The sequence below is a fragment of the Schistocerca cancellata genome, chromosome 9 (assembly GCF_023864275.1).
Source record: "Schistocerca cancellata isolate TAMUIC-IGC-003103 chromosome 9, iqSchCanc2.1, whole genome shotgun sequence".
NCBI classification, from domain to species: domain Eukaryota; kingdom Metazoa; phylum Arthropoda; class Insecta; order Orthoptera; family Acrididae; genus Schistocerca; species Schistocerca cancellata.
This window is the reverse complement of record NC_064634.1, coordinates 81,564,342-81,636,430: the sequence shown is the minus strand read 5'-3', so window position 1 is coordinate 81,636,430 and position 72,089 is coordinate 81,564,342. Positions and strand designations below refer to the sequence as shown.

The window sequence follows — 72,089 nt, the reverse complement described above, 5'->3', positions numbered from 1 at the left end:
TCTCATCGAATGTGCCGCAACGGTATTACGATAGAAAAGTGAGGCTCAGAGAAGAGTATTTGGTGGTGTGTGCGATTGCTGATAGGTTCCTATGAAGGTGGTCTGGCTTCGATTCCAACTTCTGCCAATCATTTTTAGTAGGGAGAGATAGATTCTATTCTCTTCTGGCTACGCCTAGTGAAGAAGGTATAATGGCATTATGCTGAAATTCACATTAAACATGATATTCCTTCTCTACCAAGTAGACGTTAGGTTGAAAAACAATAAAGTCAGGGGTGGCGAAATGTGGGAACTCTATCACCAGTAATCTTTCTTATATTAGTTATTTATTTCTACTGACGAAACAAACGCTACGTAGGGTCACACGACACTTATTCCATCTTTTATTTGAACATCTGTGTGTCGATAAAATTGGTTCCGAACTTGGAATGCAACTCAGACCGCCCTTAACGCGGAATTTGATCCCTTCGTGACAATACAGCTCGACTACTATCTGATGTTTGTTAAAAACTGCAGATTCCTCAACATCTCCACATATGGCGCGTGAATGGTTTCGAATCCTGGACCGGTACTAAAGTTTTCATTATGTAATTTCAACCTCTAGCATGAGAACACCTATCTGCTGGTGGCTAATAATTTTGATTTTTAATGCATTTCCATTCGTTGTCAGCACTAACGATATCTGACGTTTTTGACTCCCAGTGAGACACAGAACTATTTGAGAGATCACTGTAAGTTTAAGGAGTAAAATTCGGTAGCTGACGTCTCTTTGTGTGTAGTCAATAATGATATGTGTGGGGTTCGATTCCCAGTCAGCACTGACCTCTTCGTCATATTATTTCCAGTTCAAACATTCTCACGTGCCGCTGCTCGTGTAACAAACCCGTATTTAACGTTCGTTTTCTCTAGAATATAACAGCGATAGGTGCCGGGTTGGTGTCCTGGGAAGGAAAAAATTAATGTTTCGTCTCGTCATTTCAGTTTAAACATCTAGTTACTGCCAAGAAAATCCGATGTGTCACTGTTGATTGTGCTTCGATAACAATCCGATTAGGTTCTGGGTTCGAATCCCTGTCCAACACAAAGCTTTGCCTCACTGCATTTCAAGTAAGTTACTTGCGAAGAAGTAATATTTAACATCTCTCGTAGTTCGTTAACAGGAACAATAGATGCTGGATAGGAATTGGCGTATGTTAAAAATGTCTGCGTTATGTAATTTAAAGTTGATATTTGCTAACTGATACTGTGTAAAATCGAGGTATATCACTCTCTGTATGCCTACTCAGGAATGACTGTTAGTTTCCGTCAGTCACAAAATCTTTGCTTAGTCTGCATGACCTGGGTTTGAATCCATATGCAGAACGAGCCGGTTAGTTGTGTCATTTGAAGTTCATACATATTCTCAACTAGCTGCTAGTGAATTACGTAAATTTTTAATGTCATTTTGTGTTAAATAACAAGTATGATATGTTATTTTGAAGAGGAAAACAAGAATACGACGAACGTACTACGTGCATTAACTATCTGACGTAATAATGATAGTGGTAACATTTCACGTATGTCATTTATTGCAATAAATGTGAGCTTACAAGCCTTAAGGACAGTCTTATCTGTGATAAGGTGTTCCCTGATATTTGTAGAATCGTGGTATTACTTTCCATCTTGAGTGATTGCGATACAGAGCAGAGTTTTCTAGTGGTGACTTGTTGGAACCATTTTCAATAGTCAAACGACTGTACCAAGGAGTGATTAGAGGACCTGCTAGACAGCTGCGTTATGTGGGTTGCATGTGAATCAGGCCAAATGCAATTCAGGTCGTTCGGATACTTTTGAACATGACTGCACTTCTCCAGCAAAAGATAAGCACGATAACGGAGGGTCCTACAACGAAAACAACCAAACATCTTCTATAGACAACAAGAAGTGTCAACGTTTTGTATGTCTAAATGGCCCGAGAAGTATCCACTTTGAAATTCCGTTAGCAGGTTTGGGCATTGATGGTTTGAAACAGGAAGGTGCGTCGTCAACTTAATCGAGAGAGATTCTGTGGAATCACGTTTCTGCCATGTGACGGGTGACGACGACGCGTTTATATCCCTTCGACCCCTCCATCTCCTGTAGATTCGACAAATTCTTATACAATAGAGTGTGATGCACTAGGCATTAAAAATTAATAGAAACTCTGTAAAAAGGGGTGAATCGAAACAACTGAGTGAGTAGAATCGAAACTTTCGGAAACGTTTTAAGTTGTTGAGTCGGAGGACAAGTGAGGATGTCAATCGAAGATCTGTGTGTCTAGGTTGGTAGTGAAGTAATCTAACAAGGAAATCATCAATATGAAATTTAAAGTCTCTGGAAGTTGACGTTTTATTTACTCTATAAGGAACTTCGCATTTGGTATTGAATTTGCATACTTCTAACTTTATTTGTTGAGTATCAGTCTATATTGTACTGTTTTAGTTAATCACCTAGAAACAAATTTGCAACATCGTTTCGTTATCCGGAAGTTTAGTTTTAAAGTAATCGTTAATCTGATTTGTGATTCGTCTAATTGGAACGGTAGTGTTGCGTTTTTCTGGATTTGTGGGGTGAATGTAAACAGTAATCGCCAGTGTTACTTCAGAAGAAGACCAAGAATTTGACTTAAATGAAAAACTACTTGGCATTGTTCTCGAGTCTGTAGGTTACACTGCGCATAAAGTGTCAGGAAAAAGTAACACGTCATTTACACTATATGCATGTAAAAATTTGTTCTTTGGAAGGCATGTGGTATGTTGGCGTGATTTTTATATATATAATCAAGGCCAATGAAATATGTTTATTTTAACAGATCAGGAGTCATTTTTTAATCAAGGAGTTGTCCGAAAACTCTGCTGTTACGTTTTGGGGAACGCACGACTTGTAGATTCAAAGACAAGTATATTAGCTAAACTTTATATTAACGTAATTAGAGGTATAATACCGTTTATTTGGTAAACAGAATAAAAAATCACAATTTGTGTAATATCCTTAGTTCCGTATAAGTGAAACTTATCTAGAACCAGAAAAATCGTTTCTTGCTCTCCTAGAACCTAAATAGATTTCCGCAAGTCCCTGTTTAGCCAAAAGATTGATAAATAGAAACAATAAAAAGATTAACAGTTCTGTTTTCTATTCATCCCTCCATGTGGTGTGATAGAAACACCAACTATTTCATTTTTTTATGTTGAAGAATTATCAGTTAGGTCCATAAAATGATCTTAAGTTTAAAGTTAGACACGAGTCCCATGATCCCATATAGTTTTAACTTTCGCTTTTGTTCTTTACACTACCAGTTTATTTTTTTAAGTTGAAATCAGTTTCTGTTTACCCCATTCTACGGCACATTTTACTTTAAGTATAATCATTTATTTAACTAAACTTTTTAGTTTTTTTGGAAAAAGAATTTAACGCTCTCCACATCCGTGGACAAGAAGCTCAGTGCTTTCTGCCTGTGATCCTATCATGAGACCACAATGGGGTCATAATTCCTGGCATGCTGCATCCTCAGAAACTCTCGCAAGAGCCATTTCGTTACAGAGTTCGGCGCAGTTTACCAGGCTGTGAACGTTTTTCTGGGAACATCACATTATGCTTTGCATGTGTCTCTATACAGCAGCGGTCATTTGCCTTATCTTGCTTCGCTAATGGCAGGAACAACATTAACAGCCCTTTTTAACAATCTTTATGACCGCTATTCACTTTTTGACGCGCTTAACTGATGTAATTTTTTGCGAAGAACTTAAGAGGGTGATTCATATACACTCCTGGAAATTGAAATAAGAACACCGTGAATTCATTGTCCCAGGAAGGGGAAACTTTATTGACACATTCCTGGGGTCAGATACATCACATGATCACACTGACAGAACCACAGGCACATAGACACAGGCAACAGAGCATGCACAATGTCGGCACTAGTACAGTGTATATCCACCTTTCGCAGCAATGCAGGCTGCTATTCTCCCATGGAGACGATCGTAGAGATGCTGGATGTAGTCCTGAGGAACGGCTTGCCATGCCATTTCCACCTGGCACTTCAGTTGGACCAGCGTTCGTGCTGGACGTGCAGAACGCGTGATACGACGCTTCATTCAGTCCCAAACATGCTCAATGGGGGACAGATCCGGAGATCTTGCTGGCCAGGGTAGTTGACTTACACCTTCTAGAGCACGTTGGGTGGCACGGGATACATGCGGACGTGCATTGTCCTGTTGGAACAGCAAGTTCCCTTGCCGGTCTAGGAATGGTAGAACGATGGGTTCGATGACGGTTTCGATGTACCGTGCACTATTCAGTGTCCCCTCGACGATCACCAGTGGTGTACGGCCAGTGTAGGAGATCGCTCCCCACACCATGATGCCGGGTGTTGGCCCTGTGTGCCTCGGTCGTATGCAGTCCTGATTGTGGCGCTCACCTGCACGGCGCCAAACACGCATACGACCATCATTGGCACCAAGGCAGAAGCGACTCTCATCGCTGAAGACGACACGTCTCCATTTGTCCCTCCATTCACGCCTGTCGCGACACCACTGGAGGCGGGCTGCACGATGTTGGGGCGTGAGCGGAAGACGGCCTAACGGTGTGCGGGAACGTAGCCCAGCTTCATGGAGACGGTTGCGAATGGTCCTCGCCGATACCCCAGGAGCAACAGTGTCCCTAATTTGCTGGGAAGTGGCGGTGCGGTCCCCTACGGCACTGCGTAGGATCCTACGGTCTTGGCGTGCATCCGTGCGTCGCTGCGGTCCGGTCCCAGGTCGACGGGCACGTGCACCTTCCGCCGACCACTGGCGACAACATCGATGTACGGTGGAGACCTCACGCCCCACGTGTTGAGCAATTCGGCGGTACGTCCACCCGGCCTCCCGCATGCCCACTATACGCCCTCGCTCAAAGTCCGTCAACTGCACATACGGTTCACGTCCACGCTGTCGCGGCATGCTACCAGTGTTAAAGACTGCGATGGAGCTCCGTATGCCACGGCAAACTGGCTGACACTGACGGCGGCGGTGCACAAATGCTGCGCAGGTAGCGCCATTCGACGGCCAACACCGCGGTTCCTGGTGTGTCCGCTGTGCCGTGCGTGTGATCATTGCTTGTACAGCCCTCTCGCAGTGTCCGGAGCAAGTATGGTGGGTCTGACACACCGGTGTCAATGTGTTCTTTTTTCCATTTCCAGGAGTGTAGTATACAGCTGCAGCAACGAGAAGAGAATGTACGTTCTCTGACAATTTACAATTCCTGCAGTCACTATGAATCCAGAAACTTGCTCCATTTGATACACGTCATTATTTTATGTACGAAGTCTGGCCGGAGAAATTGCTAGATTTGTCTATGAAGATGCGTTACAATCTCATACTATTGTAATTCAATTTCTTGCTTCCTGTTTTACTGTTTTAGGAAGCAGCTTTTGTAGTAATTCCTGTGTTAGCGTTTTATTAATTCATATTATGTTTAATTAATAACTTAAACTTTTGAAGATTTTTCCGCCAACAGCTATCGTTGCTAAATCTGTGATGGTGTTTGGCATTTAACAATCGGCCGCGACATCAAGCAGTCATCAAGGAAGTTCCACATTTTAACAGTCTGCCGATATATTGGGAAGTATAGAATCTGGAATACGAAGGGTAGTCTTAATGTTTAACTGTCACCTCGAAAAAAACTAGATTTACGTAATAATCTTTTTTGTTTACAGGTATATATTCGTAGACTTCGTAGACACTGAAATTCCTTCGCCACAGTACCGTAGCACGCAGGTAGAGAAGGTAAAACGAGATGGTGCAGCCCACTGATGAAATGGAATATCGTGTGGCATCTCGTTTTCGGCGGCAACGCTTACTTTAGCGATCTGGATTGCCCTAACACGGCAGTAACACATCCGCTGCTGCCAGAAACGAATTACTAATATATCCACCAGAGACAGAACAAACAAAAAAAAAAAAACAAAAAACAAAAAAAAAAAAAAAAAAAACACGCAGGTAGGAGTTGCTTAAAAATTTGTCAAACTCACTCAGCTCCGACAGGAGGAAACCTTGAACACACCGACTTCAATAATTTCATCTTGACTCAATCCATGAATCTCGGGCAAATACTGGTTTGCGAGCACCGGTTTGTGGGATTCATTAGGTGGTGTTTTTGGCTACGATTTTGAATGGTGTGCACTATTTGTTCGATAAACACTATTTGATCAAAAATATCCGGACACCACTACATAATGAAAACTGTTAAATGTCATGAAAGGAAGGCCCTGCAGGATGAAAGGAGGCGGGGTGTATTGTGTTGTCAACACAAGATCGTTAGCTGCAGCATGGGTAGGTCAAGAGAGCTCACTTACTTTGAACGTGGACTGACCGCTGGATTTCTTCTGAGCAACAAAAGCTGCCCAAGTCCACTGTTAAGAATGTGACTGTGAACTGAAAACTGGAAGGAAGAAGCCCAGCTAAACCAACACCAAGCGGACCGCGTGTACTGACGGACAGTGACGGTCGGGCATTGGTGGAGCGTGGTTGTAAGAAATCGCTTGAAATCACAGGAAGTGCAACCAGGAGTCCAGCTAGCACAATTATTTTGCGTAGCGAGTTAATAAGAATGGCGTTCAGCGCTGGAGCAGCTCCTAATAAGCCACACACATCTGCAGCTAGTGCTAACAGGTGCCTGAGATGATGTAGAGAGTGACACTAATGTACAGTGGATGTCTGGAAACGAATGACCTGGAGTGGTGAATACTCTCTGGCAGTCCGATGGAAAGATTTGGGTTTTGCTGTCGCCTCGACAATGTTACCTGACGTTACCTGTTATTACGTGCAGTGACGTACAGAAGAGGCGGTGTTACTGTATGGGGGTGTTCCTCGTGGTTAGAGTGTGGTGTCCTAAACGCGGAAGGATATCAACAGGTTTTACGGTGTTGTCTATTTTGTGTAGTACAGGATTCACTCGGAGACGAAGATCGTTTGTCCCAGCACGACTATCTCGTCATGAAGCAATGATTTATGAATGATTGAATTCCTGAAATATACTGTGCTGCCTAGAGCCCCGGCCTGCACCCAATGGAACATCGTTGGGATGAGATAAAATGTCGACTTCGTTCCTGACCCCAAGCATTCAACATCACTATCTTTTCTGGTTTCTGCTCTTACAGAAGAATAAGCACACATTCCTGCACAGGCAATCAGACGCCTCACTGAAAGCATCCCCAACAGAGTTCACACCGTTATTAAGATAGTCGACAGTTACCAACTTTGTGCTTATGTTTTTCTTTCCACCTTCTGAGATTGCCCTTTTTGAGATGTTTAACCCTCTTCAACTGAAATGCCTAGTGAGTAGAACAGGTAGGGAACCCTATAAATAGTTCATAGCCTTTCTATCCTTCTCCACGTCAGCTTCCTTGGCTGCTGCTTTGGTAATGAAGAAGGCAATTAAAGTATTGAAGAAGGCAATTAAAGTAATGAAGAAGGCAATAAAAGTAAATCTAATCTAAACACAAACCATGTAGCAGCATTACGCTACGGAAATGGCTTCTACTGAATAGCTGGAGGAAAGTGACATCGTGAGGAACATGTGGTTGGGTTTTGTATCAGTGATGGGATGTTTGTGTAAGTTACGAATGATCTTTACTGGTTAAGAAGCGGTTAAAAATTTGAACCACGCATGTAAAGCACTAAGACAACTTTGCAAAGAATGAATGATCACCACATTGTTACACGGCAAGGAATGGTCCTCCTAACACAATGTCTATGTAAATGTACCGCAAATGCGTTCATTGGGAGAGGAAAGCTGTGAGTACCGGGCGTGAGTCGTTCTTCGGTAGCTCAGATGGTAGAGCACTTTCCCGCGAAAGGCAAAGGTCCCGAGTTCGAGTCTCGGTCGGGCACACAGTTTTAATCTGCCAGGAAGATTCATATCAGCGCACACTCCGCTGCAGAGTGAAAACCTCATTCTGGAAACATCCCCCAGGCTGTGGCTAAGCCATGTCGCCGCAATATCCTTTCTTTCAGGAGTGCTAGTTCTGCAAGGTTCGCAGGAGAGCTTCTGTAAAGTTTGGAAGGTAGGAGACGAGGTACTGGCAGAAGTAAAGCTGTGAGTACCGGGCGTGAGTCGTGCTTCGGTAGCTCAGATGGTAGAGCACTTGCCCGCGAAAGGCAAAGGTCCCGAGTTCGAGTCTCGGTCGGGCACACAGTTTTACTCTGCCAGGAAGTTTCATATCAGCGCACACTCCGCTGCAGAGTGAAAATCTCATTCTGGAAAATAAATTTTGTTTTTTATCGCAAACCTTGCACACACCTAGCAAACATGGTTCTCTGCTAACTTCCATTCACTGTTGCAAATACTGGTGACGGAGTCACGAAAAAATACAGCCTTGCACGGACCTTAAAACCAGTGATTGGAAACATAAATAGTAATCCCACCAGGATGACTTATGGCATGCGATGGTGACTCGCCTTCATCCAACCAACTGCTCAAGGACTCGCGACCCATGCACCAACCGAGGATGCACAATACAAACGTCGCTACTTGGGACAACGCTGGCAGACTGCGTGTCACCAGCCGAGACCAAATCCCAAGGGAAGACGCCGGGAGAAACCATCTGCTGTCTGCGATGAGCCGCCTACTTATCTGTCTACTAAGATGAAAACAGCAACAACAGACACATGCCAAACTTGCTCAGGCAGACCTCGTTGCTGACACTGCGTGGCTTCTACTTGGGCTCTGCATGAGGACAATTGACACTTTTGGAGTTCACGTGACACAATGAACTCAACGGAATCCTAGGCATGCATAATGCATTTCATCGATCAAGCAAAGGCTGCGTACCAGACAGTTTTTATACGATGAGAAAGCATCTACGAATAGTGATAGATAACAGTTGGAAATTAGGCTATTGAGGTATTTCAGTTGAGAGGACATTTCGTATAAACATCGTTAGATATCTCATGAAGACTGAGTAACTGAACGCGTACATCTCTAGCAAGTAAAAAGAACTATGGTCTCCTTGAATCGTTCAGAAACATAGTAACGCTATTGGCATGTGTACACGTTATGTAGATGTATTAAAGATGACTGCTACTAGTAACAAGCGAAGGTTTTGGACACATAGTTACTGGCTTGAACTCCTTGACATGGATATGGTATTGCAGCAATCTATAGAGTGAAGGCTATGTACTGAATGACTAGATGGTGTTCTCTGGAGGGAGTAGGCTAAAGAAACTTCGAACTGAGCCGAATGTTACCAAGACCGTCTCGAACCCCACATCATCCATTGCTCACTGAAAACGAAAATCCTCTTGTCTCCAGTGAAACCTGTGTGTCGTTGTCTTTTATAGACAAAGTGAAATGTGATAAGTCAAATTCATGAGACAAATTCAGAAAAACCTTGAATAGGTGATTCATAACATGTGCTGTTCGCTTGTATTTCAAGGATGAAAGTATAAATTTTGGTAACTGCCACTGACGATTGTACATGTGTATTATTTGATTTATGATTGGAGTAAATGGTATCACAGCCAGCCTGGTGACGCAATTTTGCTAACAACTTCAGTGGTACAATTTTAGAGTCATTACTTTATCCCAGAGTTACCGATAAAATGGTTGTATGATTATGTAACACAATTATATATTTCATGAAGTGTTGAATCTCATGTGGAGAGGATATAATTCGCGTTTCATGACTTCAAAAAGTCTTAGGATAATTCTCACATGTTTTATTTACCATTCGTAATTTGGTTTACAACGAGGTGCTTCTTTGCACATCAAACACATATAAAAGTATCATGATTTCATGAAAATATTTTGGTAGTCCATTTAATTAACCTTGTGTGCATGAGTCTGTAATTGTTGGTCACATTTTTCAACGTGTTTTGTCGATGTTGGTTGTTGTTGTTGTTGTGGTCTTCAGTCCAGAGACTGGTTTGATGCAGCTCTCCATGCTACTCTATCCTGCGCAAGGTTCTTCATCTCCCACTACCTACTGCAACCTAAATCCTTCTGAATCTGTTTAGTGTTGGTTGTGCTTCATTATTTCTACATGACATCTGTTTCATGGAGCAAATGGAGCTCTAACTGTACTTTTACATATGTGCAAGGAAACTACGTGTTGACGGTTCTTGATTCTTTTATTTCAATTTAAAGTTCTGTATTTAAACAAATGTTTGTTTTTTGTGCTGTTACGTGCGGTAAGGACATGTGTGGATGTCGGTAAAGATAGTACATTGTTCAAACAAGGAGTGAATGTAATTTGATGACAGCTGCTTTAATAAGGAATGAATGTGAGTAGTCAAGTAACCTCTCATTAGGATGAGAGTGGCAATATGTCAGTCAGCAAGATACGCAAATTTGTAAGATTATGTAAGTTTGAATGTGGATAATGTCAGAAGAATAATCATTGTAAATTTTTACAAAGATAATGGAGGAAATTTATAAGCTAGTACATCCCATATTATGCTGTATTTCCGAAAGTAAAGTTTTCAGCACTCTTGTGCCAGCATTAAGAGCAAGTGGATAAGACGGCTTTCAGAATGAGTAAGTACTGTAAGATTTCTCGGCGACGCAATCTTTTCCTGCTCATTCTAACCAATCCTTCCTATTAAGAATAAGAGATAAGAATGATAAAAGTTTTATTGGTGTTGTCGCACTGCGACGAGTCTCTGTGCAACATCAACAAAATAACTGATAAATTTAGCCAGAACATTTCATGCTGATGAGGTGGGTCCACCCCTTACACTTATGAGATGTCTTCGTGTTTAAATTCATCTCTCATTCGAACACAGCTGTGAAGTACTACAGTCGGTTTGACAATTTCTTCACCACAATCAATCCACCGCACGTCTAATGGGTGATGTAGTAGTCTCCACTTATTACACGCTATACCGAAAGTACACTCAACATTCCTACGTGCTTGAGTTAGCCGATAGTAAAATATGATTTTTCCGTAAGTTAAGTACACTGTTCCGTAGCGTCACACTACATTTTGAATCAGCCCAAATCCTTCATCGCGTCCACTCGGGTATGAAAGTGTCATCTCACGATCTGCTGCTAAATTCATTTTTCGGTATAACCAATGGTTTTCCCGTGAGTCTTTCGTATACAATAGAACGGGGTCTCTGAAAATACGCGAGTTGCTGTCTCTTCCATAAGCACGAATGTCTAACCGGATTAGGATATGGTCATAATCGCATAGAGCCAACAGCTCTAGAGAAGAAAATCTTTTTAGGTGAAGTATAAGAATTTAGTATTCTGGCATGTTTACCATCGAGAAAATGAGGAAACTGCTTACTGTTCAAATCATTGAGATGTTTCAATCTATTTTTCTTCATATGATATTTGGTCACAGTGTCTTTTGATTTCAATAGTTTTATCTCGAAACTCTTCCAATGGTCCGTGTTTACAAAAACGATAAACATGGGAATGTGGGCTCACGTTGATGCAAAACAGTTCTGTTAATTATTTATGTAGTCCCAAATTAGTTTAAACGAGAAATATCACCATCAGCAGTGGGTTCGTTGATTCTTATTTACTATACTTCACAGCATAATTTTACGATTTTTGCCGCTGATTCCGGCATATTTTCTGCGTTCTTTTGTTTCCGTTTTTCTCCGCCTACGTCATGCCATCTGCAAGTTCGTTGGACAGCTTGCAGCTACTTTTAGACGCAGACAAACATAACTTTCTCATATTGTTCGTAATTCAATGCATTACGGCGAACTTGCAAATGACATGGTGTATACTGAGAAAAACGACAACAAAAAAACGCAGAAAATATACCGGAAACAACGACAACAATCGTAAAACCATGCTGTGACGTATAGTAAATAAGAATCAAACAACCCACTCGCTGAAACTAGTTTGGTAGTAAATAAATAAATAACGGAAGTGTTTTGCATCAAGGTAGACCCACAATCCCATGTTGTTAATTTCATCCAGTTGACTTTCCATACTTAACGAATTATCCCTGACATAATTGACTTCCCACCGCTGTGCATCCGCTTTTAAGATACATGAAACCGAAACAGACTGCACGTGGTTATTGCAGGGACTAACGCGCTCCACGGCTCACCATCTGAACCCTTCAGAAATTTGGTCGGGCATTAGCGAATGTCAACGCGCGTTACATCGGTACGCTACCAATACGTTCCAAATGCCGCGCTTAAAAACGGGAATTTTTCAGAGACCATACCTCGGGCTCTATCACTGATGCAAAGATAGGGTCAAGTGTTTTGGGTAGCCCTTGGGACAAGGACCATTAATATACCCAACAGAAGGATCATCTTATTGTCAGTATCCTACAGTACATGGTGAATATTTGAAAATTACACACTTCGTCCAACTTAGGAAAATGGAGCAAATCGGTTGGTTCTTTCTGCATTAGATGCAGTCTACGGTGGACCTTAGGGGCTTATGGTAGCACCATTTAGTTCATGGACGGTTCCTGAGAAAACCTGAAAAAATCGTTTTCACATACGTCAGCAGTAGATGTAATAACTGCCTGCAGCTAATTGCTCAAATTTTAGCTTATATTTTCTAGGCATTTATCTAGGAGTGATATCTTCCAGTTCCCAAAAATCTTTATCCGTTATCGAGAAATACCCCAAAAACGTGTTTTATTGGAGCCAAAACCGAGCCGTGGTTTCCAAGGCGGCATGGCACAGCAAATAGCTGAAATTCTTACGACGTAATACTAAGATCTCGATCTCGAACAACCTCAAAAAATTTCTTGGTATCATTATCCGTTTCCGATACACAGGGATTCAAAGTTACGCTACTTGCCACGTGAAATACGCACATAAAATACGACGTGAGGCGAAAACTTAGTGTATAATGTGATGTAGCACAGCGAAGTATGCTGTAACTGTCTCCGTCATGGTCAGAAAAGTTCTGGGAACCCCTTTGTTGTAGTACCGATGCACATGCAAAATTTTTGTGTACGTAAAATGCAGTCTGAGATGTAAAATTAGTTTTGCGTAATTTCAATGTCTGACCCATGCAGGTATTTTCAAATGTGTGACATGCTCTGTTGTAGCACGAAAAAGAAGGAAACCAGTGGAATAATGTTCCTATTAGAGCTGAAAAGGGCGAATACACTCCTATTAAAAGACTTTGAAAAGCGGGGTACCAGCTGCCTCATTCTCCTTTCCTCAACACCTTCAAAAGTTATCCCAACAGTTGTGTTAGCATGCGGACATATTTACGTTTTTCTATGCTGAGAGAGAAGGAGGCAGTGGCAGTGTGAAAGAGACGGAAAAGTAATAAAGTAGTATACAGTGGTTGTGTTACAGAATGAGCGAAGGAGACAGTGGCAATGTGAAAGTGAAGGACACAGTGGCAGTGGAACATAGTTTACAGAGACGGAACAGTGCAAAGAAAAGTGTCAAGGAGACAGTGCCAGTGGAGAGGAATGAAGAGTAGGAGAAACTGGAAGTGGGTGAGAGCAAGTGATAATGAGAGAGACCAGATCTATGACAGTTACAGCGAGGAAGAGAGGGAGATAATGACAGTGACAAGAGACAGCAGAATTGAGAAGGAATGAATAGTGTAGTAGCAGTAAGAGATGGCAAGAGGGAGACAGTGACAGAGAGAGGAGACAGCAGTAATAGGACAGAACGAAAGAAACTGTGGCTGTGAGACAGGAGTTAATGACAATGAGCTGGGCTGAATGAGTGTGTGAGAAAGGGTAACTGGGAGTGGATTGGTATGAGCAAATTACAGCGACGAACTAGTGTATGAGAGATAACAGGGTAGCTTGTGGGGGTGAAAGGTGACTTGCATGTTAAAAAGAGTGGGAATATGTTCAGATAGAAAAGTTATGAGAAAATTTTAAAGGCTCTGAGATAGGTAGAATGAGGCAGCTTGTACCCCACCTGCATTTGTCCGATGGTCTGAATTGCCCAGGGCTAGCAAACTGTCAGCCGGACTGGTAAACTCACAAGAGTATAGCTGCCTTAGGTACAACGAGTACCAACTCCAGCAATATTGTTAATCAGCAACAGAACACTTATTCTTCAATTCTCTTCTACTTGCAGAGCAGGTAGTACCACCAAAACTTGGGAGGAGCAGCAGTACTGGCTTGAGTACTGCTCGTCCTCAGGCGGCAGAAATTTATAGCACAGTCAAACAGGGTGTCTGCTTCACCATCCACTCGTCGACCTTTGGCATCCTACATAACCTTAACGAAGTACCTGGAAGAACTCTATTGTTAGCGCTCTTGAGGGGGTGGACTATTTCGCCATCGCCTTGCTACGGCCCAACTGCTAATGGAGGACTTGTTAAGATAATTTGTATCAAGAATAGTTATATCCGAGGAAAATTATGCTGGCAATTATGTGAACCTTGGTTTTTTTTTTACTACTGTGCATACACGAAAAATTGATTCATCGGAATCACCACTCTGTTTCACGTATATTCATCCTACGTCAAGTATGGAAGTACCTACTTACAAGGGAACCTCCCCATCGCACCCCACTCAGATTTAATTATAAGTTGGCAGAGTGGATAGGCCTTGAAAAACTGAACACAGAACAATCGAGAAAACAGGAAGAAGTTGTGTGGAACTATGAAAAAAATAAGCAAAATATACAAACTGAGTACTCCATGCGAAAGATAGGCGACAACAAGGATAGGCTGAACTAAGGAGCGCCGTGGTCTCGTGGTTAGCGTGAGTAGCTGCTGAACGAGAGGTCCATGGCTCAAGTCTTCCCTCGAGTGATAAGTTTAATTTTTTATTTTCAGACAACTATTATCTGTCTGTCCGTCCGTCCGATGCGAGGAAACTGCGCAGTAGTATGGGGACGCTACACCTAAACAACATATTCCTGTCATGTGACGCACATGCCGTCACCAGTGTCGTATAGAATATATCAGACGTGTTTTCCTGTGAAGGAATCGGTTGACCTATGACCTTGCGATCAAATGTTTTCGGTTCCCATTGGAGAGGCACGTCCTTTCGTCTACTAATCGCACGGTTTTGCGGTGCGGTCACAAAACACAGACACTAAGTTTATTACAGTGAACAGAGACGTCAGTGAACGAACGGACAGATCATATCTTTGCGAAAATAATGAAAGTAAACTTCTCACTCGAGGGAAGACTTGAACCAAGGACCTCTCGTTCCGCAGCTGCTCACGCTAACCACGAGACCACGGCGCTCCTGAGCTCAAATTATCCTTGATTTTACCTATCTTGCGCATGGACTACTCAGTTTGTATATTTTGCTAATTTTTTTCTTAGTTCCACACAACTTCTTCCTGTTTTCTCAATTTATCTGTGTTCAGTTTTTCAAGGCCTACCCACTGTGCCAACTTACAACTAAATCTGAGGGGGGTGCGATGGGGAGGTTCCCTTGTTAGAAAAAAAGATGAGTCTGTATCGATCTATCGTGATGCTGAATTGACAACAGCGAATGTGGGACAAAGATTCTTCAGGCGGTCCTTTAGATAGCCCATAGGTTGTCCTAGCAAATTCCTTAGACAAAAATTACTGCCTTGAGGAATTGTGAAGTCTGTCGGGCATTTGAGTGTGCATTTCCAATGTTAAAAAGACTCGAGGCACCAGAAGTGATCGATCAAATGAGTAGAGTTCTAAAGACAAATGACAGACACATTTGGAACACAGCGATGAATTTCTGGGATGAAAGTTTACTAGGGGTAACCCGCGCCCTATCCACCATACGTACGGCGCCGTGAAGGGGGCGCCGGTTCGATATCTGAGGCGCCAGTGCGCTGATGCAGCTCCGACAGTCCACGTGCTACGTGGCTGAACCACAGCCAGCATGAAACGCGCACCAGCCACTGTCTGTGCAGCGCTGATCCTACTAGACCTCGTGGTCCGGGCGGATCAGGGTGAGTTTGGAGCTTAAGGTATTATCTGTAAAAGCAGCGGAAAATTAGTCCGGGCTAGTGCTTTCCTCTTGATGTTGCTTTTATCTAATGAAAGCTGTAAGTAGGCTGTTGATGTTTTCTTTATGTAAGTAGGCTGTTTATGTTATCTTTATGTAAGTAGGCTGTTTATGTTTTCTTATTGGCAACGTTACGTAGCGCTCTATATGAAAATCACTGGCTGTGCTGTGTGCAGTCTGTGGCTAGTTTGCATTGTTGTCTGCCATTGTAATGTTGGCCAGCGGCAGCTGGATGTGAACAGCGCGTAGCGTTGCACAGTGGGAGGTGAGCCGCCAGCAGTGGTGGATGTGAGGAGAGAGATGGCGGAGTTTTGTAATTTGTCATGAACTGCTATATATACACTCCTGAATTCATTGTCCCAGGAAGGGGAAACTTTATTGACACATTCCTGGGGTCAGATACATCACATGATCACACTGACAGAACCACAGGCACATAGACACAGGCAACAGAGCATGCACAATGTCGGCACTAGTACAGTGTATATCCACCTTTCGCAGCAATGCAGGCTGCTATTCTCCCATGGAGACGATCGTAGAGATGCTGGATGTAGTCCTGTGGAACGGCTTGCCATGCCATTTCCACCTGGCGCCTCAGTTGGACCAGCGTTCGTGCTGGACGTGCAGACCGCGTGGGACGACGCTTCATCCAGTCCCAAACATGCTCAATGGGGGACAGATCCGGAGATCTTGCCGGCCAGGGTAGTTGACTTACACCTTCTAGAGCACGTTGGGTGCCACGGGATACATGCGGACGTGCATTGTCCTGTTGGAACAGCACGTTCCCTTGCCGGACTAGGAATGGTAGAACGATGGGTTCGATGACGGTTTGGATGTACCGTGCACTATTCAGTGTCCCCTCGACGATCACCAGTGGTGTACGGCCAGTGTAGGAGATCGCTCCCCACACCATGATGCCGGGTGTTGGCCCTGTGTGCCTCGGTCGTACGCAGTCCTGATTGTGGCGCTCACCTGCACGGCGCCAAACACGCATACGACCATCATTGGCACCAAGGCAGAAGCGACTCTCATCGCTGAAGACGACACGTCTCCATTCGTCCCTCCATTCACGCCTGTCGCGACACCACTGGAGGCGGGCTGCACGATGTTGGGGCGAGAGCGGAAGACGGCCTAACGGTGTGCGGGACCGTAGCCCAGCTTCATGGAGACGGTTGCGAATGGTCCTCGCCGATACCCCAGGAGCAACAGTGTCCCTAATTTGCTGGGAAGTGGCGGTGCGGTCCCCTACGGCACTGCGTAGGATCCTACGGTGCATCCGTGCATCCGTGCGTCGCTGCGGTCCGGTCCCAGGTCGACGGGCACGTGCACCTTCCGCCGACCACTGGCGACAACATCGATGTACTGTGGAGACCTCACGCCCCACGTGTTGAGCAATTCGGCGGTACGTCCACCCGGCCTCCCGCATGCCCACTATACGCCCTCGCTCAAAGTCCGTCAACTGCACATACGGTTCACGTCCACGCTGTCGCGGCATGCTACCAGTGTTAAAGACTGCGATGGAGCTCCGTATGCCACGGCAAACTGGCTGACACTGACGGCGGCGGTGCACAAATGCTGCGCAGCTAGCGCCATTCGACGGCCAACACCGCGGTTCCTGGTGTGTCCGCTGTGCCGTGCGTGTGATCATTGCTTGTACAGCCCTCTCGCAGTGTCCGGAGCAAGTATGGTGGGTCTGACACACCGGTGTCAATGTGTTCTTTTTTCCAGTTCCAGGAGTGTATTATGACTATTAAGGTAAATACATTGTTTGTTCTCTATTAATATCTTTCATTTGCTAACTATCCCTATCAGTAGTTAGTGCCTTCTGTAGTTTGAATCTTTTATTTAGCTGGCAATAGTGGCGCTCGCTGTATTGCAGTAGTTCGAGTAACGAAGATTTTTGTGAGGTAAGTGATTTGTGAAAGGTATAGGTTAAAGTTACTCAGGGCCATTCTTTTGCAGGGATCTTTGATAGTCAGATTGCGTTGCGCTAAAAACATTGTGTGTCAGTTTAAGCACAGTTGTATAAATTGTTCTAAGGGGACGTTTCAAAGCATGATGTGAGGGATATATCATTAAAACTACGCAGCTGTAAAACCAGGTAGCCGGTGCAGAACACTGCTGTATTCCTGTGGCGTCCCTAACATCCTTTGCACAACGTACAAACTACTCTTTGTCAAATATGGGTTATCATGCGACATTTGTGACTCGATTAAGAACCTTTTGGTAGGGAGGACATAGCATGTTATCTTGGATGGAGAGTCATCATCAGATATAGATGTAGGTGTGCCCCAAGGAATTGTGTTGGTCCCTTGCTGTTCATGTTGTATATCAACGACATTGCAGACAATATTAATATTTAAATCAAGCTTTTTGCAAATGATGCTGTTATCTATAGTGAAATACTATCTGAGAGAAGTCAGATCTTGCTAAGATTTCAAGACGGCAAAGAGATTGGCAACTTGCTCTACATGTTCAGAAATGTAAAATTCTGCACTTCACTAAACGAAAAAAGATAGTATCCTCAGACTATAATATCAATGAGTCACTGTTGGAATTGGCCAACTCATACAAATACCTAGATGTAACACTTTTTAGGGATATGAAATGGAATGATCACATAGGTTCAGTCGTGGGTAAAGCAGGTGGCAGAGATGGGTTTATTGGTAAAATACTGGGAAAGTGCAATCAGTCTACGAAGCAGATAGCTTGCAAATGACTCATGCGACCTATCCCAGAATATTGGTCAAGTGTGTGGGACACACAGCAGGAGATATTGAACGTATACAGAGAAGGGCAGCACGAGTGACCACAGGTTTGTTTAATTCCTGGGAGAGTGTCACAAGGATACTGAAGGAACTGAAATGGCAGACTCTTTAAGACACACGTAAACTATTACGAAAAATTCTATTAACAAAGTTTCAAGAACCGGCTTTAAATGTTACTCTAGGGATACACGACAACCCCCTATGTCCCTGCTTGGGAGAGAAGTCTGCATGATCGCTACCCACCTCCATTATGGTTACCTGGACTTTTCAATTTTTTGCAGAAAGAACGGGATAAGATTCCTTTGAAAATCTTACAGGACTTGTATTTATCCATTGCGAGACAACTGGAAGCTGTTTTGAATGCCAACGGTTTTCCTACACCGTATTAGGCATGACAATCTGTTGTGTTCTTAGTGTTTCCAAGGTTTTTTTTTCATCCACTGTAACTGAGTACTTTGGATGAATCGCTTTCGGAATATATACAAGAGTGTTGGGAAGTTATGGAACGTTTAGCACTCCCTCCGCGTTTACAGTGTAGTGAAACTGCAGGTGGTTGAACTGTGATTCAACACTCTTTATTCGTAATGCGACACACATGTTTTTCTCCGAAGTCGCGTCACTTCCCGCGACAACAAGCAAACAGATAGTATCTTAAAGATCTTTATCTAAATCATCTGTGCCTTGTAGCATATTAGTCCTAGCTATGAGATGTAATAAAGATTCTATCTCTAAACGTTTATCAGACGCCGGAGTTTCTTATACAACCGGGGCAGCTGATGGAAGTGAGTCACAGGCCTATTTGTAGTATCGCTGAACACGAAAAATTGTGAATTTTTATTACGCATGTGTAGACATGTCCCTTCAGTCTGTCGCCCCCAGCCCAGACTTTGGCTGACGCCAATGCAGGTATAGCGGCAGTGTCCTGCTGGAGACCTGTCTTGACTAGGGGCTGCTCTGTATGCCCTTTACGACTGTGGGCCTATCTGGCAAGATTTACTGAGGGATGGGCTCACCGCCAAATGCTTTCAGCTTCCAACATGCCGTTTCTGCGAACTAAGAACCATAAAAGTACCTCATGCTTTTAGCGCCCTACCGGACTCCATCAATTTCTGCTCAGGCCATTAATTTTCTACAGTCTCGCTAGAGGTGTATAAGATTGTAACAAAATCTTTCATAATTTTCCATATACAAAAAACAGGTGAGAGAGTGAGTTGTCCTCTCTCATACTGTTATCTGATTCCTAAGATCGCTTTTTTGCTCTGGACGCTTTGACAAAGTTAACCCATACTACCAAATATAGGGTCATTACTTCCTCCCCTACGATTGTAATTTTGGCGTTATAAAGAGACACTTGAAACGAAATGATTGTTTATACAAAGCTACAGAGTGTGCAAAAATGTAGGTGGAAGTTGGTTCAAGTTGTAAGTTTACAAGCGTATTCACACGGAATTTTTTTCAGTTTATTTCAAAAACTAGTGGAATAAATTTTATAAGACAAAGGTCTTGTCTGCTGAATCTTTAGGGAAGCATGTCCTAAAGAACAAAAAGAATAGTTCCGCATATCGAAATACTACATGTGTTAATGCTTCAAGCACAATAAGAGAGTGTCGAAAACTTATGATTATATTGACAGTTTTAGATCTCACAGTTTTAAATTGGCAAAATGTGAAAACATATTATTCTCTACAGGAAATGGGAAGTGTCCAAATAACTCTAAGAAAGTGCAGGACATCAAAAATCTGCAGCAGTATATTCCGGGAGAACATATTATATCCTTCTATGAGGAGCTCTGTAAGTGGCCAACAAAGGACGGAGAAAAAGCAAATTAAAAGGCGTTATGTCAAACCTCATGCAATTAAATATTGCACAAAGATGCACTTTGTATGTTAATACATCTTAGAAAGTGCCGTTGTCGTACTGTTGCTCAGTTTTGTAAAATTAAAATAGTTTAAGCTGTTTATGTTTGTTCTAAGATATTTTCATTACCTTAGTTTTGAAAAGGGCATCAGTGCCAGTGTTTATTATTATTTTTATTTGTTGAAGAAATTGTAAAAAGTAAGATTTGGAAGAATAGTCATCTTATGGTGTTGCAGTTCTTCTTATGTTCGTGCTTGCAATTAAAATAGGACTAGGAATTATGTCTTGAATAAGGCGGAATTCCTCGTCCTATTTCGTAGAATATGTTGTTGACAACAAGTAATTACGAAAACAAGTTGCGTCACTAGCACTGATAATTTTTCGGCAAAGAGATTGTTTTTAATTTTCCAGACGTTAGGTGTTGCTCACTTACGCCATTTTCAAAACTACTGATTCAACACCTGCAGAGTCGTGTAGGGTGGTTGGTTTCCGCTACACCATTATCTAGGCGAAGAAAATTACGCCTTTTTTAACAGGCCAGGTGTGTGGACTGGACTGGAGAATAAGAAATCACCGCAAGAAGAGTGGAACTGTTTTCTGAGGACGAACATATAACCGCGCCGTTGCACTTTGCTGTTGCATTTGTCACCGTCATATGGTCCCCAGCACTTGGAGTCGAGGCATGGGATACCAACTTGCACACAGTTCGGTCACCTGTTGTCCGCACAGCCGGTAATTTGGATGGAAGCCATTACATTTCTGACGTGTTACGCCACGTGGCTGCCATATCTTCGAGTTCACATGACGTTATCTTTCAACAAGATACCATAAGACTGCATGTTGCTTGTGCCATTCTGATCTACTTCAGACACTGAGTGTTCCACTATTGACCTGGTCGACACGATCACCTAATATCTCGTCCATTGAAAACATCTGTTCATGGACTGCCAAGAGACTGGAAACCCATCACTTACCAGCCGCTACTAATGATGAATTTTGCCGTACAGGTCACGTTGCATATAATGAGGTACCCATACGTCATTCAAGCGCAGTTCGACGCAATTTCCAGCAGGATTAGGGCCGTTGCTGCCGACAGAAGTGGCAAATCTGTGTGCTAAATTTGTTACCCCGTATACTCAGAAATCACCTACAAATACAGTAACAAATTCTTCCTAGTGCTGCTGTATTTGCGCAGTAAGTAAAATTTCGTTAATTCCGTCCTTTCTCGTGCTGTAATTTTATTGGTGTGCAGTGTGCACATTATTCTAGACATTAGAAATGTGATATACGAGTTGCTTTCGTGATGATGTTACAGACTTTCAGAGGTGATGAGAAAGGGTATGTATCAATCTGAGATCAGCGGCCTGCTCCGGAATCGAATGAGTCGAAAGTTGTAAAGAAAATCTTTTAGATACCTCTGGCAAAGGAATACACGCACCGGTACTGTTGTTGCTACGACTGTGCGGTGGGCAGCTTTCAGAGGAGTAGTATGGACCGCAACAAGAAGAACGTCTAGTGAACATGATCAATAAAACGGATACCTTAACGGCTATGAGCACTTGTACATCAACGATACTGCAAAACATATTACTTCTGCTGCAAGCTCTTTGGTTTCCATACTTTTTGATTAGGTAGTATGGACCAAAACAAGAAGAAAAAGTCCAGTAAATATAGGCTCTAAAATGAATACCTTAAGAGCTATGGACACTTGTTCTGTGGAAGAGATGTGTTTCACAGTTGAGAGGATGAACAAGTGCTCATAGCTGTTATGATTCGTCTGCATTTCAGAGACATTATTTTTCTTGTTTTGGTTCGTACTACCATCTCCGGAAGTTGCGTACTCTACAGTCTAACCAACAACAGTGCTAGTACATGTATTCCACTGTCAGAAGTAGCTAAACGATTTTCGCTTTATAACTTCCGACTTGGGTCCATTACTTCAAATTGGTACATTTACCCTTCTTCATCACCCCTTCAGGTTTGCAACATCATCACGTTATCTCTCTGTATGGTCTTCCCAACAAATATAAATATAAATAAACAGTTAAGTTTTTAGTAGTAACACAGACCTTTTTCACATCAAATAAAAAAATATGTATTATATTTCATTCAAGTGCAACCAAACTATCCTTGTTATGCTCACAGAAAAATGTGCTCTCTGATTTCCCTCTGAGTTCAGTGCGTTCATTTTCTCATTGAACAATGCTGATATCTCTTATATTGTATGTTAGTTCTCTTGCACGTTCCGTGGACCATAAATACAACATCTACCTATTATGTGAAACTAATCAGTACATCTTCTCAGCGACTAATATGCCGACATACTGACCGTGTATATTACTTAAGTTTTTTTTAATGCATACAGTGTTTTATACTTAGATATGCTCAATGTCTCACTCTTGTCCCCCTTGAATACCATCTGTTCTACATTTTTATTATCCATTAAAGTCTTTACATTACTCAGTCTGGGCCTACGATTTTTATGGCGTAGTATCTCAAACTTTTCCGGGCCTCACTAAGACTGAGTGATAGATAGTGTAAACCATTTCTCCTTCTGGCATTATGCTTACGAATGTTAACTGTCGTTTTCAAACTGTTATTGATTGTTGACAGAAAGCTTCATTATGTAGTAAATGTACTGTGAGGCTGTTGTCAGTATCCCAGACAGATTAAACAGCTGCCTACAACATTTTCTACTAGATAATGTTAATCATTTCCTCTTTTGCTATTATACTTGTTAATGTTACTGTTGTTTTCAATCTGTGATTGACAGCTGGTATAAAAACTTCATAAGGTAGTAAATGGACTGTGAGGCTGTTGTCATATACCCAATTGTTTAAAGAGATGTGTACAAGAGGTTCTACAGTGGACACCACGTATAGTGTAGATAATTAATGCTTCTGGTATTAGGCTTGTGAATGGTTCTGTTATTTTAAACTGTGACTGGAGGTTGGCAACGAAGCTCATAATGGAATGTGAGACTGTTTTCAGTATGGCTGACTGTTTAAAAAGTTATGTACAAGAAGTGCTAGGGTACCCACATGTTATCCTTATCATTCGTATTATTCTGTGCAAGAAAGACCCTTTTCCTCAATGACGCACTGCTGTAGAATAAAACCTCTCGAGACTTTAGTGTGTGAAGTACTGATATTATTCGTAAGACAAAAGTTGCAGAACTTAGGAACTGAAGAAGATTGGTAACGTGTGAAATCTGGGTCAGGTTATTATCAATATAAACACCTAAGAGTTAATGATATTCTGTTTCATTTATTGCTTTACCCTCCTCCATTGTCTCTGACAGTGTTATCAGGCCTTCTGCAGTACTGTATTCCATGTATTGTGTTTTATCTAAATTCAGTAACAGTCCATTTGCGGTGAATCAGTTATTCTTTTTCGAAAAAATGCTATTTAACTTTCCAAGTATTGAATTTACTCTATAAGGCTTGATTATAATACTTGGATCATTGAGAAAGGGAACTATTTCTGACTCTTTCTTGCACGACAGAAGAGCATTTATATATGACAGGAAGAAGAGTAGATCCAGTACCGATTTCTATGGTTCAGCTGCAGTGGTTATTCCACGTCTGCGGAACGAGTGATGACGAGGTTGACTGAAGATGACCGTGTGGCCGAATGAGTAAGCCAGTATCCTTCCAGAAAACTGCGCCACAAGAACATCGTAGGACTTTCGGCTGGATCACACGAATAGACGGATGACTACAGTTGAAGTCTGGGCAGAGGTTACTCCTCAGTTTTACCCCAACTCGTCGGGAACATACTAGTAGACCCTGGCTTGAGATGCCGAGTTGTGCATTGTTTATGGCTGACACTGTACCACAGACCAAAGATACTTGCAAGGTTTGGAGGCAGAGTCAACTGGGGTACGTAATGTAATTCTGTGCTGCTCAGCGAAGGGACTTACTTCTGTTTACGGCGGTCACATCGATGCTAACGTATCCAGAGACGACCTGATGAATAGCAAAAATGTCCCATACCTCTGCACCTCGCGAAGCAATTATGTGGGGAGCTATTGCGTATGACAAAAGGGCTGATTTGGTGATTGTTGAAGGGAGGCTGAATGTTGGCCAATGCGTAGTGTTAGAGGTTTAGGTACAGATATTGCGATCATTGGTATCTTAATATGTGCCCACCGCAGGGTGTCAATTGTATTTTCACTGCATTTATCAGTTTTTACATATCTCCTTAAGCTGGCTTCTCCGACCCCAGGTTCCTTACCTCAAATTCTTCAGTGGAGCATTCTATTTTTGGACGCTCTCACGAAAAAACCCTGTATAATAAAACCTTTGTGTTCGGATATGAAAATCTTGAATTTCTTCGGGCATACAAAATGTTTAACTCATGGAATTTGTAGCCGAGTGACATCTTCGACAACCGCTGATATTACTACAGGTGAAAACTCTGTCGCTTTAAGGAACAAATGTAACGAGAGATCGTTGTACAACAGTCGGTTGGTAGCCCTCCACAAGGCCGCACGTACGGAGAAAGATGGTGAAAGTTAAGTAATTTAGGTTGTAATTAATTGTAGTTGAACACTTTTAACTAATTAAATACGTTCTTTAGTGTACTCTTCAAGCTCACCATTAAAAGTTTTTCTTTTATTTGCGTAGTGTTCTAGTAATCGCGAAAAGTTCGCTTGTTTACTTACTGCTGCTTAGGCCGAATTTTTCGAGTGTGCATATTTAGCGTTATAATTCACTACCTGAAGTTTTCTGCACAGTTTTAACTATGCAGCGTAAAGGACTGTGCCTGCCAGTATAGTGTATCCATTTGGGGTCCATGTGTCCACTCTCCAATAACTGGTCTACTGTCCAGGGGAAATGAACATTAATGGCTTGCTTGTGCAATGTGTATTTGGAGGTACTAACCGACCTAAAAACATACCTGTCGTAATAGCTATAAATTAGAAAGGCTGATGTAATGTTCAGTACACTGTCCTCACTTATGAACAGATATATCAGCACTTACCGTACTAACACCCTCTATGTAGCGAGACTGGTAAAGCCTGTTGTCATATGCTGGGATATCATTTTTGTTTTTTCAGCAGTATAATGCAAGACTGCAGTTCATACCACAAACGCATACCAATGTTTGACTGACTGTCTCATTCCTCAGTTTGTCACCCATGGCGCACGTCTAGGATGCTACTCGGACCACCTACTTCGTTTTCAGTTCCGAGTGTGTTGGCTCGTTTTCGCTACGTATGTCAACAATGGCGTGGAGTTCAATCGATGTGAAAGTGAGGCGACAATTGTGTGGTTGTCTGCTTACCTGTTGTTGTGAAACACTTTCTTTATTCATTAAGCCTGGCAAACTACAGCTTAATTTATCTTCATTAAAACAGATCACACATGTTCAATATATATTTTGGGGACCTTTTCCAGTAAGTACAACTACAGAAAATAGATATTACTGTGTAACTCTTCCATAAAGTGATGTTTAAACAGCCGTAAAGTATTTTATAAAATGCATTTTATAAAGAAATAAGAAAAAAAGATATTATTAGTTCTTTATTCTTATATGCTAAATGTTACACACGAAGTTCAAATTTAAGTGATAAGAATTTTGGTGCAGATGGAACACTAGGAAGCCGTATGTTGTCCTTGGACTGCCTCAAGAACGTCTGGAGATATTAGTATTTTTCAGCCATCAAAAGTATTATAACATGAGGAATTTCGTCACCAGTTGGCTGATACTGGAAGGAACCCTGTAGACAAAAAAAAGAACAATGCATGCTGTTTAAAGAAAAATAATATCAATACGTTTCTTGTAACGTAACATTTCAGCGGTACTGGAACGGATTTATTCCACTTTCTCATGTGCTGCTAATCTCTCAGTCTCAGGAAGAAAACAACGTCGGTTAACATGCCTTTTCAAGCCTTTTCATACCCATCTTCAGATGAGACATGCAGAAGCTTCACATTTATTTTCGTGATGCAAAGCAGGGAATGTGATATTTGACAAGGACATAGGAAACACTTAAGTTTATTGGCACGAGTGAAAGTTATCTGGGAAGTTGTTTCGAAAAACGTATTTCCTTACTTACTGCGGCAGTAAGCAAAGATAGTCGTTCTTCGACAATACTCTCCGTATAACTAACACACAAGGCCAAGGCCTCATATGAAGATGGGTCTGAAAAGTCTCGAAAATTCGTTTACAAAAACACACAGAGTGACTGATCGCAACTATCTGTATTTATCTTCAATTAATATAGCCACTTGTTCTAAAGTGCGGCTCCCGATAATTGTTTTTTTTTTGTAGAAAGATTAGTCTTAAGCTCCTTTCATTAAATCAGTATGTTACACAGCGTGCAGTCCTTATTATCTTCCATGGAATTTGAACCTACATTTACACTGTGCAAACCACTGTAGAGTGAACGGCAGACTGATTCAGTTCGAGGCTTAAGCAAAAGAAACAGAGTAGTCTACTGAGAGAACATGGTATCCACAGAGAATCAGCAACCTTCGCTATAATAATAATTATTTGCAATCGCAGTTAGTATGAACGCCGGCCGAAGTGGCCGTGCGGTTAAAGGCGCTGCAGTCTGGAACCGCAAGACCGCTACGGTCGCAGGTTCGAATCCTGCCTCGGGCATGGATGTTTGTGATGTCCTTAGGTTTAACTAGTTCTAAGTTCTAGGGGACTAATGACCTCAGCAGTTGAGTCCCATAGTGCTCAGAGCCATTTGAGCCAGTTAGTATGAACAGTTCGTATAAACTACTGAAAAAAAAATCTGTGTGTGCGCAGTTGGGGCCCGCAGGGTAGATTTTTCGAGAAAACGTTCAGATGAAATCATAACTAGTGTTTCGTATTAATAAGTAATTTATTTGTCAGTCTCTTTAATACAGTAGTTACACAGAGGAGTACAATGGTTACAGCCTAGAACGGCAACGTAGTCGCTTTGCAACGTTTCTTCGTTTCCTATTTGAAACTGCTGTACCTCTAGCATTCGCTCTGCACTGGACTTTTTAGACTTTTTGGATTCCTTTCGACGGGAGATTCTCTCTTATTTGCGTTTCCTACAATTCCGAGCGTATTTACAAGTCATATGAGACAATGTTGGAACAGGTGAAGCAGTACTGACCCTACGACTTATCTTAGAAAATAGGTTAAGGAAAGCCAAACCTACGTATCTAGCATTTGTAGACTTAGAGAAAGCATTTGACAATGTTGACTGGAATACTCTCTTTCAAATTCTGAAGGTGGCAGGGGTAAAATACAGGGAGCGAAAGGCTATTTACAATTTGTACAGAAACCAGCACTCCGTCTACAGGCCACAAGTAGCCCATCGGGACCATCTGACCGCCGTATCATCCTCAGATGAGGATGCGGATAGGAGGGGCGTGTGGTCAGCACACCGCTCTCCCGGTCGTTATGATGGTTTTCGTTGACCGGAGCCGCTACTATTCGGTCGAGTAGCTCCTCAATTGGCATCACGAGGCTGAGTGCACCCCGAAAAATGGCAACAGCTCATGACGGCCCGGATGGTCACCCATCCAAGTGCCGGCCACGCCCGACAGCGCTTAACTTCGGTGATCTGACGGGAACCGGTGTACCCACTGCGGCGAGGCCGCTGCCTGTACAGAAACCAGATGGCAGTTATAAGAGTCGAGGGGCATGAAAGGGAAGCAGTGATTGGGAAGGGAGTGAGACAGTGTTGTAGCCTATCCCCGATGTTATTCAATCTGTATATTGAGCAAGCAGTAAAGGAAACAAAAGAAAAATTCGGAGTGGGAATTAAAATCCACGGAGAAGAAATAAAAACTTTAAGTTTCGCCGATGCCATTGTAATTATGTCAGAGGCAGCAAAGGACCTCGTAGAGCAGCTGACAGTGCCTTGAAAGGAGGATATAAGATGAACATCAACAAAAGCAAAACGAGGATAATGCAATGTAGTCGAATTAAATCGGGTGATGCTGCGAGAATTAGTTTAGGAAATGAAACGCTTAAAGTAGTAAATGAGTTTTGCCACTTGGGGCGCAAAATAACTGATGATGATCGAAGTAGAGAGGATATAAAAAGTAGACTGGCAATGGCAAGGAAAGCGTTTCTGAAAAAGAGAAATTTGTTAACATCGAGTACAGATTTAAGTGTCAGGAAGTCGTTTCTGAAAGTATTTGTATGGAGTGTAGCCATGTATGGAAGTGAAACGTGGACGATAAATAGTTTAGACAAGAAGAGAATAGAAGCTTTTGAAATGTGCTGTTACAGAAGAATGCTGAAGATTAGATGGGTAGATCACATAACTAATGAGGAGGTATTGAATAGAATTGGAGAGAAGAGAAATTTGTGGCACAACTTGACTAGAAGAAGGGATAGGTTGGTAGAGCATATTCTGAAGCATCAAGGGATCACCAATTTGGTTTTGAAGGGCAGCGTAGAGGGAGACCAAGAGATGAATACAATAAACAGATTCAGTAGGTTGCAGTAGGTACTGGAAGATGAAGTAGCTTGCACAGGATAGAGTAGCATGGAGAGCTGCATCAAACCAGTCTCTGGACTGAAGACCACAACAACATGAGACGACATCTTTAATAATTTTCTAATTTTCATTTTAATGCCGACCTTCATTTTGAGTTCCGCAAGTATTTTTATTGCCTCAAATTTTTGGAAATTTGTGGTAAGTTCCTATGGGACCACACTGCTAAGATCATCGGTCCCTAGGCTCACACACTACTTAATCTAACTTAAACTAACTTAGGTTAAGGACAACACACACAACCCATGCCCGAGGGAGGACTCGAACCTCCGACAGGGGTTGCCGCGCGAAATGTGGCAAGGCGCCTTAGACTGCACGGCTACCCCTCACATATTGCCTCACTTTGGCCTCAGTTGCGCTCCAGAAGTTCTTCACCGTGTGATCTGAATAAGTATTCCAGCTAAACGCGTTTACATGCTGCACCAGTTTATAGCTTTACACAAAGATAAATGTCTATTTCACGCAGTGCACGTCAACGACCATCTGTCAAATGGAGCACAAAACTTGCATCACCTGAAAAGGCCACCTGTCGGCTCTCAAACCAATTTCAGTACTGGCGAGCTAATTCCGTCCTCAGTCGCCAATGAGCAGCAGTCAGCAAGGGTACATGAACCAGCCGCCTACTGCAGAGGCCCGTACGCAACGACGTTCGCTGAACGGTCGTTGAGGAGACAGTGTTGGTAGCCCCTAGGTCCATCTGGGTGGTCAGTTGCTCAACAGTCAGTTGCTCAACAGATGCACGTCTGTTTACCCGTAGACATCTCTGCAGCCGTCGTTCCCCCCCGTTATCTATGGCCCGTGGTGCACCACACTTGCCCCGTGAAAGGTGGCTACACTGAGCCACAGCGCCAGAAATCGCGCCAGAGAGTATTGTTCCGCCGCCTCCACTGGCAGTGATTATTGAGACGCAGCGACAGGCAGTTCTTGCCGAGGAGTTGTGGTGGACACTGCTTGTAGCTGAAGTTGGAATGAGATGGGGTAGTAGTGAATGTTTGTTCGATGTTTTATGCAGCTATGTGATGGGAGAGATAGCAGATGTTATTCCAATGGAGATATTGTAATGGTCAGAGTGCTTTTCGTCAATATATATGAAGGTAATAAATATTATGTTGTCTATTTATTTGTGTGTCCTGAATAATGTGTCATTACAGGTTCAGTCAACAAAGCATCTGCCTTGTGTTCTTGTATTAGAGTGTAATTCTGGGTTTCTTGCACAATTATAGTATTTCTAATTTTCTTTTATCACGTCAGTATAAATGATATTTAAAAATTCTTGTCTTGTTGAAGAAGAACCGTGCCAGATGTGCGTTGAGTCATACTACCACATACAGAACAGCTACACTTGTGCTTTGTTGGATTCGTAGATTTTATAGTTGCTGGGGACTTAATTAGTTAATTGTGTTAACAGAAATTTTCTTACATTCTTTGTTGTCATTCTATGCAGTCAGATAGCGTAACAATTAGTTGTCAGGGCCAGCCATTTACGAGACTTGCGTAATCGGACATACAGCGACAGAAAATTAAAAAGTATTTGCATTGCATTCTTATATCTTTATTTTAATTTAGCCCCCATGCACGTGGCGACCCTGCCAGGATCGTCCCTTGGAATCTTCTGATTGGAAAAATAGTAGACAGTAGTATTGTAGTAGTAATTTGTAGTTTAGTAATTGTAGTCTATTTTGCATGTGTAGATTGGTAATTGTCATTCTTCTATTGTTCGTTAATCGTGTTTGAAGGAAGCATTTCGTGTGATTGATATTGTTGGTGATAAAGTGTCATTGTGTGTAATTTTCATATAGTGACGAGTTTTGTATGTTTTGTAAATGATTACGCGATCGATGAAAAAGGCAAAAATGATGAATAGTGAGAATGACGAATTTGTTAACATGGCGAACTCGCCAACAGAGGAAAACAGTATGATGGATAATGAAGTGGAAAACAATGTAATAAGTCGGGAAAATGTCCGGAACCATTTCAAAATTTTTCTCAATCAGAAAATTCACAGATCCCGAGATTAACGACAGAAGATTCTGGAATAGTATCGAATACAGATAGCTTTATGGCTATGCAGAAGGAAGTTAGTTTTGTGGGAAATGTTAGGGGCGAAAAGAATTTCGAACAACTTAACACGGAGCAGTTGATGAGTGCAATATTAAATTTGGGATCTGAATTAAAAACAGTGGCAACACGGTTAGACTCACAAATAGTAACAATTAAAACTGAGATGGGAACAATGGGATCACAGTTACGATCTGAATTAAAAACAGATAGGGAAACAATGGAAACACGGTTAGACTCATTGGGATCACAGTTAGGATCTGAATTTAAAACAGAGATTGGAACTTTGGAAACACGGTTAGACTCACGAATAGGGACACGTTTCAAAAACATGAAAGATGAATTAAAGAAAGAAATTCGAGAAGAAGTACAACCGATTTTGAATGCTCACAATAATAGATTAATTGCAGTAGAGATTAGACAAAGGGAACAGGATAGAGAACAGGAAGAAAGAGATCGCGTGATAGTACAGAAATTTTCAGAGTTAAATTTACAACGTGCATGGGGGCTAAATTAAAATAAAGATATAAGAATGCAATGCAAATACTTTTTAATTTTCTGTCGCTGTATGTCCGATTACGCAAGTCTCGTAAACGGCTGGCCCTGACAACTAATTGTTACGCTATCTGATTGCATAGAATGACAACAAAGAATGTAAGAAAATTTCTGTTAACACAATTAACTAATTAAGTCCCCAGCAACTATAAAATCTACGAATCCAACAAAGCATAAGTGTAGCTGTTCTGTATGTGGTAGTATGACTCAACGCACATCTGGCACGGTTCTTCTTCAACAAGACAAGAATTTTTAAATATCATTTATACTGACGTGATAAAAGAAAATTAGAAATACTATAATTGTGCAAGAAACCCAGAATTACACTCTAATACAAGAACACAAGGCAGATGCTTTGTTGACTGAACCTGTAATGACACATTATTCAGGACACACAAATAAATAGACAACATAATATTTATTACCTTCATATATATTGACGAAACGCACTCTGACCATTACAATATCTCCATTGGAATAACATCTGCTATCTCTCCCATCACATAGCTGCATAAAACATCGAACAAACATTCACTACTACCCCATCTCATTCCAACTTCAGCTACAAGCAGTGTCCACCACAACTCGGCAAGAACTGCCTGTCGCTGCGTCTCAATAATCACTGCCAGTGGAGGCGGCGGAACAATACTCTCTGGCGCGATTTCTGGCGCTGTGGCTCAGTGTAGCCACCTTTCACCCGTTTTGGTTCAAAAATGGTTGAAATGGCTCTGAGCACGATGGGACTTAACATCTGTGGTCAGCAGTCCCCTAGAACTTAGAACTACTGAAACCTAACTAACCTAAGGACATAATTACTCTTTTCTCAAGTTCAGCTCTTTTATTTTCTTTCTCTTAATTACGTCGTTACTTTGAAGACATAGTCAATGTTGCTTTATTGACGTGATGAACAGTTGATGTTGAAGTTTCCATTAGGGAAATTGGGAAGCTTGGTGTTCCCTATCGTACAATTGCACACAACAAATCTTAATTGAATTCGCAGTTCGCGGAAAATAAGCATAGCCTGTAAACAACCAATGTCTCACGACCATAAAAAATGGTTCAAATGGCTCTGAGCACTATGGGACTTAACATTTGAGTTCATCAGTCCGATAGACTTAGAGCTACTTGAACATAACTAACCTAAGGACATCACACACATCCATGCCCGAGGCAGGATTCGAACCTGCGACCGTAGCAGTCGCGCGGTTCCGGACTGCGCGCCTAGAACCGCTAGATCACCGCGGCCGGCTGCCCCGTTTTGGATAGAGTCATTTTACCATGCTTGGCATACTTCAAAAAGGGTGTGTGATCCAATGGGACTTAACTGCTGACCTCATCAGTTCCTAAGCTTACACACTAATTAACCTAAATTATCCTAAGGACAAACACACACACCCATGCCCGAGGGAGGACTCGAACCTCCGCCCGGACCAGCCGCACAGTCCATGACTGCGGCCCCCCCCTCCCCCCCCCCCCCCCCCCCCCCGCAGACCGCTCGGCTAATCCCGCGCGCTTGGCATACTTCAACCACGATGGTACGCGAGCGGTGTGCACACTACGGAAATGCTTCCATTCTTGACCCGAAAGCCACTGATCACACCCTTTAGGACGTCAGATAAATCATTCTGTTTCCGCATTACGGCAACGATCGCTCTGTCTTCCTCCCCCCGCCACAACATGCTTTATGCATCCTCCTATGCTATTGCTACCACCTGCGGTCTGTGAGGGATTATTGCACGCTGACGTCGAACATAGGCGGTGATCGCATTAATGTGAGTGGACCGTGTAGTTTGGAAAACTCTTTCTCAGTATTCTTTTGACCATGCGAAATTGCTATGTACATCCATCAGTGTAACGGAGCAAAAGTGCCATTGAGCAGGGCTCGCTAGGTCTCCAATAGCGAACGGAACAGTGTGCTTTGGGAGGAGTCTGACAATAAGCCTTGAAGGGTCACTCCTCGCTTGGACCGTGAGGTCGTTGTCACTCAACAGGAGGAAAGATTGGTTTCCGAACTAGCGTATACCACAGCGCAGTCGTTCGAACGCTGCTGCGGATTTTGATTTCAGATATGTGTAAAGATATGCGCTTTCGAAGAGGCTGCCTTTCTTTTGATTATTGTTTTATTTTCCAATACAATTACATTTTAATTTTGTATTTAATGTTGAATAACAAGTATTGCAGTACAATAAAGCGGCTGGGGTGGATGAAATTAAGTCGAAACTCATCAAATACAGTGGAATGTCAGGTCTTAAATGGCTACACAGGATAATTGAAATGGCGTGGGAGTCGGGACAGGTTCTATCAGACTGGACGAAAGCAGTAATCACACCAATCTTTAAACATGGAAACAGAAAAGATTGTAACAACTACAGAGGTATCTCTTTGATCAGCGTTGTGGGTAAAATCTTCTCAGGTATTCTTGAAAGGAAAGTGCGAGTATTAGTTGAGGACAAATTGGATGACAATCAGTGTGGGTTTAGGCCTCTTAGAAGTTGTCAGGACCAGATCTTTAGCTTACGGCAAATAATGGAGAAGTGTTACGAGTCGAACAGGGAATTGTATCTATGTTTTATAGATCTAGAAAAGGCATATGACCGGGTTCGTAGCAGGAAGTTATTGCCTGTTCTACGTGATTATGGAATAGGAGGCAAACTTTTGCAAGCAATTAAAGGTCTTTACATAGATAGTCAGGCAGCAGTTAGAGTTGACAGTAAATTGAGTTCATGGTTCAGAGTAATTTCAGGGGTAAGACAAGGCTGTAACCTGTCTCCACTGTTGTTCATATTATTTATGGATCATATGTTGAAAACAATAGACTGGCTGGGTGAGATTAAGATAGGTGAACACAAAATAAGCAGTCTCGTATATGCGGATGACTTAGTTGTGATGGCAGATTCGATTGAAAGTTTGCAAAGTAATATTTCAGAGCTAGATCAGAAATGTAAGGACTATGGTATGAAGATTAGCATCTCCAAAACAAAAGTAATGTCAGTGGGAAAGAGATATAAACGGATTGAGTGCCAAATAGGAGGAACAAAGTTAGAACAGGTGACCGGTTTCAAGTACTTATAATGCATATTTTCACAGGATGGCAACATAGTGAAAGAACTGGAAGCGAGGTGTAGCAAAGCTAATGCAGTGAGCGCTCAGCTACGATCTACTCTCTTCTGCAAGTAGGAAGTCAGTACCAAGACTAAGTTATCTGTGCACCGTTCAATCTTTCGACCAACTTTGTTGTATGGGAGCGAAAGCTGTGTGGATTCAGGTTACCTTATCAATAAGATTGAGGTTACGGATATGAAAGTAGTTAGGATGATTGCAGGTGCTAGTAGATGGGAACAACGGCAGGAGGGTGTGCACAATGAGGAAATCAAAGAGAAACTGGGAATGAACTCTATAGATGTAGCAGTCAGGGCGAACAGGCTTAGATGGTGGGGTCATGTCACACGCATGGGAGAAGCAAGGTTACCCAAGAGACTCATGGGTTCAGCAGTAGAGGATAGGAGGAGTCGGGGTAGACCAAGGAGAAGATACCTGGATTCGGTTAAGAATGATTGTGAAGTAATAGGCTTAACATCAGAAGAGGCATCAATGTTAGCACTCAATAGGGGATCATAGAGGAATTTTATAAGGGGCACTATGCTCCAGACTGAACGCTGAAAGGCATGATCAGTCTTAAATGATGATGATGATGATAACAAGTACACTGTTTTTGTTCTATTGATCTACTGATCAGCAGAACAAAAGCAGTATACTTGTTATTCAACCTAAAATATGGACTTGTTCTGACAAGAAGTACCGGAAGAACCCATAAATAAAATTTCGGTTTCGTATGGCTTGCTATTTCATTCCCCATCCTGAATGTAAAATCATAATGAAATTGTGTTTCAGTTTCATTAGGCTTTTTCTTTCAATCTTCTCTCCTGAGTCTAATACCACAAACGTTCGAAGATAAGCAGTTGAAGTGCGAAACGTTTTTTGAGTTATTTACTAAGCAAATAGCGTAGTTGCAGGCAATGAAATTTCACATAATGATGACACGTACACACCAAGCTTTGAATGAGAAGTTTGATAAACTATAAAAGCTGACATCAAGCTGTGAGACGTGTTATCTCTACAGCATTAGAGCACATATCTAACAAAGGAGAAAGGGAACGTTGTAGCTCACCTGTTGTCTAATAGTTATTGCAGGCGTTGGCGGTACATGAGGCTGACAACCCATCTGGTCCGCATTTGCAGGAGTTACACTGATCCATGAATTCCACGCCTGGTTCACAGCTAATATCTGCAATACAGTTAAGCTGTAAATCGCAGGTTATGATCAACAGAATAAGGGGGATAATATGAGAGCATTATTTCTGCAGAAGAAAGTTTTAAAGCAATGGTCAAAGATATACAGAGGTTTCTGCTGCTGGACTCATTGTGGCATCATTTTAAAGTTATTTCCGTTTTACATGGAATGCTATAACAGTATCTATTTATAATCTGTCACATGATTTAGGAAAAACAGGATACAGATTGCTGTATAGGTGGGTATATTTAATTTAAGTTTCAAATGATTAATTGAAAAGTAGTGAACACACACACACACACACATACACACACACACACACACACACACACACACACACATACATACGCACGCGCAAACACCCATACGCAGATTCAATGTACACAAAAAGTCATCCATGATGTATGATGAGCTCACAAGTAATTGTTTAGCATGTTTTACCATGAGTGTTGCATTGTTTCTTTGCTTCTGGCATGGTGTTCCGCCTTAACAGACATGCTTGCTGTTTCAGTAAGGAAAATGTTTTGGCACGTTTCTTTATCTTATCATGCATATAGTAATTTAATGCAAAACCAGTGACATGAGGTACCCCATCTATGTAGCCGTTTTCGGTTATGTACTTCATGGTCGGAACGTATTTGCTGTACATTTCTTTCCCCTGGAAAGCCAGTTGTTCAATTACTGTTGCCGTTACCTTTTTCAGTCTCTGAGTGTCACATGCAGTTTACAGATTTCGTAACCACAGCATAAACTTTGAAAATGTAGTTTGTTTGAAAAGTTCCTGAGAAATTTGTTTCACGGAGATTCCTAGACGTTTTGCGAATCTTCCCACCTTGAAACTTAGGGCAACAATTTGCGAGTGCAGAAACCCTGGAAGATTAAGTCTCTCTCTTGATCCATCGTGGACAGGGGATACCAGCTGGTCAAGTAATTATGAGCGACATTCGCTAACAGTCGTCTACTTGAGATATTATTTTATTTTATTTTAACTACCAGTTTCGGCTTTCCACCATGCCATCTTCAGGCCCATACATAATAAAAGAGTATACTGGTAGGGTATATCAGGGTATACTAAGCAAGCTATACAGGAAGTGACGGGTAATATATAATAACACTTAAAGCCACAAAATGTACACATAAATTTAACACCACTAACTTGAAGAGCCAATTACATGCAGTTGCTCTCCAATGTGATTCTGATATGAAATCCGTCCGATCAGACCATCAAGGCCAAACGGTACCGACCGGCCGCCGTGTCATCCTCAACCCTTAAGCGTTACCGGATGTGGCTACGGAGGGCCATGTGGTCAGCACTAGAGATGGGCAAAATTGTTCTTTTCAGAGATTGGATCAGAACTGTTCACTCCCTGAAATGAATTAGCTCTTTTTCATGACTCACCACTCATTTACAATAGAAAATAAATGGAAGGCACATTGCCCTTTAAACTTGGTTTATTCCAGTACTATACCTGTATTTTGATCTTATTTGATCCTATTTTGAAGTAACACAGATAATGAGTAAGAATTTTGTATTGTTAATTGAAATTTCCACGATATGACAAAGTTTTTGATTATTGATTTATTTTGCACTATCGTGGTTTTTTGGGTGATCGGAAAATGTTGTAACTTGAGATTTACATTAAAAATGTATTTGGCTATAATGTATTAAAATTTCATTAACCTCATACAAATACATCGCAAGCCATATATTTTTAAAGTGAACGTTTCCTTCCGAAGACGCCTAAAGTCGCAAAATCCGTACCAGAACAAGAAAAAAAAATATAAATTTGACTGTAAAACGAAAGTGCTGCATATAGCCTTACGCAGAATAAAACAAGGAAAATATTGGTGTATCACATTTTGCTATACGTTTATCGGTTCGCTCGTAATTAAAGCGTAAATTCGGGTGTCCATAATAAAAATCCTATAGTAAGAGGAGTCATCAGGAACCTAATCTGATCAGTTTAAACAAATAAAAATAAAATAAAAACAATTGATGTATACATAACATAATAATGTAATATACATAGCGGTATTACTATGAAGAACAATATCCAGTAGGGACGAACTCCGATGCAGAGGCGCTGAGTCGAGCAGGTCGAGCAGCGAGCTGTATTACTGCGTGAGCTGAGACCGCAGAGACCACAGTGACACCTGAGTCGCTTTGCTCGACGCTCTGGCTAGAGTCGAGACAGTGGGGTGAGCGTTGAGCGGGCGAGTTCCGAGGATGGGGGGAGCGGTGAACTCACCCGCTCCGAGACAAATCGTCCGTTCCCTTGCGAGCAGGTTGTTGCAAGTAGTTCCTATGTTATCCGCTAGGTGGCTCTCTGTCCTGTTGCTCGCATCAACTGCCCAGAGGGCAGGACGTGCGACTGAAACTATCGCCGACGGAGTGCGATGCTAAGTTAAGCTGCACCAGACGACGCACAGAGACGGCACGTCATATGTGAAACACAAAATCCAATGGGGCACTGCACAATGCAGGCAGCTACCTTAGAAGCAGGGCAGAGGCCGGCGCCGGCTGCGTTGTGTGGCGTGCACTGTGCTGTGACCAGCAGAGGCGCTGCTGATATGCTCCGTCTCTCTCTCTCTCTCTCTGCCGTGGGAAACGTTTGGAGCTACCATTCTTTTTTTCTGAATCACTGATTGTTCACTCCTTTGAAAGATTCAACTCTATGAATTAGTTCAAGAGCGGATCCCCCATCTCTAGTCAGCACACCGCTCTCCCGGCCGTATGTCAGCTTACGAGACCGGTGTCGCTACTTCTGAATCATGTAGCTCCTCAATTGACCTCACAAGGGCTGAGAGCATCGCACTTTCCAACAGCAGACCCGGACGATGACCCACCCAACTGCTAGCCAAGCCCGACACCCATTAACTTCGGTGGTCTGGCGGGAACCGGTGTTACCACTGCGGCAAGGCCGTTGGCGTGATGCTGATATAGCAGAAGTAATTTCATTGGTGATATGTTGTAAAATCATCAACAGAAGAAATAATGTTTGTAATTATCACTAAATGTGCTGATTTGTTTATGTGATCTTGTAAGTAGGCTGTTTATGTTTTCTTATTGGCAAAGTTACGTAGCGCTCTGTATGAAAATCACTGGCTGTGCTGTGTGCAGTCTGTGGCTAGTTTGCATTGTTGTCTGCCATTGTAGTGTTGGGCAGCGGCAGCTGGATGTGAACAGCGCGTAGCGTTGCGCAGTTGGAGGTGAGCCGCCAGCAGTGGTGGATGTGGGGAGAGAAATGGTGGAGTTTTGGTATTTGTAAGAATGGATGTTATGAACTGATATATATATTATGACTATTAAGGTAAATACATTGTTTGTTCTCTATTAAAATCTTTCATTTGCTAACTATGCCCATCAGTAGTTAGTGCCTTCTGTAGTTTGAATCTTTTATTTAGCTGGCAATAGTGGCTCTCGCTGTATTGCAGTAGTTCGAGTAACGAAGATTTTTGTGAGGTAAGTGATTTGTGAAAGGTATAGGTTAATGTTAGTCAGGGCCATTCTTTAGTAGAGATTTTTGAATGTCAGATTGCGTTGCGCTAAAAAAGCACAGTCTTGTATAATTGTTCAAAGGGGACGGTTCCAACTGTTACTTAGTAAAAAAAAAAAAAAAAAAAACCGTCCGCAGCTTTGTAGACAAGTAGATGCCCTCGGAAACAGCGATGTGTAAAAAGAACTGGCGTGCCTGGTACCGTTTCAAGGAAAGCGTGTTTCTTACGCTAATAGCTTTTCGTGCATGAACACTTTACTTTCACTTAATCGTGTTGTACTTTAAATTGAGTGACACGAATCAAAATGCGGAGACCACTGTTCATCTAAAGACGATGCAGGTGTGATTACCCGATGCAGTCATTCTCAGTTGAGTTTTTCTTGATTTTTAGGGCTCCGTGCCTCAATGGAATACTTGCAGGGTCGCTTTGTTACCCCTCCGACTCACTGCCTGTCCGACTGTTAAGGGGAAATGGTACGTGAAATTTGAGATTTTCTGTTTTCTACTCCACAATGTACGTTGGACTTTCCTGAACATTTTGGTATATAATACATTGAAATCAGACAGTTGTGACACCTTCAAATAATATTTTGAATGTTGACGTGAGACTGTCAAATTTCGTGGCTATGCATATACTGCCACAGTTGAGCAGTCATATCTTGGGAACTACACAATCTAGAAGGCTGTGAATTGCTTTGTTTTGTGACTACTGCTACGTCTCAGAAGTTAGCATTACGAATAAACAAATCAGTCCTTTGTTTCTGATACTAGTTTTCGTTGAAAGTAGTGTGATTATTGGCTATTTTTGTAGTAAGCTAACTTCTATTGCTTTTTATGCGTGCATAAAATGATTAAGCTTTAAAGTAACTTCAAGAAACACAACTTTGCGGGTAACAGATATGTGAGACCTGAACAACTGGAGGAATGGAGGTAAAAGGAGCAGTTAACATTTTACAGCGTAGGCAGAAGGAGAGAGGTGTCAGATGTTTGAATTAATTAGGTGATGGAGACAGCAAGGCTTTCATTGCAGTACAAAACAGTAAGCCATATGGTGTTCCTATACAAAAACTTGAGTGTGTAGGATATGTGAAAAAAAGGATGGGAACACGTCTGCATAACCTTAAAACCAAGCTGGGTAACACAAAACTGTTTGATGGCAAGACAACAAAATGTGCTGGAAGACTAACGGACAAAGTAATTGATGAATTACAGTAATATTATGGGAAGGCCATTAGAGATAACTGTGACAATTTAGAGAAGATGAAAAGAGCTTTCACCGAATATCAACCGATGAAAAGCTATGTCATGCTTTCTGCCTGCCTCCACCAAACACTAGGTGTAAATATAGGCAAGCTGAATTTTCTGGCACCCTGCCTGAATTTACATATAAACATTATCTTCCTTTGGTAGGAATGGAGGCAATCAATCCTATTTACAGAGATATGACAAATCCTGAGCTACTAAAGAATGTGGATGAATCTTTCAATGATGTATGATTTCATGTGCCTAGAAACGTATTTTTTGGCCTTATGACTCTAAAGGTAGTAGCGTCTGATGCTGTAATAACTTTTAATGGTGGGAACTATGAATGACTTAATGTCCTGGAGAAGTTAGGGGTCCGATTTGGACAGAACACATATAAAGGACCATGGGAACTGTATGAGCTTCGTGTACGTGAAGCAGAGTAAGCTGATCAGCAAATGACAAAAGAAGCAAGAAAGAAAAGGAGGAGGCAAGCATTGAGGTGTTGTCACACTGAAGAAGACACAGACTACGGGCCAGGGCAATTCTAGTGCATAAAAAACGCAGACATGTAAGTCTGTATAAGAATTTGTAAAAAAAAAGTTTTAAAACTCAGTATCTATGAACAACATTTTTTGCAATAAATGACCCGTTTTCTATAAAGGTATTGATGGTAAAGACATGAAATTTTCACAGCCCCCAAGTGTGAGATTCAACACATATGGAACTAGAATAATTGAAATATCCTGAGTTGTTCTGTTTTTATGTTAATTTATTTATAAAAATCTGTCAAAAAATTGAGTGTTTGAAAAAACAAAAGCTAACAAGCCCCACAATACAATTTTAGTAATAATTCTAATTCAGTGTATCTATAAAGGTGCATTCAATAATTATGGAAAATTGTAAATTGGTTCCTTAAAAAGTTTCCAAGTAATTGGTTACAAATTTTGATAATTTAACATTGGCGGCATAGGACATACAATGTCCCCTTAAGACCAATTTTTCTCTGGAACGACTAGACGTATCAAGTTCAAATTTATGTCACATATTAAGGCCGATGGTCCTTTGGCGGCGTCAAAATTTTAAACTTATAAGTGAACCAAAGAAAGAGATACGGTCATTTATGTCACATATTTTGATATTAGGACACTCGCTTATCAAGACCTATAAGGTACTTCCCATTGACCTAGAATCATGAGGTCTGGCAAGATGCAAGGTATCACAGTACAAACTTATAGAACAATTCGATAATTGTTAATTTCTAATAATATAGCTAGAAAAAATATTTTTTGTCTTTTTTTGTTCGTCTGTCTCTTTGTCTGTCCGCCAGTTAAGACAATGTTTTCTCTGAAACAGTTTGCCTTATAGCTTTCAAATTTATGTCACATACAAAGTTAGACGGTCCCTAGGCGGTATAAAAGTCTTACGCTTCTAAGTTAATACAATAAAAAGATACGGCCGTTTATGTGATGTATTTGGATACTCGAAAACACACTCATCAAAACCTATAGGGTACTTCCTGTTGACCGAGAATCATGAAATTTGACAAGAAGCGAGGTTCCATTGTACAAATAAAAGAAAAATTCTAAACTGTTAATTTGTAATTGATCGCACGAAACAAAAATATTTCGTTTGTCATTTGTAATCCGAATTCAAACTTGAAACTGAAGCATTCTCCAAAGTCCTGGAATCCTTGGGAGCGATATGTTGCCGATAACAAGCAAAAATCGTAAATATCCTCGATTCTCGGAATGGATAAACTGTCTATAAGCATAATTAAGTTTGTACGGAACGGTGAGTGCGCTATTCTTTCTCGCACTTGGCCAATTTTTCCAAAATTACCAAACATGCAGCAACCAGTCGCAAAATCATGTTTTATTTATTCACTTTTGCAAATTGATTTCAACTGATTAACAGCCATCATTGGTGCTTTCAACCAATATGTGCCCTGAGTAGTAATACTGTCTTAAGCAGCATACTGGCGAGTCATTCATCTTCATGGGCGACAATTCGCGACCCCATCGTGCACATCCTGTGATTGGCTTCCTTCAGGATAACGACATCGCTCGACTAGAGTGGCCAGCACGTTCTCCCGAAATGAACCCTATCTAACATAGATTGTAAAGGGCTGTTTGTGGGCGACGTGACCCACCAACAACTCTGAGGGATCTACGTCGAATCGCCGTTGAGGAGTAGGACAGTGCCTTGATGAACTTGTGTGTAGTATGCCACGACGAATACAGGCACGCATCGACGCAACAGAACGTGCTACTGGGTACTAGAGGCACAGGTGTGTATAGCAATCTGGACCACCACCTTTTAAGTCTCGCTGTATGGTGGTACAAAATACAACGTGTGTTTTCATGAGCAATAAAATGGGCGAAAATGATGTTTATGTTGATCCCTATTCCAATTTTCTGTACAGACTCCGGAACTCTCGGAACCTAGGTGAAGCATAACTTTTTTTATGCCTCTATTTTAAGGTTGTTTTTATTTGTGTTTTACCTGTTCCAGGACTGGTCACTATTTTCCGGCCCGAAATTACTGTCGTTTTGAAGGTGTTCCTGGTCCGCCATTCTACCGCATTTAATCCTGGTTTGTGATCGCCTTCTGGGAATTCTGTTATACCATTTTTCTTCTGTAATTTTAAAAAGATTATCTAATGATCTTTTGATTAAATCCTTCTTTGTAACGGTGTAGCCGGCCGGAGTGGCAGTATTACTACTCAAGACACATATTGGTTGAAAGCACTGTTATCAGTTGAAATCGATTTGCAAAAGTGAATAAATAAAACATGATTTTGCGACTAGTTGCTTCATATTTGGTAATTTTATGGTTTACGGTCACTGCACGACTTGGGAACCACATGGAGCCCACCATTCATAATTTTTTCAAAGCTTTACATTCGAAAGGTTGCACGGTTCCTACTCGTAAGGCCACGGCATGAACGAGACAACTGATGCCCGTCGGTAACGTTTTCAATATGAAACAAATTCTTGTGCTGTCCGTTATTGTTTTCAGTGTCATTCTCTCTGTTATAGATATTTTGATATTTATCATTTTACGTTTAAAAATGTTCTGGGTGTCTAACGGTGATCGTGTACCACAGCGAGTGCAGTGGAATTAGGGAAGATGGCAGACAGACCTCTCTTGGCGCGCCACTTCATCCCGGCGCAGGCCCACTCGCCGCTGGCGGTGCAGATGCACGCATTGCAGTTCTCGCTCTTTGTCTGGCCAAAGGTGCAACCTGTAAGAGACAAAAAGTGAGATTGTCGTGTAACTCAGACAGCAGTTTCCAGTCTGCGTTCCTAATGGCAAACAATACGCAGTGACGCTGGTGTCTGTACCATCTTACTTTCTATTGCAGTCTCATGTTGTGTCCTGCTGCTTAATATCCAACCTCTCTGGACACTGAGGTCATCAAAAACGACATTTTCACATTCTTATAGCTAATCCTAAGACTGGATTGCATCAATGCTGACTAGAACTACAGAACTAGGTAGCACCGTGGTTAACACACACGACTCGTATTTACATCTACGTTTTCCACCCTTCCCCTAAATCACTTCAAGCAAATTCAGGGATGGTTTCTTTGAAAGAACACGACCGATTTTCTTTTCAATCATTTCCCAATCGGAGTTGGAGCTCCGTCACTAATGACCTGAACGTCGACGGGACTATTAAACACTGACCTTCTTACCTCACTTTTTTTTTGTTTTTTTTTTTTTTTGGGGACATCAGTCTTCTGACGGGTTTGATGCGGCGCGGCTCGAATTCCTCTCCTGTGTCAACCTCTTCATCTCGGAGTAGCACTTGCAACCTACGTCCTCAATTATTTGCTGGATACTTTCCAATCTCTGTTTTCCTTTACAGTTGTTATCCTCCTCTAGTATCACGGAAGCTATTCTGAGATATCTTAACAGATGTCCTGCCTTCTTGTCTCTTCTTCTAGTCAATGTTTTCCATATATTCCTTTCCTTGTCGATTCTCCAGAGAACCTCCTCGTTCCTTACCTCATCAGTCCGCCTAATTTTCAACATTGTTTTGTAGCATCAGACCTCAAGTGCTTCGATTTCCTTCTTTTCTGGTTTTCCCACAATCTATGTTTCACAAATTAGGAAATGAGACACTTAAAGTAGTAAAGGAGTTTTGCTATTTGGGGAGCAAAATAACTGATGATGGTCGAAGTAGAGAGGATATAAAATGTAGACTGGCAATGGCAAGGAAAGCGTTTCTGAAGAAGAGAAATTTGTTAACATCGAGTATAGATTTAACGGTCAGGAAGTCGTTCCTGAAAGTATTTGTATGGAGTGTAGCCATGTATGGAAGTGAAACATGGACGATAAATGGTTTGGACAGGAAGAGAATAGAAGCTTTAGAAATGTAGTGCTACAGAAGAATGCTGAAGATTAGATGGGTAGATCACGTAATTAATGAGGAGGTATTGAATACGATTGGGGAGAAGAGAAGTCTGTGGCACAACTTGGCTAGAAGAAGGAATCGGTTGGTAGAACATGTTCTGAGGCATCAAGAGATCACCAATTTAGTATTGGAGGGCAGCGTGGAGGGTAAAAAGCGTAGAGAGAGACCAAGAGATGAATACACTAAACAGATTCAGAAGGATGTAGGTTGCAGTAGTTACTGGGAGATGAAGAAGCTTGCACATGATAGAGTAGCATGGAGAGCTGCATCAAACCAGTCTCAGGACTGGATACCACAACAACGACAACATGTTTCACTGTCATACAATTCTGTGCACCAAACCCATATTCTCAGAAAGCTCTTCCTCAAATTAAGGCCTGTGTTGGAAACTAGTAGACTTCTCTTGGCCCTCCTCACTAGAATTATATAAATATATCGATCTGATAAAATGTGAGTTCTACATACAGGGTTATCTGAAGGAGCTACTCTGATTTTCGAGACTAGGTGAAAGCTACAACTCATAGCGGAAATTGCTTTTCTCTATGCCGTTTCGCCTTTCTCTGACAGAAATACACTACTTGGTGAAAAGTATCGATATACCTCCATGTAAGGCGGAAATGACCACTGCATGTCACTAGAGGCGAACACGCCATTATGAGAAGAAGCGGGGAGTATAGTGTTTTCAGCGGAGAAGCAGTAATAGCAAGATGAGTCTGTCAGCAGATACCAGTCGTTTGGAACGTGGATTAACTCACTGGATGTCACACGAATAACAAATCCGATCTGTGACACACGAAGCCTTCTAAAGCTTCAAGAACTGGTGACGTGACTGTGAAGTGGAAACGCGAAGGAACAATCAAAACTAAACCAAGACAAGGTAGACTTCGTCTACTGACAGACAGGTACTGTCGAGCACAACGGAGCGCTCGCGGTTGTAAAAAATCACATAAAATCTCTGTTACTTCCAAAATTCACCAGCCGTGCGCCTAGTTCAATAAATCTGTGTAGTGAGTTAAAAACAATGGGGGTTCATTGGTCGAGCAGCTATATATTTCTCTAATCAGTGCTTCGCGTCATAAAGGCAAAGGGTTGATACAGCCCTCTTAATATCAACTAATAGGTGAAACAAGACGCGGTCGAAGTAGCGGTATGTATGCTGTTTCTTTCACAGATGGACTTCCTTAGATTCCTTCCAACATATCTAATTCTTCCATCCACCTCCACTACTATATAACTTGCGTTTTAGGCCCCAGATCACATTCGTATAACACTTCACTTATACGTTAGTACTTTCTCAAACAGGGCCCCTCTGATCTTATGTGCGTAATTTAACCACTTTCTGTGTTGGTATAAATTCATACCTTAACTAGAGAGAAACGCTATCGAAAAACAAGCCCTCAGCTGAACCAGTACCAACAAAGTTTCCGCAGAGATTTTATGAAACTCAGCTCGCTCTGTTTTCTGATCACTGTCTTGTTCCTGTTCGGGAAGGCACTTAAGAAAGTTCCGCATTGCCTTTTAGTGAAAAATATACAAGCGTCGAACCAGATTTATGACGGGCTTCAGGAATTCCTGCAGATAGAACTCAACACGTTGCTCTTAACGGAACAACATCGACAAATGTAAAGGTAAGTACTTCATGGATGTGTGAAGGGACCGTTTCTGTTCAACACAGGGTGTCTCAGAATTACACCGAAAAACTTCAGGAGGATGTGGGAGATGCCTTGAAGCAGATAGGAACCCGTCTCCAGAAACGTCATCCATTCATCAAACGACGCTACACAGCGTCGAAGTGACAGATGGGCTGCCAGGGCCCCCCTCCTCCCCCCGCCCCTCCCAATCCCTGCAGCAGGCGCTACACTACACGAAGAGACCGGAGACAGATCATCGAGACCTGTGATTTTCTTTGATATTCGGTGATACCCACTAATTGCTACTATTGCCAGTGGAGCAGATAGAGATAGTTCCAACATACAAGGGCCCTGTCTCCTATGAATGCAATCATCATGTATATAAATGATCTAGTGGACAACGTCTGAAGCACCAGTGAGACCTGCTGAGGACTCATAATTGATGCAAGGAGTGGCAGCGGATTCTGAACTTAAATAAATTTAACATTCTTTTATTTTAGGCCATTGGTCTTCCTACCGCTTTCATGCTGCTGTGACAATCTTTTTATCTTAAAGCAGCAATTGCAACTTTTGTTCTCAGTTATTTGGTGGATGTATTCCAACCTCTACAGTTTTACCCTGTACAGGTCGCTCTACTACCATGGAAGTTATCCCCTCATGTCTTAACAGACGTCCTGTTACCCTGTCCCCTTCTCCTTGTCAGCGTTTCCCGTATCCTCATTTCCTCGCCCATTCTGCGGAGAACCTCCTCATTGCTTACCTTGTTAGTCTGACTAATTTTCAACATTCGTCTGTAGTTCCACATCTCAAAGGTTTCGATACTCCTCTGTTCCGGTTTTGCCACAGTCCATCTGTCACTACCATACAATAATGTGCTCCAAACGTACATTTTCAGAAATTTCTTCCTTAGATCAAGGCCTATGTTTGATACTAGCAGACCGCTCTAGGCCAGGAATGCCCCTTTTGCCAGTGCTAATCTGCTTTTGTTGCCCGCCTTGCTCCGTCGGTCATTGGTTGTTTTGCTGCCTCGGCAGCAGAATTCCTTAACTTCATCTACTTTGTGACAATCAGTCCTGATGTTCAGTTTCTCACTGTTCTCATTTCTGCTACTTATCATAACTTTCGTCTTTTTTCAATTTACTCTCAATGCATATTCTGTAGATATTAGACTGTTCATTCGATTCAGCAGATTGTGTAATTCTTCTTCATTAGCGAGTCTTATCATCTAACAAATCCTCAATTTTCTGTTTCATTCTTCTGCATATTATCCTCGACAGCAACTTGGATCCACAAGCTGTTAAGCTGGTTGTTTGATAATCCATGCACTTATCGGATCTCGCAATCTTCGAAATTGTGTTTATGATGTATTTCTCAAAGTCTGATGGTATCTCGCCACTCTCATAAGTTCTACACACCAACGTGAACAGAAATTTTTGGCACTGCCCCCCAATGATTTTAGAAATTCCGACAGAATGTTATCTGTCTCCTCTACGTTATTTGATCTTAAGTCTTTGAAAACTCTTTTTAAATTCTGATTTTAACGCTGGATGCCCTAACTCTTCCTAACAGTCTCTTTTTCTTCTTCTGTCACATCGTTCAAATCTTCTTTCTTGTAGAGACTTTCAGTGAACTCTTACTACCAATCCGCTCTCTCCTCTGCATTTTACAGTAGAATTCTCCTTGCACTCTTAATGTTACAGCCCTTCACTGAAGGTTGATTCGACTTTTCTGTATGCTGTGTCCGTCCTTCTGCCGATCAATTCTCTTTCCATTTCTTCACATTTTTCAAGAATGCTTTTATCTTGTTCCTAAGTGATTAGTATTTTTGTATTCCTGAATCCACCTGACCATCTTTGAAATTCCTTCTTTCGTCGAATAGCTGAAGTATTTCATCTGTTATCCATGGTTTCTTCGCACTTTCCTTCCCTGAACCTACGGTTCTCTTTCCAACTACTGTGATTGCCCTTTTTAGAGATGTCCATTCCTTTTCAACTGAAATGCGTTCTGAGCTATTCATTATCGCATTATCTATAGCCTCAGCGAACTTCGAGCGCGTCTCTTTGTTCCTTAGTACGTCTGTATCCCATTTCTTTCATCGCTGATTCTTCCTGACTACTTTAACATAACCTACTCTTGATCTGCGTCTATGTCTGCCTTCTCTGGCTCCTACTTCCAGGCCCATATCCTTTCGCAACCCTTTCTTCAGTTTGCCCCTCCCCCTCTACAACCACCTTCCAATCACCCATGACTCTTAGATTTTTATATCCGTTTACGCACTGAATTATCCGTTAAATATCCTCATATACGTTTTCTACCTTTTCATCCGGCCGTGGTGGCCGAGCGGTTCTATGCGCTACAGTCTGGAACCGCGAGACCGCTACGGTCGCAGGTTCGAATCCTGCCTCGGGCATGGATGTGTGTGATGTCTGTAGGTTAGTTAGGTTTAAGTAGTTCTAAGTTCTAGGGGACTGATGACCTTAGAAGTTAAGTCCCATAGCGCTCAGAGCCATTTGAACCATTTTCTATCTCTTCATCCTTTGCTAGCGACGACCGCAAATATACCTGAACTATTTTTCTCGGATTTGGTTTGCTGTCTGTTCCGATGAGAACGATCCTATCACTGAACTGTTCACAGTAACTCACTCTCTGACCTACCTTCACATTCATAATGAATAACTTAAGATATGGGGCATCAGTAGGCTAACAAATCCACTGTTTTACGATTGTGATATTTGTGGCAAATTACTGTGAAACTTTAAAAGACCTAGCACTAAGCATCAGTGGGACCTAATGTGGAATATCACATGAAAAGCAGTTGCCATTCCAAGATTCATAGGAAGAAATGTGATTCATTCGCGAAGTGGCTTACAATACGCTTGTTGGTCCGATTATTATCGTTTATCAGCTTCGGACTCTTACCAAGAAGGATTAAGAGAACATATAGAAAAGATCCAACAAAGAGCAGTGCGTTTCGTCACGGTATAGTTTGATCGACTGAAGAGTTTTACAGACACGCTCAACAGTCGCCTGTGGCAGATACTACAACAAAGGCTGGGTGTATTACGCAGAAGATTACTACTGAAATTTCGAGAGCGTACTGTAACGTAGTAAATTATTACGAGTCGTCATCTTACATTGCAAGCGTAGCTTGCCGTGGAGCCGGGAGGAAAGCAGATTTTGTTTCTCACGCTCGCAAAGTTGACGATTGGCTAGTGGGCTGCGCGAGCCGTGTACTTGACTAACGCCGCGCCAAATACGTTACATACACTCTATATGAATCTGAGGAAGAACTACTAAATATTAATCAATCTTTTTCATACCTAGTGTACCAAATTCAAAGGATAACAAAATCATACTGCTAAAATTTCAAACCAATAACTTCTATACTTTCGGAGATATAAATTTTTACCTAAAACACATAAAACCGTGATGGCATTGTGAAACTTGAGTTAGGAACTGTAATGTATTCATATATAGTGTCAACTGAAAATACAACCGAGAGAATGGGTTCTTATAATCAAATTTTCAACAATTTTCTTTAGCTTCATTACCACAGATTTCTGGCGTAATTAAAAATAATTTAGGAAATCATTATTTCATCGTGTTTCGGTTGTGTGTGTGTGTGTGTGTTTTGGAGAGACTGAGAGAGCAAATGGAGGACATACGTACAGTGAGAATGTGATATATGTAAATGTATGCGCGAGAAAGTCGTTGTGTATAGAGGAAATTACGACGTATGTCCGAGTGAGCTTGATGTTAAAGGCACCCGCCAGAAGGGGCACTGAGTATAAAATGTCTTAGTAATTTGTTTTGTGGAAAGGTATCGTATTTTGTTTTCATCAAATTTTATTTAGCTTCGAAATTACGAAATTTCTAAAAAATGTTCAAATGTGTGTGAAATCTTATGGGACTTAACTGCTAAGGTCATCAGTCCCTAAGCTTACACACTACTTAACCTAAATTATCCTAAGGACAAACACACACACACCCATGCCCGAGGGAGGACTCGAACCTCCGCCGGGACTAGCCGCATACGAAATTTCTAGCATAATTACTTGTGGTAAAGTGATTGGCTGACATTAGATATACCGCGACTATAGACGTGCTCGGGATGATCCGATTGGCTGCTTAACATACTAGCCAATAGGAGTTCAACTTCCCGAGCGTCGGAGTAGGGCTTGGTGCTTGAGATCTACGAGTCGAGATAGTCGCTCGGAAGCCGTCTTCTGGAAAACATCTATGTTAAGTCGCGCTGATCAAATTTGTACCAACATGACGAAATTAGTGCTTTTGAACGGTTCTCGAATCGTTGACGAAAAGCGATTACAGTGTTGAATATATTATGCAATTTTGAACTTATGTCAGTGCTTTATTTTGGGAGATATTCGCGTGTGAATATTTCAAATCGTATATAAACTACGCGTGGCGTGTTCCGAGCAGATATCGAGACATTACGGCGAACACTTCTGTACAAGAAGCGTGCTGAACGACTGACTGTCTTAACCCGCAAGTAGTCGTCGGTCAGTGATTGTTTAGGACGTTCAAAGTATCGGGTAGGAGTAAATATCTTCTGACTGCATTTAGGTGCGAACATGTTGCAGAGACAGTCAGTAACATTGCATAATTGATGTCGGGATATTACGTACTGACTTGACAGCCGGTTTTCTTGTTTTAAAGACAATAAACCAACTAAAAGGAAATTTCTGACATTTTTTCAAACGACTCATGAAAGAATCACGAACGGTCTATAATTTAACTAACTTTGAACTACTGCCTATGGACTGAAGCTATGTGGCCTTTGCGTGATAGGTATTTAGTCGAATTTTCGTCAACGCTGCTTTTGTCGACTAAACCAGTATCTGCCATAGCAGAGTGAAGGGGCAGACAACCTCGGGTTGAAGGTGGCTACACTGAGCCACAGCCCCAGAGATCGCGCCAGAGAGTTTTGTTCCGCCGCCTCTACTGGCAGTGATTATTGAGAAGTAGCGGCAAGCAGTTCTTGCCGAGAAGTTGTGGTGGACACTGCTTGTTGTGAAGTCGGAGTGAGATGTGGTAGTGGAGAGTGTTTGTTCCATGTTTTATGCAGTGGTTTGATGGGAGAGATAGCAGATGTTGTTCCAATGGAGATATTGTAATGATCAGAGTGCTTTTCGTCAATATATATGAAGGTAACAAATTCCCTGTTTTTTTTCTTTTTATTATTTCTGTGTCACAAATAATGCATCATTACAGGTTCAGTCAACAAAGCATCTGGCTTGTGTTCTTGTATTAGAGTGTAATTCTGGGTTTCTTGCGCAATTATAGTATTTCTAATTTTTTTATTACTTCAATATAAATTGTACTTAAAAATTCTTGTCTTGTTGAAGAAGAACCGTGCCAGATGTGCGTTGAGTCATGCTTCCACATACAGAACAGTTATACTTGTGCTTTGGTTTTGTAGGTTTCATAGTTGCTGGGGACTTAATTAATTAATTGTGTTAACAGAAATTTTCTTACATTCTTTGTTGTCATTCTAAGCAGTCAAATTGCGTACTAAAACTAGTCAGGGCCAGCCGTTTACGAGACACAGCGTAATCGGACAGACAGCTACTAAAAAATATTTGCATTTTATTTAAATTAAGCCCCCATGCACGTTGTAAATTTAACTCTGAAAATTTCTGTACTGTCACGCGATCTCTTTCGTCCTGTTCTCTATCCTGTTCCCTTTGTCTAATCTCTACTGCAACTAATCTATTATTGTGAGCATTCAAAATCGGTTGTACTTCTTCTCTGATTTCTTTCTTTAATTCATCTTTCATATTTTTGAAACATGTCCCTATTCGTGAATCTATCCGTGTTTCCATTGTTCCCATTTGTGATCCCAGAGAGTCTAACCGTGTTGCCATTGTTCCCATATCTGTTTTTAATTCAGATCGTAACTGCTCCATTGTTCCCATTTCAGTTTTAAATTCAGATCGAAAATTTAATATTGCACTCATCAACTGCTCCATATTAACTTGTTCGAGATTCCTTTCGCCCCTAACATTTCCCACAAAACCAGCTTCCTTCGTCATGGCTGTAAAGCTATCTGTGTTCGATACTATTCCAGAATCTTCTATCGTTAATTTCGTATTCTGTGAATTTTCTGATTGAGAAAAATCTTGAACTGGTTCCGGACTGTCTTCCCGACTTATTAAATTGTTTTCAACTCCATTATTCATGATACTGTTGTCCTGTGTTGGCGAGTTCGCCAGGTCAACAATTTCGTCGTTCTCACTATTCATCATTTTTGCCTTTTTCATCGATCGCGTAATCATTTACAAAACATGCAAAACTCGTCACTATACGAAATTTATACACAATGACACTTTATCTCCAACAATACCATTCACACGAAAAGCTTTCTTTGAAACACGATTAACGAACAATTGAAATAATTGCACTAAATTGTCAAACGCGTAGACAAGACAACAAATTTAAATTTTGAAAAATACCATTACAAGAATGCCGATTACCAAATCTACACATGCAAAATAGACTACAATTACTAAACTACTACTGTCTACTATTTTTACAATCAGAAGATTCCAAGGGACGATCCGAAGCAGCGGTCGCCACGTGCATGGGGGCTTAATTTAAATAAAATGCAAATATTTTTTAGTAGCTGTCTGTCCGATTACGCTGTGTCTCGTAAACGGCTGGCCCTGACTAGTTTTAGTACGCAATCTGACTGCTTAGAATGACAACAAAGAATGTAAGAAAATTTCTGTTAACACAATTAATTAATTAAATCCCCAGCAACTATGAAACCTACAAAACCAAAGCACAAGTATAACTGTTCTGTATGTGGAAGTATGACTCAACGCATATCTGGCACGGTTCTTCTTCAACAAGACAAGAATTTTTAAGTACAATTTATATTGAAGTAATAAAAAAATTAGAAATACTATAATTGCGCAAGAAAACCAGAATTACACTCTAATATAAGAACACAAGCCAGATGCTTCGTTGACTGAACCTGTAATGATGCATTATTTATGACACAGAAATAATAAAAAGAAAAAAACAGGGAATTTGTTACCTTCATATATATTGACGAAAAGCACTCTGATCATTACAATATCTCCATTGGAACAACATCTGCTATCTCTCCCATCAAACCACCGCATAAAACATGGAACAAACACTCTCCACTACCACATCTCACTCCGACTTCACAACAAGCAGTGTCCACCACAACTTCTCGGCAAGAACTGCTTGCCGCTACTTCTCAATAATCACTGCCAGTAGAGGCGGCGGAACAAAACTCTCTGGCGCGATCTCTGGCGCTGTGGCTCAGTGTAGCCACCTTTCAAGGTCTGTCCAGGTAGGTGGACTGATTGTTTAATGGATAGTGAGAGACCGACCCGTCCTGCCGCAGTACGTTCGAAAACAATTGGGTCACATATTTCTTGATCCTACGCCTCGTGAAGTAATCACGATTAGAAAATCAGACAAGAAGAGCTCATACGAAGATTTCGACAGCCGTTCTGCCCAAGCACTATTCCCTAAGGGATAAGGGATGATGATGATGATAATGATGATGATGTTTGGTTTGTGGAGCGCTCAACTGTTCGGTCATCAGCGTCCGCAGAAAGTCCCAATTGTTACGCAGTCTAATTTTTTCACAGTCCAATCTAGCCACTGTCACAAACGATGATCATGAAGAGGAAATGATGAGGACAACACAAACACCCAGTCCTCGGGCAGAGAAAATTCCGAACCCAGCCGGGAATCGAACCCAGGACCCAGTGATCGAGCGGTAGCAACGCTAGCCACTAGACCACGAGCTGTGAACTAAGCGGTAAGGGAGAACTCGATACGTGGTGTCAGAGGTGCTCTCCGTTAGCAACGCAAGGTGGCTCTTGCGGAGTGCAAATGTACATCTGGATAATTTTGCCGCCTTATTAGCTAGTATAACTACATAATTATGTTAGAAGAAAGCAGTATTGGTTATAAACAATCTTGGTTGCAATTTTATTTTTTTTTATTTTTCAACGACGCGTTTCGCCTTATTTAGGCATCTTCAGGTTATCTTTTCTAGACGGACGCGAGAGGCACCAAGATCTGCATAACGCGTTCCCGTTCACAGGAGCGAGTAACAGAGTAAGATGGGGGCATGCTTACTACCTGAGCCCATCTTACTCTGTTACTCGCTACTGTTGGAACGTCCCCTTAGAAAAATTATACATGACTGTGCTTAAACTGACACACAATATTTTTTAGCGCAACGCAGTCTGACTTTCAATAATACCTACAAAAGAATGGCCCTGACTGACATTAACCTATACCTTTCACAAATCACTTACCTCACAAAAACCTTCGTTACTCAAACTACTGCAATACAGCGAGCGCCAATACTGCCAGCTAAATAAAAGATTCTAACTACTGGAGGCACTAACTACTGATAGGCATAGTTAGCAAATGAAAGATAGCAAACAATGTATTTACCTTAATAATGTTCAATATATATATATATATATATATATATATATATATATATATATATATATATATATATCAGTCCATGACATCCAGTCTTACAAATTTACTGTCTCTGTCTAGATCATCCGCTCTCAAAACTCCGCCATCTCCCTCCCCACATCCACCACAGTTGGCGGCTCACCTCCAACTGCGCAACGCTACGCGCTGTTAACAGCCAACTGCCCAACACTACAATAGCGATTATTGCAACAATGCCGACCAGCCTCAGACTGCGCACAGCACAATAAGTGATTTTCACATAGGGCGCTACGTGGCGTTACCAATAAAAAAAACCTAAACAGCCTACTTACACTGTGAACGGGAACGCATTATTCAGATCTTGGTGCCTCTCGCGTCCATCTAGAAAAGGTAACCTGAAGATGCCTAAATAAACCGAAACGCGTCGATGAAAAATAGAAAACTAAAATTGCCACCAAGACTGTTTTTAACCAATACTGTTAAGCACTGGTTTGCTGTATGCCACATATGGATTGGAAGAATTTCTTAGTAGAAAGCAGTACTGAGAAAAAGGCCCTGAGATGGACAGACCACTTGGCAGATCCTCTACAGGGATAAAATGAGTGCCGGACTCACCCTCGTCGGCCTGGACCAGTGCGACGAGCAGCAAGAACACCGCGCAGAAGGAGAGTGCGAACTTCATGGTGACTGGCGCTGCTGCTGCTTCTGGGCTGTCCTGCTGATGCTGACCTCTGTGCTGACCTCTGGAGGCGTCTGCCATGGCCGCCACCACTTCGTCCTATATACTGGTCCGACGCCCCTCCACTGCGTCCAGTTTATGGCAGTTCTCGCAAGTTCTGCTGTTCCCGCCAGAAGATACAGCATTGTGTAGCAAAGTAATCTCCGTCTAACTGTCTTTACCGCTGTCGGGCTCATCTTTACATCTTTGACCGCGTAATGGGAGACGTTTAATGTTAGGTGCCGCAGTTACGGTCGAAGATGACGTGACAGACGATGAAGAAGTCGCATGTGACGGCCAAGCCAGACAACGATTTTAAGAGCTACAAAAGTTCTTAGTGAGTGGACAGGTGGAATGTGGAAGTTGCAACAAGGACGGTACAAGGGCTGGCCGTTAACCATATGAGGCAAGGCGATTCCAGCTTGCATTAATAAGTGAATGATATAGTGGCCCTTGACAATAGAGGGATTGAAACGTCGATTGTGTTAGCAGAAACTGAAGAGGAATATGACGCAGCTTAACAACATAGAAAATTTTTGCCTTCTGTCTGTTTATTCCTTCCGATTAAGCTCTATACATTGAGAACGCAATTATGGTGTGGCATTAACTGTCTGAAGTAACCTATCTGGGGTTGGTTGGCTCCCTGGTGCCACTCTTTCTATTTGACGCCGCGTTGGCGAATGGCGTGTTTTCATTGAGGTGAAATGATTAGACTAACACAAACACCCAGTGCCCGAGAGAAGAAATCCTTCGACCCACTCGGGGTCGAACCCTGGACGCCGCGGTGTAGAGACTGCTGGGCTAACCACTAGATCACGAACTGCGAACGAATACACTTACTCGACTGCACTTATTGCTCCCAATTCTGTGTTTATTAACACAGTTCTTGCTGCTTGGACACAATAGAGGGTGTCCCAGAAGGACTGTTGAAAAAGCATGGATACAACAGAAACTCTCATTTCAAACAAAAAATTTCATACAAACTTATGCTCTATTCTGTATGGTTTACCACACAGAACACTTTTGATTCACATTTGTTTTCCGAGTAATGGCACGCACTTATCTACGTTACAAACTGGATCTCTCTGCCGTTTTATTATAGCCCAACCTACCTCGTTACTTTCATCGTTTTTTTGTTCTCGATGTCTCACTACCATAGGAATAGGAGTAGAGCCCTGTGGGACTCAATTTGTGATTTATTTTTTCTCCCAAGTCACTAAAATTTCTTACATTTCACTTTAAAAGGGAGGCTTGTCATATGCTGACTATGGCACCACCTCCCAAGAGTGACATGCACTGCGGAAAGAAAAGTAATGCCCCTGGAATTAAAGATCTCTAGATTTTGATCCGATTACGGCATACGCCACCTGGGATATGGTAGATGCACTGTTACTGGTTCCAACGTCATCCGACAACAGAGAGCATTGTGACACAGATACAAGAGCGCCATCTATGTGTACCGTTCAACAGGGAATGTTCACCGCCAGAAGGTTCAGTGTGGTGCAAACGTGTGAAACAAGCAGGTAAACATGCCACGGAAGAACAGAATTGAATTGCTCATATATTTAAACTTTTTAACAACCTTAATGAAAAAATTTCTTTCACTATTGAAATCGAAAACGAAAACCGCCATTTACATTATTTAAACTTGACGCTTACAATAGAAGACAATAACATCACTTACAATATTTTTCGAAAAGAAGCGTTACTGACCAAATCGTGCCTGCTTCCTCATTTCATCCACAGTCTCAAAAAATGGCCTTTTTTCACTCGGCCGTCCACCGAGCCACCTCTATACCACTTTCAACAGAAAAGTTTAATGAGGAGATTAATTTACTTAAAACCATAGCAGTCAATAATGAATATACGCCTAACATAGTGGACGATATCCTAAAAAAGAATACTGCAAGAACTACCACGCTCAACACCTCATGCACTGAAATTAACCCAAAAAAAGAACGTTTTTCTATTCCTTTCATAGGACCCATTTCCTATAAGATTCAGCACATGCTTCGCAACAAATACGACTGCAAAGTTGCCTTCTCTACTAATAGTAATCTGAAGAGAAACTTCATTCATAATTTGAAATCCATTCGCTCCCCTACAGAAAGTTCTGGAGTTTATAAGATCATCTGCGATACCTGCTCCTCCTATTATATAGGGCAAACTGGACGTGGTTTCACCATCAGATATAAAGAACATCTTTTGAGAAAGAACGGCACCAGTCCCCTAAATTCATCCTTTGCCGATCGTCTCTTAATTACTGGACACGTGCCTAAAGCCATAGGCGATAACAATATTCTGCATACCGTAAAGAAGGGGCGTAGGTTAGATATTTTAGAGGAACTGGAGATTTTCAAACATCTCTCTCGTCATGATGGCCTCATTCTCAACGAACAGCTGCAGCTGCGAAATAAAAACTTTTTCGACTGTATAAAGCCACTGCTTGATCTTTGATTCAGATTTCCTCATGCAATTTACCGAAATGTTGTTTTCCTGTTACATCTTTGCTGTTTTGTTGTATGTCAAAACTGACGGTTTTTTACGTTACAAAATGTATCTCTGTTTAAAGCAGGAAAATATGTAACTTCATCCTATTATTATTAGTGCTTATTTGTTGTATGTCATAACTGACGTTTTTCTGCGTTACAAAATGTATCTCTGTTTAAAGCAGATAAATATGTAACTTCATCCTATTATTATTAGTGCTTACGTTACGCCTGAATCAGGTGCATCACAATTTCATGTGTCTAATTTTGAATGTACAGTAGCCTAGATGTTTCTGCGGCTACTAGATGGCGCTCGTAGCAACACCATGTTTATTTGCCCACACTTTCTAACGTGGGCACCTCAGTCTTGTTGCAATCCTTGTTCATTCAAGTACGAGCAGCCCTTAGCAGCTCGCCATCTCATTTACAACTATTCATGATGTCGCCTTTCCGGCTTAGATCTTTTTTAAAATGTGACTTGTAAGTACTGCATCTCTTTCCAGTCAGTACAAACTTTAATTTTATTAATGTATTATATATCTAATATGTTTTAGAACAGTTAGTCTAATTCTGAAGACGACGCTCATAGTAGCGTCGAAACTTGGTCAATTTTGACTTAATATTTGCGACCGAGGGCTTATTCGTTCTAATATTACACATGTGCTTCCTACTGCCAACTGAACAAGTCTGAAACAGGTGAAACTGTGGCCTTCCGAGTAGCGGGATGGTCCTTTCGGATAACTGCCACACGAGTTGCACGTGCTGCGTGAGTTGTGCAATGATGCTGGAATCAGTCACCAGGTGGACACTGTCACATCCATAGACGAGGTTCTGGATGTCCACGCAGCATAGACGCCCGCTAGGATCGTCCTACTGTAAGGGCAGCAGTGGCAGATCGTACGGCTACCACAGCTCAGATAAGAAGGCCTGTGAGCCCGGAAGTGTCAACACGAACTGCTGCGAGTAGCGTATTAGCACTGGGACTATGAGCACGCACACCTCTTGCCCGTCTTCCCCGTGCACTGCTCGCTGCAATCTTTTTCATATCTAGTGTACCACATTCTAAGGATAACAAAACGATACTGCTAAAATTTCAAACCAATAACTTCAATACTTTCTGAGATATAAATTTTTACCTAAAACACATAATAACCGTGATGGCATTGTGGAACTTGAGTTAGGAACTGTAATGTCTTCATATATAGTGTCAATTGTAACTACAACCTAGAGAACAGGCGTGAACTGCTCGAATTGTGCCGTCACAGGATCACTTGGAAGATGGAATGACTCACCGCGATCTTCAGCGATGAAAGCACGCAAGTGATAGTCGCTTGCGTGTACACGTAGATCGGTTGCGCACTGTCTCGTAGACTGCATTCGTCCAAGGATATCTCGTCCCACTACAGGCTTTATGATCTGGGTTGAAATCAGCTACAACTTTCGTCCATCTTTGATGTTTCTGGAGGGGACGCTAACCAGCGATCCTAAGTGCAGGATGTTGTTAGACTCGTTCTTATGCCTTTGGTGCAGCATGAAAGAGATGTCAGTACAACGTAAAACCGGCGAAAGTTGAAAAATTCACTTTTTGTTTTATTTTCTTTGTTTACTCGATGCCAAGTTTCATGCCGGAACCCATTTTCAGGTCATCGTAAAATATAGTCCAAATGATATTTCCGGAAATGCAAAAGCATACCAAAAATGTGTATGTGCTATTAAGTGCAAACGAAGAGTTACGGCGCATGCAGATAACTCTATATGCGCTATAACTGTTCGTTGGCACTTCAGAATGTGTATAAGATTTCGACATGGATTCTGAATTTTCAGAAATACCGTTTTGACTATCTGTTAGCATGATTCGTAAGTGGGCCCCTTTCCGAAGCTAGTCATCGAGTAAATAAAAAAAGTTAAGTTTTGCAACTTTGGCTTGTTTCTCGTTTTATTGATTAACAGAAGTTGCTGACCTACAATGATTCCAGCAAGCTAGTAGTTTGTAAAAAAAGGAAGTGAATGTTTTGTTCCAACAGGATAATGCTGGCCCCCAAGGTACCCATAAAACTCAACGTGCCCTGCAACCCGTGCAGTAACTTCCCTGGCTGTAACGATCTCCAGTTAAGCACGTTTGGATATGATGAGACGAGAAGTGCGACTCGTCAACCAACAACTCTTACGGAACTACATGCACAGTGGCCCGCCCGGTTCGCCGTGCGGTCTAACGCACGGCTTTCCTGGCGGGAAGGAGCGCCAGTCCTCGGCACGAATCCGCCCGGCGGATTTGTGTCGAGAATCGGTGAGCCGGCCAGTCTGTGGATGGTTTTTAGGCGGTTTTCCATCTGCCTCGGCGGATGCGGGCTGGTTCCCTGCCTCGGCGGATGCGGGCTGGTTCCCCTTATTCCGCCTCAGCTACACTATGTCGGTGATTGCTGCGCAAACAATTTCTCCACGAACCCGTACACCACCATTACTCTACCATGCAAACGTAGGGGTTACACTCGTCTGGTGTGAGACGTTCCCTGGTGGGTCCACCTGGGGCCGAACCGCACAATAAACCTGGGTTCGGTATGGGGCGGCGGAGGGGTGAAGTGGACTGCGGTAGTCGTCGTGGGGTTGCGGACCACTGCGGTTGCGGTAGAGACAGAGCCTCTCCGTCGTTTCTAGGTCCCCGGTTAACACAACATGACATGTACAGTTCGTGCAGGAGTGGCATAACGTATCCCACGACAGTGTCCTCCATCTGTACGATCGACTGGATGCCGGAGTCAGCGCCTGCATTGCCACCCTGAAGGCTACACCACGTACTAATTTGGGTGTTTTGGCGTGGGTCGATACCTAGTACTACAGAACCGCTTGTGCTGTTGGCCTTTAAATGTAACCAGTTCAAGTACTCCATATGCACTGTTGGAACACTTAATCTTCAGATCTGAAAACCTTCCTTACGTTCACTTAGAGTTGATCAGGATAACAATCCGCAGGCGCCAAGGGCAATGTGACAGTTGTGTTGGGAAAGCTGGATTACTTTCAGAAGATGCAGTGTTTACTGTCTGATTCAATGTATAGCAAAATCGGTGCTGATTCCACAAAAAGAGAGGAAGACTAACAGCCCAATGAAGAAAAGGACCTTGTTGCAGAACATCAAGAACCTTAATTCTTAATGAGCTGTTATTGTTATATGGCCTTCAGAAGGACCACTAGAAAGTGATTGCTCTTACGCTGATTGTAACGTTGGTGCTCCGACGTATCTTGTAGCAAAACACCTTGCTACTTTGTTGAGCGTACTATTAAGTAGATGTGAGCATTACAGTAAGAGCTCGGCGGATTTCTTACGTCAATAAGAGGAAACGCAGTTGAATGACTGATATTGTAGTAAGTTTTGATACGGTCCCTATCTTCACTAGTGTTCCTCTATTTGATTCCTTATGGTTGATTAAGGATTGGATTGGATTGTTTGGGGGAAGAGACCGAACAGCGAGGTCATCGGTCTCATCGGATTAGAGAAGGACGGGGAAGGAAGTCGGCAGTGCCCTTTCAAAGGAACCACCCCGGAATTTTCCTGGAGCGATTTAGGGAAATCACGAAAACCTAAATCAGGATTGCCGGACGCGGGATCGAACCGTCGTCCACCCGACTGCGACTCCAGTGTGTTAACCACTGCGCCACCTCGCTACGATTGGTGTTGAATTAACCAACCTATTTCGGCATGCGTTGGCTTCCACTGACTTTTTATTCAATGACCAGCGCTATGAGCAGACAGATGGAGCTGTGATTTGAAGCCCGTTGTCACCCATTATTGCCAATTAGTTTGTGAAAGACTTCCAAGAACATGGAGTCGGCGGCTGCGAAACCTGTTTTTCAGATATGTAGACGATATGAACTATTGTTTGGCCTCATGCCTTTCAGGACGAATTCACCTCACCTGAATATTTATTTCACGATGGAGTTAGAAAAGGGTGGCTGCCTTCCCTTCCTTGATGTGTTGGTCAAGAGGAAGTCTGATGGTACAATGGGACATGCTGTTTATCGGAAACCTACTCACACTGACTTACCATCTACAAGCTGATAGTTGTCACCATCCGGCTCAGCGCGAAGGAGTTCTTCGTACCTTCGTTCATAGGACCCATGCCGTTTAAGATCTTGAGAGTGTGACAACTATGTTAGCCCATGGTCGTCTTCGGTCAGAACGATTATAGTGAAAGACAGATCAGATGTTGTCAGCGCTATGTACCAACTGTGCACCAGATGAGTGATGATAATATCGAGGCGTCACCAAAGTCTACTGGCCTTTCTACTTTACGCAGGTAGGTTAGGTTAGGTTAGTGTTGTTTAATGTCCCGTCGACAACGAGGTCATTAGAGACGGAGCGCTAGCTCGGGTTAGGGAAGGATGGGGAAGGAAATCGGCCGTGCCCTTTGAAAGGAACCATCCCGGCATTTGCCTGAAACGATTTAGGGAAATCACGGAAAACCTAAATCAGCATGGCTGGAGACGGGATTGAACCGTCGTCCTCCCGAATGCGAGTCCAGTGTGCTAACCACTGCGCCAACTCGCTCAGTTTACGCAGGTAGCATTCCCAACAGGACCATCTAAGGTTAAGGTCGTTTTAGGTTATGCAAACTACGGTCTTGGTTTGCGTATGGCAGGTGACTACCAGATCCTTTCCCATTGTGGCGTTTCGTAAATTGGTCAGATTATCTAGACCGTGGGGTACCAGTGTACTGAGCATAAGCGCCACACACGCCTAAAACAGCCGTGTAAATCTGCTATTGCAGATTGGCAGCGGTCATTCTACAGAATACGAGTATAACAACACCGAGGTTGTGGCAAGCACTTGGAGCTGTTGGGGTAGTGTTATTAAGGAAGAAGTTGAAATTAAATTAACAAGTAACTCGATAAATAGAGACGGAGGTTTTTGTTTAAATTCTGTGTGGAATCCTGCTCTGTTCCTTGTCAAAAAACAGAAGGACAGAGTTAAGGCTACATCACGCATTGCTTATTAATGTTCACTATCGAAAACTTCTGACGACGGTCTTCTTTGGTTGTGTGATGGCACTAGTGTTTAGTGTGTGTGTGTGTGTGTGTGTGTGTGTGTGTGTTATCTTTCCTGAATTGCTCTGCAAACCGAAGTTTTAAAGCCCTTACTAGCTGCAATTTTGCCTTGAAAATTACAGGGCGTGCAGCTGGAGAAATATCGCCGGTTGTCGACGACATCACCTGGCCGCATCCCCGTATTATCTGAACATTGTTTGAATTGTTCGGCAAACCATTTTGCTCTCTGTTTGTTAAGTATGATTGAAACCCAATGTGTGTAAGGCTAGGAGTTCCATAAATAGCATTGTACTCTAAATGTGTTCCATCTCGTAAACCATTCAGAATAGGGCGTATATCCATTGCATCGAATGAGCGTTCCTATCATATCTCTGACCATTTTTCCTTCGAATATTGCTTATGATTGTATCTAAACTGTAATCAGCAAATTTTTAAATTTTGTGGGATACTGCCTACCCTCGCTGCTCGGAATTCGAATTTATCCTATCACATTTATTAACTTCTCTCAACAAATCAAACTGCCAGCAGGCTGAAAGTCTGCTGAATCTTATTTATACACAGCAAAATTTTAGCATGACCGGTCGATACTGTCACCACATTCGAGTCTATAGTTTTGCGACGCTCCATGATATCACGCTACTACGACGCACCTGATCAATGCCCAGCATTAGCGAGATGGTGTTAGCTGACTGCTGCGACAACACGCCGCGAGCTGTATGTCTTCTGTACGCATCAGAATTACGTGGAATGTTATTACAGTTTCCTGAAAAGGATAACTGCTCAGTATTTTGGGCTGCTTACGAGTAAGTGCATTTCTAAAGAAGCAAGTATCGAAGTATAAAAGCGAGTACAGCGGCTGCTGAAAAGCAGAGAGGAGAACAGCTTTTCTCGCAACTGGAGACTATCACACAGCTCGTAATTTCTCCACACGTGGCCTGTCTCTCAGTCACATAATTTCAGCATAAGAGAGAATAATGATGCGGGTCGTTCTGAGGGGACCATAACGTTTTACGTGCAGTAAAAGCCGCCAAAACAGCGGCGGTGACTTGTAAATGTGAAACTCCTGACATTATGAAGCACGTATTACGAGTTATGCAGCCTGGCAAACCGACAGCGTTCCAGGTATTCTGTATGAGTTCTAGAACAGGTGAAGGTATCAACATGAGCACACTATTTGCTTCTAACAAGGGAATGGTCCAATTAGACGTTTCCAAACCTATCAAAAATGGCTCTGAGCACTATGGGACTCAACATCTTAGGTCATAAGTCCCCTACAACTTAGAACTACTTAAACCTAACTAACCTAAGGACATCACACACACCCATGCCCGAGGCAGGATTCGAACCTGCGACCGTAGTAGTCCCGCGGTTCCGGACTGCAGCGCCAGAACCGCTAGATTCCAAACTTATCCTGAAAGTTTTAGCACTGGAAGAATACATCGAAAGTTATGCAATGTCAACATGTTAGCTGCTAAGGCTAAGGAAATTACTCATACTGGCGCACGAAGAACTTACAACTGCTATTTCTACAGCCCTTCCTGCCTAGCGCGTGAGTTGGCGAATAAGCGGGCGCAGCCGTGTGACTAGTCCAAAGTGCTCACTCGCGAATTTTAAGCACCTAAACCACACCAAAAATGTCTCAAATCATTGCCTGACAATTTTCTGAAAGATGCTTTAGACTATTGAAAAATTTTTCCGGGTGGAATGCGAATTATAAAAATAGTCTTTCTTCGTCCTCATAAAAACGGAGTTGTCGTTGTGTCCAGACCAGGAGTTCAATAAAAGAAATGAATTATTTTCTGCAGATGGTAAGAAGACGTTTCGGATGTAACATTGAAAATTATTCTTTCCGATTTTTCCAATTTTTTTCTACGTCGATTGCAACATTAAGCAAACATGAGTTTTTTGTTTCATTTTTCGTCCCACTTTACCTCGATGTTCCTGAAGACAGATATAAAGCTGAGGAAACAGTAATCCACTGATACTTATGACTGGCATTGTTGTATACGAATGTATCACAGCATTCATCGACTGCACGAACGCCTGTCTTTTCTTCGCAAGAAATGATAGTTTGGTTTGCGCGGAACCTAACTGGCTGGCTTTATACGCAGCGTTTTATGGGATAACAAGAAGCTTCACTGCCACAAGAGATACGAATATCTGTATAGTGTTGCCTATTAATGAAATATGCTCTACACGTTCACTTGAGATAAACTTCGTAATTTTGCGACGTCTTTTTACGCATTTATTTTATTTATTTACACATCAAGTTCCGTTGGACCAAATGGAAGAGCAAATCTCCAAGGTCATGGAACGTGTCAGTACATGAAATTACAACATAAAAGTGATAACAGATAAAAGTAAAATGTTTATGAAACCGAAAACAGCCAAACCATAAGTTCAAGTAAACGTAACCAACGATACAACAAGAATCACCTTAATTTTTCAAGGAACTCCTCGACAGAATAGGAGTGACCCATGAGGAAACTCTTTAGTTTCGATTAGAAAGCTCTTGGAATAGAGCTAAGATTTTCGATTTCTACTGGTAGCTTATAGAAAATGGTTGTAGCAGTATAATGCACACCTTCTGCACAAGAGTTAAGGAAGTGCGATCCAAATGGAGGTTTGATTTCTGCCGAATATTAACTGAGTGAAATCTGCTTATTCATGGGAATAAGCTAATATTGTTAACAAGAAATGACGGTATGGAATATATATATTGAGAGGCCAAGGTGAAAATACCCAGGCTCGTAGCGGCGCGCGGTAGCCGTGTGGTCTTGGGCGCCTTGTCACGGTTCGCGTGGCTTCCCCCGTCGGAGGTTCGAGTCCTCCCTCGGGCATGGGTGTGTGTGTTGTCCTTAGCGGAAGTTAGTTTAACTTATATTAAATAGTGTGTAAGCCTAGGGACCGATGACCTCAGCAGTTTGGTCCCATAGTCCTTACCACAATCAGCTGATAGGCCGGAACTTTTTTATACTTAAATTTTTCGTCGATTAGTTAAAGTATTCCTTTTGAGAAGCCTAGATTTCTTAGCAGTTACAATACTCGTGCTCATGTCTGTCCGTCCAGCTTCTGTGTGTGGCCCTTTTAGAGATATGCATTTCTCTTCAACTGAACTGCATGTGTGGTATTCATTGCTCACATACGAGGTGCATTCAAGTTCTAAGGCCTCCAATTTTTTTTCTAATTAACCACTCACCCGAGATCGATGAAACTGGCGTTACTTCTCGACGTAATCGCCCTGCAGACGTACACATTTTTCACAACGCTGACGCCATGATTCCATTGCAGCGGCGAAGGCTTCTTTATGAGTCTGTTTTGACCACTGGAAAATCACTGAGGCAATAGCAGCACGGCTGGTGAATGTGCGGCCACGGAGAGTGTCTTTCGTTGTTGGAAAAAGCCAAAAGTCACTAGGAGCCATGTCAGGTGAGTAGGGAGCATGAGGAATCACTTCAATGTTGTTATCACGAAGAAACTGTTGCGTAACGTTAGCTCGATGTGCGGGTGCGTTGTCTTGGTGAAACAGCACAAGCGCAGCCCTTCCCGGACATTTTTTTTGCAGTGCAGGAAGGAATTTGTTCTTCAAAACATTTTCGTAGGATGCACCTGTTACCGTAGTGCCCTTTGGAACGCAATGGGTAAGGATTACGCCCTCGCTGGCCCAGAACATGGACACCATCATTTTTTCAGCACTGGCGGTTACCCGAAATTTTTTTGGTGGTGGTGAATCTGTGTGCTTCCATCGAGCTGACTGGCGCTTTGTTTCTGGATTGAAAAATGGCATCCACGTCTCATCCATTGTCACAACCGACGAAAAGAAAGTCCCATTCATGCTGTCGTTGTGCGTCAACATTGCTTGGCAACATGCCACTCGGGCAGCCATGTGGTCGTCCGTCAGCATTCGTGGCACCCACCTGGATGACACTTTTCGCATTTTCAGGCCGTCATGCAGGACTGTGTGCACAGAACCCACAGAAATGCCAACTCTGGAGGCGATCTGTTCAACAGTCATTCGGTGATCCCCCAAAACAATTCTCTCCATTTTCTCGATCGTGGCGTCAGACCGGTTTGTGCGAGCCAGAGGTTGTTTCGGTTTGTTGTCACACGATGTTCTGCCTTCATTAAACTGTCGCACCCACGAACGCACTTTCGACACATCCATAACTCCATCACCACATGTCTCCTTCAACTGTCGATGAATTTCAATTGGTTTTACACCACGCAAATTCAGAAAACGAATGATTGCACGCTGTTCAAGTAAGGAAAACGTCGCAATTTTAAGTATTTAAAACAGTTCTCATTCTCGCCGCTGGCGGTAAAATTCCATCTGCCGTACGGTGTTGCCATCTCTGGGACGTACTGACAATGAACGCGGCCTCATTTTAAAACAATGCGCATGTTTCTATCTTTTTCCAGTCCGGAGAAAAAAATCGGAGGCCTTAGAACTTGATGCACCTCGTACTTTCCTCAAGTTACGGTGTAGTCGAATACTTCTCGTTGCAGACCATACTCCAGTTATCATATCACGTAAAAGCTGTTGATGTACACTGACTAATGAAGATTTCTCACAATTGAAACGTCGATCGGTATATGATTTTATGTGCCCTATAAGCACAGTCATGCTACATCAAATATAACATAGCATCACGGTTTCGTATTCTCCATCATGCGCAGACTGAAATGGCCAGCTGCTGTAGTGACATCGAAAAACACTGTACGCTTTTGCAAAATTTCGAGTTTGTGGACAGCTTTGTGAGCCCATGCGTCTGACACACCGTTCTGAAGTGCTAAGTAGCGCAACGATTTTCTGGGACTTTTCTCAAGCCACTCCTACCTCGTCTAGCTTATACTCGGTTGTGGTCAATATGCCACTTGTTCAACCCGCAGTGTGGAGCGTCACGCAGTGGCACATCCTAGATAATATCTTCATTAATAGGTGCACTCGTGGGATGTATTGAAAAAAAAATTCCTCTTTCTGCCAGGTGAACATATGGCAATGTAAGCAATCAGTACGTTGTGTGGGTGTAGAAAATGGGGAATAACGATCGAACTCATGATAACGGTGGTTCTAGAATGTTTATTAAGAGATGGTCCCAAGTTACAACACGTAACGCATCACTATGGTCTCCCGACTTAGCAAAATGCTACATCCACACGTTATCATATGCAATTCTTCAGATCAGAAAGAGTCTGGATGCATCTGTGATAGTGATGATCTTTGGGATATCGCACAACCAGAAGTCACATGGAATTAGGTCGGGGGATTTGGACGATCACACGTCTTGAAATTGCCTAGAGATGGCGCAGTTAAGATTTCTCGAAGAAATCTTTCGCCTGACAAGCGACGTCTTCCAAAGCTGGAATCACAGACTGTACAAGAAGGCCGTTGCAATGTTCAGATGTCTATGACCATCAAAAAGATCCGGGAGGTGTCATATCGACGAAGAAAACCGGACTGAGAATGAAGAAGTTTATGAAACCATACCAAATAATCACATAAGCTGAGTGCAATGGAGGAGGCAGGGTTGTTGTTGTTGTGGTCATCAGTCCTGAGAATGGTTTGATGCAGCTCTTCATGCTACTCTATCCTGTGCAAACATCTTCATCTCCCAGTAAATACTGCAACCTACATCCTTCTGAATCTGCTTAGTGTACTCATCTCTTGGTCTCCCTCTACGATTTTTACCCTCCACGCTGCCCTCCAGAACTAAATTGGTGATCCCTTGATGCGTCAGAACATGTCCTACCAACCGATCCCTTCTTCTAGTCAAGTTGTGCCACAAACTCCTCTTTTCCCCAATCCTATTCAATACCCCCTCATTAGTTATGTGATCTACTCATCTAATCTTCAGCATTCTTCTGTAGCACCACCTTTCGAAAGCTTCTATTCTCTTCTTGTCCAAACTGTTTATCGTCCATGTTTCACTTCCATACATGGCTACACTCCATACAAATACTTTCAGAAACGACTTCCTGACATTTAAATCTATACTCGATGTTAATAAAATTCCTCTTCTTCAGAAATGCTTTCCTTGCCATTGCCAATCTACATTTTATATCTTCTCTACTTCCACCATCATCAGTTATTTTGCTCCCCAAATAGCAAAACACATTTACTACTTTAAGTGTCTCATTTCCTAATCTAATTCCCTCAGCATCACCTGATTTAATTCGACTACATTTGATTATCCTCGTTTTGCTTTTGTTGATGTTCAACTTTTACCCTCCTTTCAAGATACTGTCCATTCCGTTCAACTGCTCTTCCAAGTCCTTTGCTGTCTCTGACAGAATTACAATGTCATCGGCGAACCTCAAAGTTTTTATTTCTTCTCCATGGATTTTAATACCTACTCCGAATTTTTCTTTTGTTTCCTTTACGGCTTGCTCAATATACAGATTGAATAACATTGGGGAGAGGCTACAACCCTGTCTCACTCCCTTCCCAACCACTGCTTCCCTTTCATGCCCCTCAGTTCTTATAACTGCCATCTGGTTTCTGTACAAATTGTAAATAGCCTTTCGCTCCCTGTATTTTACCCATGCCACCTTCAGAATTTGAAAGAGAGTATTCCAGTCAACATTGTCAAACGCTTTCTCTAAGTCTACAAGTGCTGGAAACGTAGGTTTGACTTTTCTTAATCTAGCTTCTAAGATAAGTCGTAGGGTCAGTATTGCCTCACGTGTTCCTATATTTCTACGGAATCCAAACTGATCTTCCCCGAGGTCGGCTTCTAACAGTTTTTCCATTCGTCTGTAAAGAATTCGACTTAATATTTTGCAGCCGTGACTTATTAAACTGATAGTTCGGTAATTTTCACATCTGTCAACACCTGCTTTCTTTGGGATTGGAATTATTATATTCTTCTTGAAGTCTGAGGGCATTTCGCCTGTCTCATACATTTTGATCACCATATGGTAGAGTTTTCTTAGGACTGGCTCTCCCAAGGCTGTCAGTAGTTCTAATGGAATGTTGTCTACTCCTGGGGCCTTGTTTCGACTTAGGTCTTTCAGTGCTCTATCAAACTCTTCACGCAGTATCATATCTCCCCTTTCATCTTCATCTACATTCTCTTCCATTTCTATAACATTGAGCTCAAGTACATCGCCCTTGTATAGTCCCTCTATGTACTCCTTTCACCTTTCTGATTTCCCTTCTTTGCTTAGAACTGCGTTTCCATCTGAGCTCTTGATATTCATACAAGTGGTTCTCTTTTTTCCAAAGGTCTCTTTAATTTTCCTGTAGGCAGTATCTATCTTACATCTAGTAAGATAAGCCTCTACATCCTTACATTTGTCCTCTAGCCATGCCTGCCTAGCCATTTTGCACTTCCTGTCGATATCATTTTGAGACGTTTGTATTCCTCTTTTGCCTGCTTCATGTACTGCATTTCTATATTTTTCCTTTTATCAGCTAAATTCAATATTTCTTCTGTCACCGAAGGATTTCTACCAGCCCTCGTCTTTTTACTTACTTGATCCTCTGCTGCCTTCACTACTTCACCCCTCAAAGCTACCCATTCTTCTTCTACTGTATTTCTTTCCCCCATTCTTGTCAATTGTTCTCTATGTTCTCCCTGAAACTCTGTACAACGTCTGGTTTAGTCAGTTTATCCAGGTCCCATCTCCTTGAATTCCCACCTTTTTGCAGTTTCTTCAGTTTTAATCTACAGTTCATAACCAATAGATTGTGGTCAGGGTCCACATCAGCCCCTGGAAGTGTCTTACAATCTAATACCTGGTTCCTAAATCTCTGTCTTACCATTATACAATCTATCTGAAACCTGTCTGTATCTCCAGGCTTCTTCGACGTATACAACCTTCTTTTATGATTCTTGAATCAAGTTTTAGCTATGATGAAGTTGTGCTCTGTGCAAAATTCTACCAGGCGGCTTCCTCGTTCATTTCTTACCCCCAATCCATATTCACCTACTAGGTTTCCTCCTCTTCCTTTTCCTACTATCTAATTCCAGTCACCAATGACTATTAAATTTTCGTCTCCCTTTACTATCTGAATAATTTCTTTTATCTCACCATACATTTCTTCAATTTCTTTGTCATCTGCAGAGCTAGTTGACATATAGACTTGTACTACTGTCGTAGGCGTGGGCTTCGTGTCTATCTTGGCCACAATAATGCGTTCACTATGTGTTTTGTAGTAGCTTACCCGAACCCCTATTGTTTTATTCATTATTAAACCTACTCCTGCATTACCCCTCTTTGATTTTGTATTTATAACCCTGTACTCACCTGACCAAAAGTCTTGTTCCTCCTGCCACCGAACTTCACTAATTCCCACTATATCTAACTCAAACCTACCCGTTTCCCTTTTTAAATTTTCTAACCTACCTGCCTGATTAAGGGATCTGACATTCCACGCTCCGATCCGTAGAACGCCAGTTTTCTTTCTCCTGATAACGACGCCCTCTTGAGTAGTTCCCGCCCGGAGATCCGAATGGGGCACTATTTTACCTCCGGAATATTTTACCCAAGTGGACGGCATCATCATTTAACCATACAGTAAAGCTGCATGCCCTCGGGAAAAATTACGGCCGTAGTTTCCCCTTGCTTTCAGCCGTTCGCAGTACCAGCACAGCAAGGCCGTTTTGGTTAGTGTTACAAGGCCAGATCAGCCAATCATC

At 42.1% G+C, this 72,089-nt stretch overlaps 1 long non-coding RNA gene and 1 pseudogene across 1 annotated transcript; both read right to left on the bottom strand.

Moving 5' to 3' along the window:
* Positions 1 to 26,119: 26,119 nt before the first annotated feature.
* LOC126100660 (uncharacterized) lies at positions 26,120 to 43,907 on the bottom strand. Its single transcript, XR_007522198.1, has 3 exons — positions 43,812 to 43,907; positions 35,805 to 35,921; positions 26,120 to 26,251 (listed from the first exon to the last, which is right to left on the bottom strand). It is a non-coding gene; the product is annotated as an uncharacterized LOC126100660 (long non-coding RNA).
* LOC126102370 (5S ribosomal RNA) lies at positions 28,005 to 28,122 on the bottom strand (annotated as a pseudogene).
* Positions 43,908 to 72,089: the final 28,182 nt, after the last annotated feature.